At 43.8% G+C, this 60,948-nt stretch overlaps 1 protein-coding gene across 1 annotated transcript; it reads left to right on the forward strand.

The window, feature by feature from the left end:
* Positions 1-32,859: 32,859 nt before the first annotated feature.
* On the forward strand, positions 32,860-60,666 carry nedd9 (neural precursor cell expressed, developmentally down-regulated 9). The gene is made up of 7 exons (XM_079287674.1): positions 32,860-33,021; positions 45,395-45,778; positions 55,890-55,988; positions 56,618-56,743; positions 57,741-58,907; positions 59,316-59,405; positions 59,765-60,666. Exons 1-7 carry the CDS (start codon positions 33,010-33,012, stop codon positions 60,320-60,322), a joined length of 2,436 nt encoding a protein of 811 aa, XP_079143800.1. The 5' UTR covers positions 32,860-33,009; the 3' UTR covers positions 60,323-60,666.
* Positions 60,667-60,948: the final 282 nt, after the last annotated feature.

The following is a 60,948-nucleotide window of genomic DNA, read 5'->3' on the forward strand; positions in this document are numbered from 1 at the left end:
CGGTCCTAATGCATGCAAGAATGCATTTTGCACCAGCAACAGGAAACAATGGCGGAGGAGAAATCACACAACTGGAAGTTGAAACTTTCGAAATACTACTGTTGTTAAGTCACAGAAAGTCATTTTAGGATGTTTTGAGGCGAGAAGTTAGTTGTTTAAGCACCAAATCTGTGGTCGGTTTGTCAAGATTCAGCCGATTTAAACATCTGCTCTGACGATTTCGGAGATGTGAGGTGTTGCTAGCGGGATCTGATCCACATACATATATTTATTTATATATGTATATATATATATACATATATAATTGTGTGTATGTATATATATGTAAATAATAATATGTCATTTTTGATTTTAAATGAAAACGAAAACAGCAGGGTTATCATATTTAGTTTGATTGTGAAAATACTGTACAGAAAAAAACGGATCAAACTCATGAGACCAGCTGAGGTGGTGATGTCATCAAGTAAGCTGCTGTTCCAATTGTCTGTATGGCTGTAACAACGAATCGATAAAATCGATGAAAATCGATGATTAAAAGAGTTGGCAACGAATTTCATTATCGATTTGTTGTGTCGCGCGATTATTACGTCACTCAATAAGTCGCGGAGATATTTGAGTGTAAAAAAAAAAAAGTTGAGTTGAGCCATTCGCGCTGCCGGTCTCGCCAGGGGCTATTTGTGTTCAGTCGCACTGGACGTGCCGGAGAGGGGGCGGGGCTTATCGCCCTGAAAGCCGTTCAACTGTCCGCCATTAACCATGGCAAAAATAACCTCTATTTCTGCTTAGTACGTGTTGTGGAAGTCACAGATGTCCCGGGAAACTGAACTAAATATGTTAGGAGTAGTTACACTTACACCGTCTTACATTTACAACCAGCCCTTTGAGGGCGACCGTGATGCTGATGTGGCCCCAGAGTGAAAATGAGTTTGACACCCCTGCTCTAACCCGAGTGTTTCCACTTTTTCAACACCCGAGTGTTTCCACTAACCGAGTTTCCACTTAAAGGCCAATCATTGCTGTGTTAGTTCCTGTTTTAATCTATAACTAGCTGACATCATCCGTGCGCTGCACTACGGTGGCAATATGTGTGTGTGTGTGTTTGTGTGTGTGTTTGTGTGTGTGTGTGTGTGTGTGTGTGTGTGTGTGTGACAGCTGAGTGCATTGTAAAACAAGCCACTAGAGGTATTGAGAGACCCATGCACTGCTGGATGCTTTGAAGTGAATTACTATATGGTGAGTTTGAAGGAGCCACAGAAAGTGCATTTACATTCATTCTTTAATTGAATTAACTTTTTAAATAGTTATATCATGGGAATATTCACTCGGTTGTCAGTTTATTAGGTACACCTAGTTCCAACAAATGCAGTCAATTAACAACATGAAGACATATGATGTTCAGTTTTTGTTGAAACAAGGTGTTGATCTGTAGTAAATACAACAGTTTTATCTACGTTTGTCTGCTTGTATCATTTGAGGTAAGAAAGGCGCATTAAAGAGGTGTAATGTCTGTAAATTGAATTACAAAGACATGCACAGCTGCATCAGTCCCATCCACGCTTGTCGCCAGTTTTTCTCTTTCCATTAAGCTCATTGGCTTTGATATGTGGGGGATTACAGCGTTATTCTTCATTCAGCTTAAAAATGTTGGATATCAGGTTGTTTTTCTTTCCATTTAATATTCTCGGTCTCTTTGGCCCTTTTGCTACTCGTGATCATTTTGCATCTCTTTGTGGTTTTGTGTTTATTTGTAGTCATTCTGTCTATCTTCATAGTGGTTTTGTGTCTCTTTGTAGTCGTTTTGCATTTCTTCATAGTCATTTTGTGTTTCTTTATAGTCATTTTTTGTCTATTTGTAGTCGTTTTGCATCTAGTGGTAGAAATCCTCAAAGGTTGAACTTGACGGATATATTTCAGCCCGGCTGAGAGTAAATTCACTGATTGCGGCGTTTTAATTTAAAGTAATTTATTTTCATGTTATTGTTTTAAATGCTGGTGTGATGCAGCAATAACAACTGAAAGTAGCTCAAATCAGTTAAAGTCGAATCGCTGAGAGCTTCTGAAATTGTAACTTATGTTGAAGCTCTGTATGTAGCTGTACCATGAAAGCAGGTGTTCTGTCTGCTGATTGGTGAATATAGTACATTTATTTCCATCGATACCCACCATTAAATATGATTATAATAGATGCGACAAAGTTATTGCTGTTATGGAGGCGTACATTTTGAAGTTAAAGTTTCGCATTCGACCTTAGCTCACAAAGCAGATATATTTTCTGGAATGTAATTTTGACATATTCACTGAGGAACACTTAATCTGCCTTTACTTTATTTTTGACCTAAGTATTCCTAAACTGTGGGTAACAATAACAATCTGGATGGGAACTCTTCCTTTGTTTCCATCCGTTGCAGTAAAATAAACTCATCAGTCTCCCGAATTATCTGCAGTGCCAAGAAGAAAATGTTCTCTATCTGCTCCTCATCAGGTTTCTTTTCTTCTTCTCACTCTCACTCTGATGAACTCATTTGCATGTTATTATCCCGCCGTCTTCCATGAGAGGAAATTGAATTTGAAATGCAAATCGTATAAATAATCACCACTTGGCTGCACGGCAACAATTCAACTCAGTTTGCATCGCTAATAGCATCACCCAGAAGAAACGGGACGGAGGATTTATTTTGTATTTATCGACACACTCTCCCTGTTTCTTCCTTTGTTCGTTTTTTCCTCCATTTTTCCGCTCGTCTCTGAGATTAATTGTTTACCCGCGGATGAAAGCTCATTAACTAGTCGTTATCCTGCCTTCGTCAAAGTAAACCTTGTGAGTGTCTCTCAGCAGATTGGTGTGAGAGTTAATGTTTCCTCCAGACTCAATGCTGTCACGGCGAAACAGATGTCGCCATCATAATCGCTGTAATCACAAATAAATCAAAGATGCATATGGAGGCTCATCTTGGAGTCATTTTAGTGATTTAAAGTTTGAAAACAACAGAAGACATGCGGAAGTTTACTGATTTAAAGATGTTGTTGTGGTGGCAAGGTGTGATTTTGATACAAAATGTAAATCAACTAATACATTAAGACTTCGAACACACTAACACTGAGTACGGGGGCCCCCCAAGGTTGTGTGCTCAGCCCCCTTCTCTTCACCCTGCTGACCCATGACTGTAAACCCAACTACAGCTCCAACCACATCGTGAAGTTCGCTGACGACACTACCGTGGTAGGTCTCATCAGCCACAACGATGAGACTAACTACAGGAAGGAAGTGAACCAGCTGGTCCGTTGGTGCCAAAATAACAATCTCTTCCTCAATGTGGGGAAAACAAAGGAGATTGTTGTTGACTTCAGGAGAACCCACTCCCAACCCCCCCTCCCTCTGACCATCAATGGTGCTGCTGTGGAGCAGGTGAGCAGCACCAAATTCCTGGGTGTGACAATCACAGATGACCTCACCTGGAACAGCAACACCACTGCACTGGCAAAGAAGGCCCAGCAACGCCTGTACTTCATCAGGAAGCTCAAGCGAGCAGGAGCCCCCCCCCCCATCATGCTCTCATTCTACCGAGGCGCCACTGAGAGCATCCTCAGCAGCTGCATCACGCTGTGGTTCGGAAGCTGCACCGCCTCCAACCGCAAGAGCCTGCAGCGCATTGTGAACTCTGCCCAGAGGATCATCGGAGTCTCACTCCCTACACTACAGGACATTTACAACACCCGCCTCACCCGCAAAGCACTCGGCATTGCGGGTGACCCCACCCACCCCTCCAACAGCCTCTTCAGCCTCCTGCCTTCAGGGAGAAGGTTCCGCAGTCTCCGTTCGAGCTCTACCCGGCTGAGGAACAGCTTCTTCCACCAGGCGGTCAGGATGCTGAACTCTCTCCCTCCCTCTCTCCTCTCGCTCCCCCTCTCTCCCCCCCTGCCATCTCTCCCCTGACCTCTCTACCCTCCCCCTCACCCACCTTTCCCCACTGCCTCAAATGGAACATACCAGGACATCTACTCCCCCTCACACCCCTTCCCTCATCCAGCACCAGTCACTTTTTCTATTTATTTATTTTAATTTTTTATTCTCTGCTGCTACGAACAAATACCCCCCTCACACACCCTTCCCTCATCCAGCACCAGTCACTTTTTTATTCTCTGCTGCTACTTGTTAATCCTTTATCTAGGCCCTTATGTTCTTAACTTTATTCTATTTTTTTCTATTATATGTTATATGTTCATGTCTATATTACACTGTGGGACTGCGAGAAACGGCATTTCGAATTTTCTGTATGCATAACACATGTGGAAACTTTGACAATAAAGTGAACTTTGAACTTTGAACTTTGAACTTGAACTTTGAACATTAGGATGTGCTATTATAGAGCAAGTTACCACTATACAGTAGAAAGTCATTAAAACGAGCTCCAACTTCACCAGCTGCAACTTTAAAGTGATGACATTAATGCATCAATGATTATAATGCAGTAATATAATATATACAGTGTCATTCTGAAATGGGCCATTCTGCATAATGAGCACTTTTACTTTTAGTACGATACTTTTGGTACTTTTACCAGGACGGCCTCCGAGACAATGGGAGGGGCCGTCACACGTGGTTTGCCTATTTCACCAAATGAATTGAGGAGCACCATTTTTGAGCACCATAAGAAAAACTCAAATGGAACTTTCTGCACAGCTGAAAGGATTGCATTGCTGTATTTATAAAGACGTACAGGAGCGTAGCTGCATTGTTGAAATGGCTTTCTGAACTTCTATCTACCTGCGATCAATTCATTGTTTTTAAAAAGACTAACGCGTAGACAATTGATTGACACATAATCATCTGTAGGGATTATAGAAATATGGTGCTGATTGAAGAACTGCATGACTTAAATTACATTTATGGATGATCTTACAGTTGTTCATCACAGATGTCACTAATAGAGCCGACATGTGTGTCAGTGTTTGTGACAGAGATGAGCCTCCGTCCGTGTTTAGACAGGCTTGTCAGGGAGTCCAGCAGTAAAGCTGATGGCTGGTTTTTGCTTTTTCAGGTGGAGCCACAGACAGACAGTCGCTGAGGTCAGACGGAGACGCCGGCCTCCCGGACCCACTGCTGCTTCCTGTCCTGCCTCCGCCGTCCCAGTGGAGCTTGACATTATCAATACATCTTCTTACGCTCAGCATTTAGTCGTGAGACGGCCTCCTGTCAGATTGCAATGTTAACCCGGGATATTTTTAAAGTACATGTCACAAAGATAACCCAATATATTATACATAATATAATGATAAAATGTTATAGCAATAGAGTTAGCCTGAATTACCAAATAATGCCAGTTGGGTTAGCCTAATTGGGTATCTCTTCATTCGAAACTGTATGTCAAGTCATGACATACAGCCTAAAATCACAAAATGAATGCTACTTATTATGAAACACAAACTCTCCATATCTACCTTTGAAAAGCACAAGACAGTTTTGTTTGGGAGTTATGTTACAGCTCGTGAAGCTACAAAGTTTGTACAGCTCGTGAAGCTACAAAGACTTCATGTTTGTAGAGCTGAAAGGATTTCTCATGTAATTGAACTATTTTGAAAAACAATCTTCTGAAGCTTTCAGTTAAAATGCCCCAAAATTTAGTTTTGGTTCCAAATGTTAAAGTTTGCTGCTTTTCTTACTCCGCTACAATTATAAACTAAATATCTTTGGGTTTTGGAACAAAACAAGAAATTTGAAGACTTTAACTTGGACTGTGTTTGACACAATTAACTGTGTGGGGTGGGGGGATTACATATTAATCATTAATATACTCATTGCAGTACTACACAGTTGATTGCTTTTGTTTGGACGGCACAACAGATGTTTCCTAGCCAACAATTGACACATTACTACAGTCGGTACTAGCTCGAGCATGTATTGTGCAAGTTGTCATGGTTTAACCCCAATTTAGTAAATTGGAATCAAGCCAGAAGCCAATAAGAGGCAAGGAATGACTTCTACACACAAACGTAGTCATGGAAATGAATAAGAATAGCTGGTGCAACTCATTCCAGGTGTGTTGGTTCATGACAGTATTTTAAAAGCTTTCTGTTGGATGGACGACAACAAAGATGAAAAAAAGCCTCTCAATACTATGCTTCACCTCCTGACCGTCCAACACTTCATATATTTCCATCAGTTACCCCTCAGGGCTCGTTGCTGTTTCCATGCACATCCCGCTCTGTGTTGAATCCCTGACAACTCAAAGCTAGACTCAGTAAATCTCCCAGTGACGCTTTGGCTGGCCTCTTGTCTTATGATAAACTGCACACGTGCGATGTCTCCTGGAGTAAGTGGCAGTCTGTGAGCGCTGAACTGAAGGCTGCATGATGAGGTAACGTTCATCTGCACAGTTATTGTTGGAAAGGAACCATAGAACCATCGGAGGGCTGAGACTGCAACGACCCAATGAGCTGAAACTTGTGCTGCAGATATACTTTTGCACTATAGTAGGACTGTCATGAACAGCAACAACGCCAAAACAGAGTTGTCACAGCTGTATCATCAAGGCTGTTAAACCTACAGCTAACGTTTGTTGAGGTTAATGTCTTGCTTGGCTCAAGTTTTCAAATCCAGATTATGTTGTATTATGTAGAAAATATACTGGAATTGTCACATTAGTTGAATTAAAAAAAAAGTGGATTTAAGAGCTGTTATTTCTGTAGATTGATTTACAGCTGCATCATTCCCATTCACGCTTGTCGCCATTTTTCTCTTGCCATTTTTGGCACACAGGAGGATTACATAATTTCTTTGGTCCTTTTGTGTCTTGTGATCACTTTGCATCTGTTTGTAGCTGTTTTTGTATCTCTTTATAGTTGTTTTTGTGGTCCTTTTGCATCTTGTGATCATTTTGCATCTTTTTGCAGTCATTCTGCATCTGTGGCTGTTTGGCATCTCATTGTGGTCATTTTGTGTGTTTTTTGTAGTCACTTTGTGTCTTTTAGCTTTTGATGGTGGTTTTGACATGGTTGCCATTTTCTGCCATTGGCTGTGACACAGGAAGATGCTATGCTTACTGTTCATCCCACCTTCAAATTTTAGGTTATTTTTCTAACCAGGAAAGACATCCATTAATGAGGGAAAATAATCAGAAAATTAGAGAGAACCTCTAAATCCACAACTGTCACTGTTTGTTCACAGATTAAACAAAAAAGATACAACATGTTGATTAGTGAGTTTTAGAGTTGTGAGTAGGTGGATTTTATTGCTTTTGAGAGAGAGCTGTGTCCAGTCTTTATGCTAAGCTAGGCTAATTGCCTCCAGTCTCATCCAGCACTGGGAGAGAAAGCAAATGTTACACCACAACTATTCCAGTAGAAGCAAGTTCATCCCCAGCTTAACACGTTGCAACATGGCTGATTTGTGCAATTTCACAGGATTTTTTGGTATCAAGTCAAATTTCTGAAGTAGTTCTCCTTTGTTGCCATGTAGCATGTTGACAAAGGATAAAACAAAAGAGCAGCTAGTGCACTAATACACCGTTCTATCAATCTCTTGCTCTCGCTATAGTGGCATCACCCTGCTGAACTTCTCAGTGTGACGCATGGAAAGCAAACATTTAAACCTCATTTGGGTGGAAAAGCTGGAAAAACAAAAACCTCATGAGTAAACAAACGTTGTACTCCATTCATCATCAACACGGCTGTGCTAGATTTCACATCTGAGTGACGTTGGGGCAAAGGGTTAGTTGTCCAGTATCTAGCTTTCCGTCTGGTGCATGTTCACAAGTATCGACTGAACTCTCCTGAGGCACAGAAAGAACAAATGTGCCGGTTTTCTTTCTTCTTCTTTTTAAACAGGAGACGTTCCCTCAAGAAAACGCTCGCTGTCAGCTCAACGTCCCTCAGCAGCTCTGAGAACACGTTGTGCTGTCAGTCAGTCTGTGGATGAATCCCCTGGGATAGTCTGGAAGACGAGATGAGTGTGAGATACGTGATGAGTGCAAAGGTCAGAGGTCGGGGGGGTTGGGGGCCGCAGGGTTCGGCCGCTTAAACGTAAACTATATACCCGCGCTGCCTCGCGGACGCCACAGATTCAGTCATGCGAGCACGCATGCGGCTGCAGAGCAACCTGCAAACATGGAGTTGAGCTGTTTTAGTTATGGACGATAAAGTCAGAGGTGTTGAATGAGAAGCTATCATTTTTGTTTCTCCTGATCATGGACGGATCATGAGACAACAGTCCCCCGAGCCAAAACATTTGTCCGACATAGCTGCAAGACATCCAGATGTAAAGACGCACAAAACAATGCAACTTTGTTGTAGTTTTGCATCTCTTTGTGGTTGTGTTGCATCTTTGTGGCCCTTTGGCATCTTTTTGTATCAATTATTTTTCCGTCTATGTCCTCATCTTTTGTCTGTTTGTGGTAATTTGCTGTCACTTTGTAGTCGTTTTGCATCTTTCTGTGGTCTTTTTGTGTCTCTTTATAATTGTTTTGCATCTCTTTGTGCTCATTTAGCTTTTTTGTAGTCATGCATCTCTTTGATGTCATTTTCCGTCTTTCTGTGGTCTTTTTGTGTCTCTTTGTGGACATTTTTTCATCTTTCAGGGGGCCAATTGTGTCTCTGTTTGGGGCGGTTTTGTGTCTTTATGTGGTCATTTGCCTTTTGTTGTCATCTTGCATCTCTTTCAGTGACATTTTGCAGGAGAAGCCCAAGTGGCCCCCTGTGCCCAGTAGTCCCATATTCCACCCGTGATGACCATCATACTTAACGGCTTAAATGCTGACCTTACTTTATGGTTATATCCAGGAGGGTGTAAATGAGTCATCAAACGAGGTGCTATTTACTTCAACGACCCCTTTGTCTCTCGTTCGGCCTCATGAGTCAACATCTCATTGAGCTATATCGAGATATACGGTGACATATGTCATGCTCATTCATTGTGTTCCCTCCACTGTCCCCAAGGACTACCTTCAACACGGTAGGGGAATACCTGTTCTCTCTTGTGCTTTAAGTGGTTACCTCTCAGGTTACTCTCTCCGTTGGGGGTGAGGCTCTTTCCCACAGTACGTTCTGTCCTCCATGAAACATTGGAAACCGGACACTCCTTTCTCCTCGATCCAGACTGAAGAAATCGGAGCACACAGGGAGATCATCTTGGAGCACGCAGGGAGATCATCTTTCAGCTCCCACGTCTGACTCTGGGTTTACCATGAGAGGGCCACGCCAGGTTCAGGCTTGTCAGTTCTCTACTCTAGCTCAGGTAGTATAATCCATGACCTTTGCTGAACTGTCTTCATGTCGCTCAGCTCACAGGATTACACGCATGAGGTGTAATCCTGATCATTAAAGCAGAGGGCCAACAGAAAAGTGCAGTGAAGATGTATTTATCCCCACCATATCACATATCAAGACTGATGCCTTTTTTGCTCTTCGTATCTGCAGTAAAAGTAGATCACAGCGGATGCTGGATTAAAGCCAATATGAATATACTAAAGGATATCAATAGGGTTGGGCGGTAAAAGAAAAAATATTCCATGATAAAGATGATAAATGTTTTGGTTGTGACCATTAAATGACTTGTTTCACTTTCACAATTTGATCAATTCAGTTCAATAACATTTTGAGAGTCTCGAAGAAAGTCTAGACAATTTAATTATTTTATCCCCATTTAAGTTAGCATACAGGGCTAAACAGGAAGTTGGATGCCTTATATGTCTCTTGTGCACATGCTTTCTCCAAAGACTAGCTCGCACGAGTGAGATAGCCAACATGGTGATGTACTGAACATATGTAATCAACCCTCAACGAACTGACTCATTCTGACAGTAAATAATTGAATATCATAAACCATAATTAACCTTCTGGTTTCTTTAGGGTTCGTCCTCAGAAGAATACTCTTACAACTTGAAATTGAACATTATTACTAAATATATATCATGATAATTATCAAATTTAATGATTATAAAAAAATCATATGACATCATCACATTTTGGAATTTTTAATAGTAAAAAACATATTTGCTAGTTGGGCCGATACAGAATTATTTTACAGACTTTTTTGGAAATTATGCCTCAGTTTAAATAAAGTTTTTTTTTGTCAAACTGCTGTTTCTAGAATGAACTCAAAATGAATGAGCTCATAATAAAATAGATTAAACATATTGTTGTATGTATTATATATTTGTTTTTTTGCATAGCACTGTAGGGGGAAACCATGTATTTCACTGCATAACGTAGAGATGTATTGAGTGTGTGCCAAAATGGCAACACAGCGTAGGTGCTACGGAGCAGCAAAACACAGCGTAGGTGCTACGGAGCAGCAAAGTCCCTTTGTCCTTTTCATGAAGTCTTTCTTTACAGTTGAAACGTCAAGAACTAGTGACACTTAGTGAGTGTTTACGTGCGCTCGATCCAAGCTTCAAAAGTGTAACTATCTTGCAATCCATAATTCCCAACACCACATTCACCAAAACAACAGTCAGAAATGATGGATTTCTGGTTGACACACAGCTGGTCTTTAGCTCAGTTCAGTCCGTCACGGTTCAACAGGTGTTTTTACCATCAGACATTGCAGTCTCAACACCAACACTCTGCTGCGTTTCACCCACTCTGAAAACTCAGCTTCAGCCTCCCTCTGTGTGTGTTGTTATCAGAGCTTCTCTGTGCTTTGTTTACGTAGCCCGGCCGGCCGTATGTGCTTTTTGGTGCATGTTAGTGGATGTGAGCGTGCCGTTGTTAGCGCTGTTATCACCGTTAGCTGCTAGCTGCTGGCTCAGCCTTCACCCTGTTGAGAGCCGTGGAGGCAATAGGCATATCTAATTTATGTTGCATTATATGCCTACTTCTACTCCACTACATCTCAGAGACAATTATTGTACCTTTTACTCCACTGCATTTACGTCAACAGTTTTTTTCTTCATACATTTAGATTTTACATTCAAAATGTATTAAATACGAAGCATTTTTAAAAATAAAGGCCCCTCAAGTGTTGTCAGTTGTACTGCTGATTAGAGTTACTCAAGTTGGAGTTATGCAAAGCTATGCTGGTATTTCCATGAAGTCATCGTGTACTTTTGAGAATCATAAGTTGTAAATTGCCCCGCAAACAAAACTAGAGAGAAATAGATACGTATATATATATATCATGTTACACACGATAATTAATAAATAAAAAAAACTGGGAGTGTACAAATTATTATCTTGTGTGCATGAGATACAAATATGCTAAGTATTATGTACTTTTACTCTCGTAGAATGTCAAATGCAGGACTTTTACTTGTACACTTGTATTTCTACACTGTGGCATTGGTACTTTGACTGAAGTGAAGGATCTGACTACTTTCCCCACTGCTGCAAGGAAGACCATATGTTTGTGCTAAGAAGGTCTTTGTGACTCATAAACCCACATCTAGGGATAGAGCACCATGTAAACCAAACTTCACTTAGTTTATCTGCCTTTTAATAGTGACTAAAGACAAGAATTCCTTGCCAAGGTTTAAGGTAATTTAAGTCATAAAACAATCAGATATTTTAACCAAACCAACTACGGGAATAAGAGGGACATTTTCGTTTCTATTTGGATGCTGTTGCTTGTTGGAGCTGATTAAAACTGTGCTGCAAATAATGTAACCACCTTTTTATTTCCCACTACATCAATGCTGACATTGCATGTAATGGATTTACAACATCCGCCCCTCTATTTTTTCCGACCCAACGCCCCTCTGGCACGGCACCAAAAGTCTGGTTCTTGAAACAAAGAAGGAATCTTCTGCTTCAGCACAATGGGGATGTTTTATTTTCCGGTGGAGATGCATACGCACAGTGTTCGTGGGTTCTGTGTGTGTGCTTATACATACATTCCCAGGTGAATGTAGAAGCCAGACCAGAAACAAGACGTTGTTAAGGGAAGTGGATTTCTGGAAGTGAATATTTGACACCTGCATGCAACTTTGTGAGTTCTGTCACAGATCAGAGTGTGTTCCAGAGAAGGGTTAATCGATGCTGTCCTTGTTGTGGAGTCTGTTGGTTGTCGGGTTAAATGTCAAGCAACAAGAACGAACTTTTAATTTTTATGAAATCAGATCAGTTCATTGAAAATAAGCGTTAGTTCGATACGTTTTCATCTGAATCTTAAACCTACAATTCACAAACTTAGAGGCTAAAAACTACCCGACGGGGCTCTGCAGCATTATTCCACCCCACTCCTATAAAAACAATGACACCACACACTCCCACCACCAGGCACAAAACCATGCCATGGACTGCTATTGTACCTCAGATGCTACGAACTGGTTTCCAGCATGAACTCATTCTGGATGAACATAAGGATTCCTGGTTTCCCTCTTTAAGTGCGTCTTGTTCCTGCTGATGGGGGCTGCTGGGAGGGCAGAGGAGTACATGGGAAACAAGCTTGTTAATTCAACCTACAGCAGGCTTTCTATGGGCTTCTCTTATACGGACAAAAGGAGGCGAAAACAAAAACCAACTGGCTTTTTCTTTGGTTTTGTTATGCAGTAAAACCGACCAGTCAATGAAGCACATTCCTCACAGTGTGAACAGCATTGACATGTTAGTTAAAGCTCAGATGATAGATAGGAAACTTTGCTGTCTTTTGGTTCACGTTGATATTCTCATGCATGTTTTTTACATTTGAATTAAGATAAACTATATAATTTGTTCACTGAACCCCTCATTGAAAGAGTTTGTTGTGTTTTTGCTGTATTTTTTAAAATATAAAACACAAAACACGAGAGCAACAGTGTAAATACTGGATAAAACTGCTCTAACGTTCGCCGCAAACGTTCGCATGTCCGGCTAACTAGCTCACGACCCACAGCATTAATCGAGCGTAACTTGTGAGGCCAAGGAGAACTTCAACTAGAATAGTTTGTCGGCTTGCACGTTACATTGGGAAGCCTTTTTCAAGACTAGCAAATCCACTGTGTGGTATCTCCCAGTCCTGGAAGCTATTCGGCTAACATTAGCGGCTCGGCTAACATTAGCGGCTCTGCTAACGTTCATCGAAAACATAGCACAGGTTTCCATCCAGATGTATCCCAGTTGTTGAAAGAATATTGAGAAAATCGCAACAAGAAAATGCGAAAAACGCTTGTTTCCATGTGTTGCCGCCATGCCATTATTAGGAGTTTGTTCATTGAGATAGTAGGTGGCTTCAATTCTCCACTTGGGCGCCATAATACTCATTCAGAATGAGAGGGTGCAACAAGATGATGTAAGGAGCCAGTCGAACCTCAAACGAAAAAAAAACAATATAGAAAACTGGATGTGAATATGACGTTCTGGTTGTTTCAGGTAATAATTTGAGGAAGGTTACGTCAAATCTGTGTGGAGCGTTTTTTTTGTTTCTTCAGCAGAGCAGAAGCTGCAGTGGACGTCGACTTAACATGCTTAATGTACGCCTTCATTTATTCATTAAATCCGTTACTAATGCACCTTTTATATTTCAAGATTTTATTTGCGAATCTTTTGCTTTTCCACCAAGTTTTTTTTTCTATGTGCAACTTGAAAATGCAAACAAAAACAAATATAAACAGCAACGTAAGCAAGGCAGAAGCGTACAGCAAACAGGGTTGTATAACACTTTTCTACGTTAGCGTAATTAGCTTGCTAGCTATAGTTGATAAAAATGTTGCACCAATTGAAAATTGACGATTGCTGGCTAGAAGCTGCTGAAGTCTTCTACATTTAAAACACATTTTGACAATAATTTAGACTGCAAAATGACTAAATGTGATTTCAGTTAAAGTGTTAATGAAAAGGAGTGTCTGCTTTTGCTACTCTCCAACTCCCAACTGATTTATTTGTGACATTCAGGGTTGACACTCTTCTCCTGACTTTATCAGATCTAAAAGGCCGAGGTCAGTTGATTGTCTGGCTGTTTAGTTTACACTGAAACACGCTTTGGGATGTTTCCTAAATAACATGCACAGGTTGGCGGAGGCAGTAGCTCTTCTGGACACGTGTAACCTTTAAAGAGGGCAAAACGGACAGGGGACTTAACATTATAATCCAGAAAAAGGGTTTCCAGATTTAACGCTGCATCATGAAAAGATTTATCCCAAGTGGATGAATTGTGTTGGTCAATCTTAAAATCGGCTGTTGCGTCCAGGAGATACAGCATAAAGCCGTCACCCCTCGGCCGGTTTGTTGACAGTGAAAACACGTTTGTTGACCTCAGACGTCCCCCTGGTGCTCTTCATGTTGTCTGGGATAAAGACTGAGCACCAGGAAAGCCGAGCCAGTGACCTCAGCCACCGGCCTGAGGCTAGAGGGATTTCCCAGTGTATAAACAATGGTGTGATCCCTTTGGGTTCACAAATACACACATATATTATGTCTACGGGCCACGTGTCCAAGCAGAATGGATGAGCGAGATGGAATCCAACTCCTGATATTTTTCAGATATATTTTCCCCAAAATTCTGTTTTGTTTGTATTTAGCTTTTCCTAAGTTTAAATAAATATAAAAATAAAGCCTTTTTCGGTTTTCCAGTGGTGGTGATATTCACACCTAGAGAGTAACTGATTTGCAGAAAATGACTTAGCAACAATTTGCTTATTTTCTCTGTTTTATATTACAGCAAACTGAATATCGTAAGGATGAACGACTAAGAGCAAGGGACACAAAGCTGCCCTATAACAAGGCTATAGACTTATTATGCATACAGTGTATATACTGTGTGCTGGGTGGTTGTGTAGAGTTTATGCATGTATACATGTCTGTACTGTGCAGCATGCATTCGGCAAGGATACTTTTGATGATTTTTATATTTTTCCTACCGTCAACAAAACCAATAAAAACATAAAAAAAACAAAATTTTGTCAATTCAATTGACAGACAATAAATTGCCAAATATTTTGATTATGAATGATTCATTTCAGTCAAACTAGAGTACAGAACATGTTCTGGTTCCAGCCTCAAAATCGCTGTGATTTTCTGCTTTTTCTTTTCTTATATTATGAAAGAAAGATAACTTTGGGTTTTGAACAGTTGGTCAGACAAGACAAGACATTTGAAGACATAAGCTTGGGCTCTGGGTAGTTATGATGGGTATTTTTCACAATCGTTTGATATGCTATAAACCAAATAATCAGCAGATCAGTTCATATTGAGAATAATAGTTGCAGACAACCAGTTATTTTTGGACAAAAAAACCAATTTCATCCCAGTCATTTCCTCAAACGTGAGAATCATTTGTGTTTTTTTTTCCTTTATCGTCTCGTTTCATTGTGGCCGAGTTGCATTGTCTCTGTTTCCTGTCAATCAACTGCTGTCGGCACAAAGAAACTGCCAGAATGTGTGCTGAAAATGTGGGTGTCTTTGTTTTGCTGGAACAAGAAGTTAATTTCAAGCTCAACAGATTTGGGGAGACTGTAAACTAAACGCAGACAGAAGTAAACAGTCGATAAGCGAAGAGCAAGCCTTGAAATGTGGATGCTGAGACAGCTCGTTGAAACAAAGCCGCATCTGTTCTTCTGCGGAGGCGGATGTGAGAGCGGCAGGGGAGCAGGTATGAATCCCCGCAGGCCTCCACGCGCTCACTCTGCTCCCTCCTGCTAAACCTCTGACCAACATTTCATTGATTTTTGTGACAAGGTAGAGAACGGGTTTCAAAGGCATCTCATCCTCAGAGCTCTAACCTAAATGTAGCAGCGGTGGAAAAGGCTTGGGGTTGTCGTGCCGGTGGGACTCTGCGGTCTGGCTGTGCTTTGCCGTCTGGTTAGGAAACAGCTGCCATGACCCACTTCTCTTCTCCATGTGAAGCTCATCTCTGGATCTGATATCTGGTGCGTTTCATCTTTATGATCTCCTGCAGTTTGGACCTCAGCTGAACGTGTCTGCACATAAAGGGTAGTTGAGTCTGATCGATGTACTGTGAACAGTGGTGGAATACAACTAATTACATTTCGTACAATTTTGAGGTATACTTCATTTTGGAGGCAAGTGTACTTTTTACGCCACTACGATACTACTGCACTTTTTGGGGCACAATTTGGGGTTTCTACTAGAACAAGTTTACATGCTTTTCAAACTACACATTATTTTCCTCATACTGTCCGTCTGAATAAACTTGTGTTCCCCCTCTGTCCGAAATGCTCCGTTTTAGCGCCTGTCTCTGTAAGTGACTTTGGTGAAGACATGTTTTCTAGTTTAGGCAGCCCACAAAAAACTGACTGTGTTTTCACACAGTCTGTGGGTAGGTAGGCCCTCCAGATACCCAGATGTATGTGGACAAGGACTGAAAAGGTGATTTGTTTTTGCATGATATGACATAGTTTAAGCTACCCAGCAGTACATAAATAAAGTTGTACAAGGTGTGCCCATCTTAAGAGCAGTCGGTTAGTGTATGCATTTGGGAATAAAAGACGATATATCACACGTTTAATTTAAGGTTAAAAAAATAAAATTTAAAAGTGCATTCAGCAAGTTGAAAAGTCTGTTCCAATGCATCCTACTTGGCTGAACTGGTTGGAAGGCAATAACAAAACTACAACATATTTTCTTCCTCATAATAAGGTTAGTTCACACACACACACACACACACACACACACACACACACACACACACACACACACACACACACACACACACACACACACACACAGAGACACACACACACACCTGTGACAATAAAATGGAGCTCCTGGTGCAGTCTGATTACATCATTTCATGAAAATTCTCGTAAAAAATGCCCAAAAATGTTTCCTCAGGCTCCAGTGAACCTCAGAATTCCTGCTTTCTTGAGACGGGGCAAAGGAGACACACAACCAGTCACGAGACATTTGAAACCAATCAGAGACAAACACCCAGAGCGAGAGACGTTCTTGAGACTGACATCGGCTGCGACAGCGACAACAGCCGTGGTTTTCTCGTGTTTTTCATCCTTGTCATCCGAGAGCCAGAAAACATCCATCTCATCAGCCTAAACCTCTGCCAGATTACAATCAAGTGACAAAGACTTTAGTTTGACCTCAACGTCATGCTACTGTGAGACGTCTTTATTTTTTACCTCATATCGCTGCAAACAGCCCTTTGTGTTTCTTGCATATGTCCTCCCCTCCCCCCCTTACAGAATTTCTTTGAGATCCACTTAAACGTTCTGCAATTCCTGTGGAGCACGGTAACAAAAGGGCTCAAGTTGCCCTTGTGTTCATTCACCAGAGACGTGGTACGGCAAACAAACAAGGAGAGGGAAAGGCTAACCCTGTTGTTTGGAGTGAACTACATCCTGTACAGTATAATCCCTGAACGCAGGTCTTTTGTTGGGTAGGGCTGAGCTGACTGCAGGGCGTGGTGGTATTACTGTACCGTACCTCGACAGAGCTGTCAGGGGTGAAATACAGCTCACACAAAAACCAAGAGAAAGAGGAGATGGGAGCACCAGGATACGAGCCAGTCTGAAAACCCTGAAATAAAGGCTTGGTTGTTTTGTCCTGAAAACACCACATGGCATTATAGCTCAGACAAGAAAACAAAAGGCCTGCGGTCGACAGGCCTCAACAAAATCAGGTCGTTTCATAATGGGAATGTTGTATCCCAAATGACAGAGGAATCCAGCAGAGATGCGACAGAGATTTACCGTTAAGGCCCCTGCAGTGACGAGCGAGAGAGCGGCTCAACAGACGGGTCGTTATAACAGGACGTGGTCACACATCCAGCTGCAGAATTGCATAATGTGAGAATAGGAAATTCTGCTGATGAACTGTCTATTGTTCCAAAGTGCCAAAATAAACAGAACATGGGCTGGTCTGAACAACAGCGACACGAGATGGATGTAGAGAGGTCCCTTGTGCCAGAGACGATTGTAAGCCATTTTGCGCGTTTGAGCATTTGATTGCTATGTGGTCTATTCTGACTGCAATGTAAACAAATTTGCGTGAATATGGACTTGAAACCAGGAGAGCGTTTTTTGAGACCGGCGTACCAAAATGTGGTTGTTGGGTCTTTACAGTTTTTTTTTTTTTAAGTTTGTGACAGCTTTTCCTGTTGCGTTGTTTCAGTACGTATTTTACGCCAAACGCCCCTGAGGTCGGTCCTAAACCCTCTAAAACGAAATGGTTTTGTTGTCTAAACCTAACTGATAGTGTTGTTGCCTGAACAAAACAGTTTCCAGTTTCACAGGAAAGAAGTGGTGTAAAATGATCCCATAAATGCGTAATAATGACGCATCGAAGTGTTAGAAATGACGTGCTATCTATATGCGTTCCCCTTTCCCCATGAGACCGGGTTGCATTACTATCAATAGATTTCACAGTTAGATTGGAGGAAAAGGCTCCGCTCTTTCAAACGAATCAGATTGAATATGATTGGACGTTACAAATCAGCTGGAGGCCAGACAGCTGAAGAATATGCCGGTGATTGTGAGGCATGAACGAAGCAGCAATCAGTTTACGTCTGAAAGGGCACAAAAAGAACTGCAAATCATCATGGATAATAAAAAAAACAACTTGAAGCTGACAAGATGAAGAAAGCTAATTTGACCTATTAAATCGTTTTACAAGTTGTTTTGGCCGAAGTATCTGCAGTTGGAGTCGGCATGATTTGGGCCCATGCTGCTCAGAATGGCTGCCAACTGCCGTTCAGCCTAATGGGACCCGCCTGTTGTACACCAGTGTGTGTAACGTTGATGAGTAAAGTCAAGTTATTTTATCTACATAGACCAAATATTCTAATTGTATAGAGGGCTTTAACAATCTGTGGAAAACAAACAAAAATAACCCTTTAAACTGTTTACGGCGTATCAGACTTTAGACTATAGGGGTGTTGTGATATGCGAGTATGGGCAATAACCACGATATTTAAAAAATGAAATATTGATAACATAATAATACACGTATGATAATATAAGTAATCCGGTGCCTCTTAAATGACACTTTTGTACAGTCATGACTTTCTCACTACATCCCTATACTCATATTTTGAGTTGAATTAAATTGCCAAGAAGAGAAAAAGTGCACATTAAACAAATATTGCGATAAAATTCTGAGTCACAATAACCGTGTAGTGAAAATCTGAAATCGCGACAGCCCTTAAATATACACAAAATACATACTCTGATAACTTTATTCCTTTAATGAAATGTGTTTAAGTGTAAAACATTTTTGGGATTGAATTGCTTTTGTTTCATGGGTAATGTATATTGATTATCATAACAATGTACAGCATTAGCAGCTGATTGTGCTCGACTGGAAAGAGGAGCTGAAGGTTCTCTTGGACTTCTTGAAAGGAGTTTATTGTTCGAAAGCTCGTCTCCTACAAAGAAATAAAAAGCACATACGGTATAGATTGCAGTCATCTAAACGTCTGACAGTCCTCGAGGGGTTTCGTTAGACCCCCCCCCCCCCCACGACTCCTCTCGCTCACAAACAAACACCCTCGCTTAAAGCGCAACGTGGCCTCCTCACAGTTCGTGTGGATAACGAGATGAAATGTGGTCTTGGTAAGCGGGTGAATGCCGGGCTGAGTTCAGCAGCAGTAAAGCCTCGTCGGGGGAGGGGGGCCTCATGCAGGCGGGTTATAGCAGGTCAGGATGGGAGCTGGATCCCCTGCAGCGTCCGGCGGAGTCGGTATCCAGCCCCGTTTCCATTCCAGACGTCCGCTCGGGGACCAGCTCTGGTGGAATTGGTTCAGCCCCAGGTAGCGGTGGATGAGGAATCCATACTTTCAGCGAAATAGGGAAATCTGCACCGCTGCTCAGCGCAATAACCTCACCATCACCGGTGAAAACCAGACGTGTACGGCTCAGACAAAAGGTTGGCTGTTTGCTCCTTTTGTGCCTTTTTATGGAGCTTTTTCCATCACAAAAACTTGGAACTTTCAATATATTTTATTGCAGTTGAACTGGAATGAGCTTTTGGCTAAAGACGCAGACCAAATGGCACACGGTTTAAATTTCCACACGGTGTATTTCATCCACGACAATGATCAGGACACATCACGTCTGACTCAAGCTCCAGTTGTTTCCTTCACGGCTTTGAAACATGAAATGATTGACAGCAAGGCACATTTTTACACCCGCATTGAAACTCCACCGAGCCAGAGGAATACAAATACAAACATCACTTAAAGGTTCTTGCGTCCAGATGAACTCAAACAGCGGAAAACAAATGGTGTAGTCAGGCACCGAGCCTTCTCCTGCACATTCTTTCACCAAATGGGTTTCTCATCTGTCTCTTCTGCAGCATCTGTTGCTTGGAAATCTGAATACAGCATCAATCTGAGGTGGTAAAGGTTTCTGGAAATGTTCTCGCTGCGTGTGAGGGTGCAGAGGTCTGCAGGGAAAGAAATCATTAGAAAAAATGTGATTGTGGCGACTTGTTATAAAAGCTGATTCCAAGTTTCCAGAAAGAAAATATAAAAACATTCTAACGTGAACCGTTTTGGAGCAACATTTCTGTCACAGGCTTTAAACTCTAAACAATATTTAACTTTGTACTCCACAAACACGGGACACGTCCATATTTGATGAAATGTATCCATAAAATGAAACAACTGACACAAGTACCTGTTAGAAATAGATAATGCTGGACAGACAACATAAAATATAAAATGTCTATCAACAAAAGAAGCTCAAATAAAGGAGGAAGGATGAAACATGATGGGACAAAATGCTTAAAACAGAAGTTTATCTTCAGGCTGAATAATGCATTTTTATGTCGACTGTTTTTCATGGGCCTCAGCTCAACTATGTGTATCGTTTTAATATCTTTTCAGACTCACAGGTCTTTGGCCGCTCCTGACCGGCTGATGAGCTGATGGAAACCGCCTTTTGCTGATTGCTTTCCTTCTGATTGTCTGATTTAGAGTCTAGAGTTATGTGGTCTGTCAGTCCGTTCTCATTCCCAGGGAGTCAAATGCCACCTGATGCCTGCGCACAAGGCACCTTTTAGTGTCCGAATGAGACGCACTGGGCTTTGCAGTAACTACAATGATAACCCTCTGCATCATTATTAGACGCTCATTGAAAATGAGTGTGTGATGACGTAGTATGAAGACAGAAAAAAACCACACGGGACGGATGGGTCAAACAAACACAGGACCTTCAACCGGTGTTGGTATCCCAAAGTCATTTTGGAGGTACACGTTTTCTGTACTTATGTTATGATGTTGACACTTTACTTGGTTTACATACTTATTTGAACCCAAACACTTGATGTTTTTCCGAAACCTAACTACCAGGAGGTGGTTTTGTTTCCTCAACCGAACAAAGTCATAGTTTGACGCTGTGGGCTACCCAGTACGTTAGAGAGTGACGCCAGGCGTTCTGACCAGAATGTGACGAGTTGTTTTTGATGGTCTTATTACAAAAACCTTTGCTTTTGATCCTTTTATTTAACTTATTTCGTCACCGTCCAGTATAAACCACGTGTCTTCAAATTTGTAGATTTTGAATTTTTCACGTAAACTGAAGGATGAAACTTCTTATGTTACCTAACAAATAACAACCCATTGGACTGTCGGAAAAATGCATCCTTGCTTCCTTTCTACGTGATGGTAACGCTCACTTTGCTTTACACATCTGATGTTTACGGTAAAGCTGGAGTCAAAAGAATGAACTGTTCCACTTCTTCATTTCAATTTATTTGAACAAAAAGCAGCAAAAAAGTCTGGGCAATTCTGGCATTTTGCAGAAACGTTGCTCAACTCTGCAAAACACGAGATACATTCAGTACGAAGGCCTGTGTATAACTTGTGTGGCCGCCTTTTATTCAGATTGACTCTGATGTGACATTGAGACGAAACCACTGCGGATGACCGAGAGCAGAAACTGGATCAGACTGCTGACCACAAGTTTGGCTGCTTTTGTGAGTCAGACAGAGGAGAAGCAGACAGCGGAGGACTTTCAGGTGACGGTAGACATATTGGAGGCCCTCAGCTGATTGACTTTCTAAATGTAGAACTCAGCCGTCTTGAGAAGACGTCTGCGCAGACGCTGAGGTTTGTCCTCGCTGGAACATCAGATTGATTATTGTGCGCCAACAATCGCTGCCTTGTTGTAAACATCTGTTTTGCATGCTAGCTAATGTGCTAGTGGCTTGCAGACAGATGTTTTCATGGCAGTCACTCGCATAAAAACAGAAAGAGGGGTCAGAGAGAGAGCATGCATTAAATATCGTCCTTCAGTTACTAAAGTCAGATGCAGGATATCCATTCCCCTGCTGTCCCCTAGTCGGCTTTCAAACAAAACCAATTAAAATGTATGTTTTGCTAAATTGTTATGCTAGCGCAGACAAACATGGCCTGAACTCAATTCAAGTATTTTGGAGGTATTTTGGTTTTGGTCAGTTTGGTTCTATGTTAATCGTTACAGATTGGTTTCAAGCAAAACAAAGCAGTAGCCTCTCTTCCCAACAACAAATCAGCTAACATAAAGCCAAAGTCAGGCTGAATCAAGTAAAACAATATGGCACTTCATTCAGATCATCAGCCAACCAGGACGATCAAATGTAGCTATATTCTAGTGCTTTGGACTAGGGCTAAACCACTACTACTTTGTATTTATATCAGGCAACTTTCTTTTTCAGTTTTTAGCCATGCTAGCGATGTGGTTTTAGAATGCTAATGTTGGTCGGGCAGCCCACCATTTTGGTCTAGACTCAACGTCTCGACTATCAGATGAATTTCTCTGAAATGTCTTCAAACGGCATCCTTGATCTTAAGATAATGAATCCAAATTACACAGACTGTTCCACTAGCGCCATTTGACGCTTGAGGCTCTTTCTTAAAGAACCAGTCAGTATGCTAACTGTTAGCTATCATGTCAAAGAGACATTTATTTTTTCTAAAGAGCTTCCTGAGGCTTTCTCCTTCCTTCCGGGTTCTGCGCACACTCCATGCCGATGGAGCATGAGTGCATACATGTGCGTGTGCATGAACACATGGTACACTTAAGGGTCCCGGTTGGGGCGTTTGAAAATATCGTCACCCTATGTTAGCATGCTGGCTTTAGCATTTAGCTCAAAGTACCGATGTGCCAAACAGCCTCACAGAGATGTTAGCATGACTATCGGTGGTAGAATCGTATTCTGATCATTCGCTTGAGTAAAAATAGTGATATTACAGTGTAGAAATACTGTCACAAGTAAAAGTCCTGCTTTCAATTGTTTTACTTCAGTCATGTGACCTCCAGGGTGGTGCCAGACATGCTTTCATGCTCATTGATGTAATCGGTTTGTTTCCATTTCACATTGAACAAACACAGCGTCGTCAATACCAGAGAAGTCCCATCATGCCTTATCCACCCACGGGCCAACCACCAAATCCAGATGCAAGCCAAGCGCTCGCTTTACTTTTTCAGCCCGCAGATCCCGGGCAGAGCTCCGCGTCCTGACAACAGCAACCAGAGAGCAATCTGAGCAGTCAGACCCCGTTCGCAACGGCCACAATTAGATTTGTAGCGCTGCAGACTCGGTGTTGAGCAATCCGCCAGCCTAGACTACACCCTGCTATGAGTTCATTAAGAAACTACCCACACTAGACCCATTCATCTCAGTCAGCAGGGTATGCAGGAAACCAGAACCCCGTTTCCAATGCACCGGATGGCTTGCATTGTATCGCTGGCTTTCCTTCCTGCGTATTCACATGTTCTGCACAACCCCTTCTCGCATGATTGTGCTTTGTGTTTTGGTATAGCATTTACGTTAAGAAAACATGTACATGCAGGTATGAAAACAGGCGCAAAGCCATGGTGAACACCAGAAGTGCTGGCTAAATGAAGGTGAATGTGCACAGTGCAGTGAGAAGAAGCTAAAAGTAGGTCAGTTGGCAGCGAGTTGCAACAAAAAAGTGAGCAACGGGACCGGAGGTGGAGGTCAGGAATCCCTCTTAAAATGGTGTTTGTTTTTGTGCATATTTAAACGGGAGTGCACTCTGGAGCACCGTATTTCGAAAGCCGGAGGCTGACCGTGTGGGGGGGGGGGGGGGGGGGGGGGGGTTTGTTGCCCCATTTAGATCCTTCACTTCCCAGAATTCCCACCCGCATCGCCCCTGCCCGCAGAGCACAAAAAGGATGGATGGATCCTCTCCATAAATAACCAGCAGAGCAAAGCCAAAACCACGATGTTTTTCTCCACCACGCTTTGTTTCAAAGCCCCCGGACGGCTCACTCCAGAAAGTGGCTGTCCAAATGTGCTGGAGCCGTCACACGGGCGGACAAATCTCTGGCACACATTTGAGGAAAAGGGAAAATAAAGAGGACAGGATTTTGCAGATAGAGGGGAAGAAAAACCGGGATCTTAAATGTAATGTGATGAGATTGGAGTGACTTGTCTGCATATGAGATTATAAACACAGAATATGTGTAGATGGAATGCGTCATGGTGGGTTTGTTCTGTATGGAAAGAAAGGAACTGAATCTTCTGAAACATCACTTTGAATCAAGTGATGAAATTATTGGTCGACGAGTCCATGAACACAAAATTAATAAACAAAAATTGACAACAGATTAAGTGATTTAGGTAATTTAAAGCAAAAAAAGTCAAACAATATTTGTTTCCAACTTCGCAAATATGATTTTTTGTAGTTTTTCATCTTTTGAAAATGTACATTTTTGGGGTTTTGCTGAGTTGGGTTCGAAAAAACAAACAACTTTTCTAGATTTGGGAACTTGTGTTTGATATTAAATATATAGGTAGGACATGATAAAGTATGTGATCAATGAATAAATACACAGAAAATAGTCCGCTCATTCAGACCAAAGCCAGAGCCAATAAAATCACTGGCTCTGCACTGTTTGTCTTGAAAAAAGTTTTTGTGGAAAGAATCAGAAACAAACAAATTATTGAACTATTCAAATGATATACTGTATATATATATAAAATGATTAATCATATGAATAATGTATTTTTTTATTTAGTTTTGGATTATTTAGGTCTCCATACAATAATAACAATGACTGTTTTTATAAACTATTTTATGCCATTTATTTTGCTTTAAATTATTTAATTTCTTAATTCACGGTTTGGATTAATTATTTTACAGTATTTTGCTACCGTAAAACATATTACAATTTCAAGTTTTGTTGTTCGTTTCATTGGTTTAGAGTCATTATTATCACCGGACTGCAGTTCCCTTCTGCTCTACGCAGAGTTTTGCACCTTTCAAATTGTTGTTTTGGTTTTACAGCCCACAATTTCACTGTTTTGATTACTCTCGCTGCCATTAGTGTTGTTTACAGCTGCAGGCTAAAAGATCCCAAACTAATACTGTGTTTAACAATAAAAGATGAATTAACTAAACCAACGACTCATTCTTCAAGTGTTTTTATGTTTCTCCCTAGAACAACCTGGGCTCATACTGTAACAATAAACACATTTCATTTATTGATCAGAAAAATAACTGACTGATGAAAATGATGGTTGTGCAGCCCCTCTTCACGCACAAAGACAGAAAAAACCAGCCTCATCGTCTCATGCTCGGCTTAAAGTGTCTCATTTCACTCCTACAGTGCCGCAGCTTGAAAGCGCCCTGGGATTAGTGGCCTGATTAAAGCTGCGTGTGCTCACACGTCCCCGTAACACACCACATGCAGTAAACACACACACACACACACACACACACATAAAAAAACCCTCCAATCAGACAGAGCAGAGGGGGCGGGGGAGGTCAATACGCTCAGTCTGTCACCTTGCCAACCGGAGGTCTTATCATGCTTCCAACCAGGCGGAGAAGCAGAAATGTGAGTGTCAACAACACGTTATCAGGCATCATCACCCTCAAATCACAGCCCGGGTTCCCCCAACCTTTACAGTGTGACGTCCCCCCACAGCCCCCCACAGCCCCCTAGAGATCAACTGAAATACCTCCGTTCACACCCGCCTTCATCTTCAAGTGTGTCGCTGTGGAAGGATTCCCAACTGGATGTTGTTTAACGCCTATTCGTTTTGAAAATGATATTGTTACAATATTTTGAATTTTAGCCCTTTCATTTTAAAACAGCTATATTGTAAATATTTTGTATATGTTATATTATCACACAATCACTTTTTATTCTATATGTACCTATGTTTCTAGACTTTTGCAGTACTTGCTTTTATTTTTATTTTCTCTTACGTTTATTGTTATGCACCAGAACTGAGTGCAACGTATCCTCGTACATCGGTTGGCATGATACCTTACAAAAACATGTTTCGTTTTGTTTCCCGACGAATATCCAGCAACGCGAGCAGTCACTGCGCCTGCAGCAGCACCTGTTGTGTTTCAGCAACAACACCACTTGGTCAGGTTTAGGGAAAGATCGTGATTTGGGTGAGACTAACTACGGAAGTGACGTTACTTAACTATCGAAGTTACGTGACAAATAAGCAAATGTTTGGATTGAAACAAGTACGGAATTGGTGTTATTTAAGTGGCATTACTTGAGTACGGAACTTACGTGGCAAATAAGTCAGAACCAGAGACATTCTTATTTTTGATTTAGTTTTTGCAAAGTGTTTTCACGTTGGCACATATGTGTGCATCTGTGTCTGACTGAAGATTTCCTGCTGGATACTGACTTGGAGCTGCAGTGGATTAAGTGACACATGTACCGGCTCATTGTTCAGTGGAGTGGATGATTGGGAGCAAGACCGGAGCCTATACTGTGTCAATATCATATGCATGACCTCGCTGTCCTCACATTTTTAAGTGGAAAAAGGGTGTTTTCTCTCCTCTCCTGTTCCCAGTAATAAAGCTCTGCTGTATGCAGGGATCTGTATGTCGGCTGAATTTTAAAACTGCTCTTGACACTGAAGCATTATCCTGCAGTGGCTGCTGACAGGATGATGAACAGTTCGCTCTGCAGCAGAATACAAGACCAATCCAGAGGCAAATTACTCACAGGGGAAGGTGTGCCCGGGCAATGTAAACAGAATGAACAAGTGAGAGAGGGATGAAAAAAACAGTGAACATTGAACTCTGGATTTTAAAAGACGGCCTTGGTATCCAGTTGAGAGTAATTCACGCTCACGGTGAGCGTTTGCGTGTGCAGCAGCGCAATCTTAAGTCTAATTCAGACTTTTATGGCCTTGTTTTCCAACGAGCGTGGATCACTTACATCGCTGCCAAGCTGAAGGCCAAATAAAGCAACGCTTTTAGCCGCGCACAAGGAGCTATTCAGGTCATTGAAATACAACTGTGACAATCAGGCGTAAATGAAAGCCTTCATGTCAGTGAGGTTGGTCAGACTGGAGCCTTGGAGCTGGTTGCTAAAGGCTACGGAGCTTATAGTGCGGTGACTGTTTCCTCTGATGTGTGCTTGATTCAGCTAATGATGCAGAAGGGAATTAATCTACTGTAATGTTGGAGCAGTGTGACTGAGGACATTGAGCGCGGCACATAATGTGAGCAGAGAGAGACGTTCGGAGGGGGAGATCGGCAGATCATGTAAACCGTATTGTTTCCTCCGGCTCAGTCACTGATTATGTGCAATAGTTGGTGTGTGTGTTGTCGTTGAAGGAAAAGTTAAACATTTTGGGAAGCGCTCTTATTCGCTGTCGCTCGAGCTAGATGAGAAGACTGACATCAAAGTCCGGAAACGATGAGCCTAGCTTAGCATAACGACTGGTAGCAAAACAAAAACAATCTTGTTGTTTTCACATTTGTGTTTAAGAATGGACGAAACTAAAAAGATGAATTATTATCGTTATTTAGTAAGCTTGAGGTGTGTGTAGGTGTTCATGCTAAGCTGTGCTAATCATCTTCCCGGCGTCAGCTCCTTCGCATGCTTACGCATTCTTATTTCTCGGTAATCACATGACCATTCAACTGCAAGACGTGATGCGTCGTGTCCACTTTCATGACGCTTTAATGTTACAGTGTTACTTTTTGATACAAAGCTTAAGTCCTCAGTCGTCATTTTCCCCTGCAGTTCACAGTCCATTCTTGCCACTATAATCACGTATAAAACGTAGCTAAAAAACAAGCCTTTTCTAGCGTTCACGTTTTGACCTTTGTTGTGACTAACAGCCACAGAAAAGTTTGGTCTTATTTTGAACCGGAGCATCTGCAAATTAATTCCATAACCGATATGTTATGATCCACTCAAGTTTAGGCACAATACAAGATGAACAAATCCCTGTTTTTATCATCTTTGTCAGCATCTTGACCGTAAGGGAGGGACAATTATGTGCCGTTCAACTCTTCTTTGTTTGTTAGGAGAGAGGGACCTGAGATCTGAACTCTACTAAACCACTTTTCTAGTGTTCTAGAATCTAGATGACACACCAGCTCATCTGATTCATTCAGATGCTCTTGAGTGACATTGACACACAAAGCAGAGACCTCCAGGACCCTATTTGACTTGATATACCTGTAATTTAGACAGTGGTATGAAGTGGACTCATGCCCTGCAGAAAACCTCTTTTTCTGACTGTCGTCAGTCTGCTGCAGGTTTAAACTGTGAATGATGTTCATAGCGTAATAGAGTTATCACAGCATGATTTGTTTCTGTGGATTTCACCATCGTCCTTGAGCTTTTAACTAGAATGTAACTGACTCCCAGTCAGTGACGCTCAGGTCAGTTTGAGGATTTTGTGTTTGAGATTCATTGTTTCATGCCATCATGGCCGCACCTCTTGATCACTCTTTTTCCAAAGAACAGGACAAGAAAAATAAATAGCTGACGCAAGTCTGCCGGTTCAAAGCAGACGGCAACCGTGTTTAGTCAGAGGTACTTCACAATTCATGAGAGGAGGAAAAGTACCGGTAAACAGTGTGAGGGAGGATCAGACTGGTCCCAGTTGCGTAACTACAAACCACATGTTGGCTTTTCATTTCTGTCACAGGTACATGGATGACAATGTGTCGACAGCATAGGTGAAGGTCTTTGTTTGGTTGCTTGTTTTCAACCCCCAATTAAAGGGCTGATTCACCCACAATTTATGAAAGAAATGATGAATGAAGTTGTATAACCATGCAGATAGTTTTGGTTGTATGTGCCCAGGTTTTTACACATTCTTTTTGAGATTTCTGCCACCACTCAACCACAATGAAACTGAAGACAAATTAGTTTTGTGGAGCCCGCAGCGTTGGAAAAACTTCCCAATTTAGACCCAGTGCCAACATGCAGAGTTAATCTTAGTAGCAGTGGTGTGTCATTAAGGTGTGGCGGTCGGGGTGGTGGATGCTTGTGTGGCAACTCTACCTTACATGCAGGAAATAAGAGTTTGTGTCCCATGTTTTTAATTAAAGGTGCTGAATTGAAAATGCAGGTGCGGTCAGAGCTAACAGGGTTCACCTGAGGGGGAACCGGAGGGTGGCCACTACGCTTCCACGCCGTCGCCATCAGTCGAGATGTTGTTATCAGCTGTAGCCGCAGTGAAGAGTGGCGGCCATTAGCTCGCCGGTGGGGCACGCTCACATGGATTAAAAGCACGCGAGGCCGGTCTGGCTATGTCAACAAAGCACAGAGAAGGTCAGATTACAACACCAACAGAGGGAGTTCACTCTCTGCTCGGGTCGAAATGATTGATTGATCAATATTAAAGTTTGAATATTGTATAGAGAGCCTTTAACCATCCACAGCCATAATCTTTTCTTCACCTTTACCAAATGAGCTAATGTCATTGAACATAATGATTTTTGCAGGATTGTCCCCGTTACTCTGGTTCATCCACAGGACGAGCTGTCAACAGCTTCCTTCAGTAAAAATGGTGCTGCTGAATTTCCTTACCTAACTGTTCAGTCTCCATTGTATTGAGGCGGTGGCAAAAAACCAATAAAGCCAAAACGTTCTGCATGGATAGCAACCGTTTAAACCTCTCAAAGTTTAGGGTACAAATGGCAGAAAAACATCACGACCCCAACTGTGTGTCAGACTCATATTTTCTCACTCTTCTTCTTCTCTTGTGTGTTTTGCACATTCCTCTCTGCTGCTGCCGGGCCACAAGGCTGCACGAGGTCACAGGGCACAAAGAGGGAGACACTGAGGACGAGTGGTGGGAGGGGGGGGGGGGGACTTCGCCTGTAAGAGCACAGGCCGTGGAGTTTAGGGTGGTGGTGGTCCCATAAATCTGCCTGATCCAGTTTGCGAGAGTTTGAGGGACGGTGTTTCACATGGCAGAGACGAGGGGCCACCTCTCCGCCCGGCCCACAGCAGAGGAGCTGTTGTCGCCTCCTCCTTCTGTCCATCCAGCCAACCAACACAGCAACGAGGATCCCAGCCTCAGGGCAACGCAGCCTTATGATCTCCACTTATGGAAGATGTATGGCTGCCCTGCCCTCTGTCAAACCTGGGGTCACATCTGCGGGGGGGGCTCATGTAACCGAAAGATCACAGACACCTGGCGGAGATGAAAGGCAGGCGGCTCTTTTTTAATTTATTTTTTACTTGCACCATAATGCCACTGAGAGACCTCTGGAGGCCTTTTTTCCGGCTCATGTAATACAGTAGGTGTGAGACCACCAAACGCTGCGGGGGTGGGGGGGTTGCAGTTGCCACGGCAACCGGGGCTCGCCGCTCAGATGCCAATACAGATCTCTCCCGCTGGCCTGTGATTGTTTGACTTCTCCGCCGAGATTCAAAGGGAGGATTTTGGGGCTGTAACTCAAGCTTGCAAGAGGCTCCCTTACCCATCAACTACATGCCAAGGCCTGTTGATATTACAGGTTAATATCGAGTTGAAACCAGCCGAAATGACACGCCACCAGAGACCGAAGACTGATGGACTCATTCAATCCTGCCAAATGTTGTGAATAGGGGATAGACAACCTTTTTATAGGGGAAGGGGGGGTATTTCAGGCTGTTTTCTGATACAAACAGATGGGGAAAATGAGTTGTTTGTCATAGGAAACAGGTGCTCACAGGCACATAATCACATGCCATACGCAGAAAAGAATACCCCCGCCAGTACCCACTTGTGGCCTGGAGAATGGGCTCCAGCTGGGTGTATGTTACACAAACGAGTGTTTTGAGTGCCCTTACAGGAGGCATTCATCTGAGGATGTGACTGTTCAGAGGGGGACAATGAGGGCCGATAGGGCCCCTGTGATTGTGATAAATGAGCCGACACAAATTAGAGCGTTCGGAAACACATGAGAGGCAGGCTAACTACAGGAGATCTCTATCCATTTAGAGAAAACACAGTCGCTGTTACAAACAGACACTTGCATGTTCGCAAGATGTTCTCCAGTGATTTCCTGTGTTTCATGACATGCACATCTCGAGCGCTGCACTGAGGAGGTGTTAGCAGGGCGACGCACAGAGACGAAGGTTTGACAGAGATCAGCTCGGGCGTGTGCTTGTCGCCTCCGTTAGATCCTCAGCTGAGTGTGCGGATGTGACATCTCCGCTATTGTCCGTGCTGTCTTCTCTCAAGTCAGGGTGAGCGCTAAAGATAACCTGTAAATGACTGTGAAATAACCTGTAAAATGTTACCTCTACTGTCTTCGTATCAGGAGTTTATTGGGAAATTGTGTTTTGTCTTGTGCAGAGAGATTGAAAATTGAGAGATGAATTCAGAGAAATCCCAAATCTCCCAAATCCCAAAACTTGCAGTTAGTGTTTGGAATCATCTGACTAAAGCTGGAGTTATTGATGTTCAATTACGTGTCCGTCACGTTTGTTAAGACAAGTGTTCAGGATTGGCTACAGCTCAGAGAAAAAACACATTAGTTTATGTATTTAGTCGTGCTGGGCGACAATAAATATGTTTCATCGCGATTAATCGCATGGTTTTTGTGCAAAGTTCAATTATGAATTCAAAAGTAGTGTATTGCTGTGTAATACCACAGTGTACGTTACTGTACCGTGGCAGTAAGGTGCATGTGGAAGTTATGCTCATAAAGAGTTGCAGTTAAGAGCAGTTTGTTCTCACGTGCTTGTATGTTCATTTAATTTAGTTATGCATAACATAGCGGGATGATTGTGTTGGTGGAGCTGTGCTACTGGGTGATGTCATTTTCTTCTGAGCCAACAGACACAGCTCTGTGCGGAAGAAAACGCTGCATAATCACACTTCTTTCACACGTAGGGTTGGATTCACTGCTTCTCAGAAAAACAGCCCGAACACAAACAGAGCTGTGAGGACTTCCTTATAGCAATCGGTGAAATTGTGTCTCAAAAGAAATACTGTCGCCAATGTACGTTTGGCATACAAGGTTAATCATACATCCCGGGGGGATCAGTACATCAATAAATGTAAAAGAATCGTAACAGTGTTACTTGTTTTCATAGCGTTAGACGTACAGTGGATAAAGTGTGGCTGCTGATTGCAGCTGTTTGCATCAACATTTTAAGGCCTGCTGTTTCACGGCCATAACGCAGTCAAATCTGAACACAGACATAATGCATCTGTTAAGATTCAGTGGGACTTATCATTGATGATGTTGATAAAAGTCCATAAATCCACTTAGAAAACATAAAGGGGGAAAAAAGAAGCGTCTTACATTACAGCTGCAGAACTTGCCCAAGAATGATCCCATTTTTAAGTCTTTAATCAAAGTATTCCAGTGAGAGTTGTCTGTACATCCATGGGTTCATTACAACCTCCAATAGCTAATTCGGCACTATTTGAATGGTGCCGATACAACAACAAAACATTGACAGCATGATTCTCCCCCAAAGAACTAAGATAAAGAAATCCACAATCAACACTATTAACATTTTTTATTTTTTTAATTACCTACTGAACCACCATTAAAATAAAGTAAAACTATTTTAATGTATAATATCGTCTGTTGTTCCAGATAGATTAAATATGCTGTATTGTAGTCAAATAATGACGTCACATTTGTAACGGAGCAGGTTAGGGGGGGGGGGGATATGGGGGCGGAGACATAACGTTTCCTCCGGCCAATCAGCGGGGTTTGATGCAAATGAGCTGGTCCGACCCTTCAGTGTGGTGAAGAGCAATCTGGTGGAGTAGAGAGCAGCGGTGCGGATTCAGAGAGATTCCTTCGTGCGTGTTTCTCCCTCCACGAAGCTCCGGATGGCTGGTTGACCGCGCAGAGAAACACGTATTCAGATGTGCGCTCTTTGACGCGATAAAGCGGATATTATCACTCACTGTTACCGGAGTCACAGACAGAAGAAGAGCTACAACATGAAATACAAAGTAAGTGATTGCGGGTCGATCATCTCTCTCTCTCGTGTCATAATGTACGCTGGGGAGAAAATAACTTACCACTAAGCTGTTTTTTTAAAGAGTATTCTACGTGGTGGGCTACGACTGTGAAACTTCTCCACTTTTGGTTTCACGGCGGTGATTCTGAAAGTTATTTAAATGAGTGCATCCGGGGTTCTTTCGAAAATCGATTTTGGTTGTAAAAATAGAAAAAGGGAAACTGCTAAAAAGGGATGCTGTCACTGTGCTTTGTAAATGTTTGTGTGTTTGAATGTCTTATTATTGACTCATCATCATCTCCACCCTGAGGCTACATTTATTACAGGGCCGTAAATAGAGTTTCAAACCCCCCCCCCCTTTTTTTTTTTAAGTAGAAATCGGTTCAGAAGCAGAAATCGGTCGCTTCACATTCTCCCAGCAGTGTCTCTGCTGCTGACAAAGAACTGTTCAAACACTTCACTTCTGAGAGTCAAGTTACCACCTAGTGGGACATTTAAAAAAGCACATTTCACCTCAGTGTGAGACGTGTCCACTTCAATGACACTACTTGTTGCTGGCTTTGTGGTTGTTGTTCTGATGAGGTTAGTGCTGGATAATGTTGAGCAAGTCTTCATGTCCTTAAAATTCATACGCTGCTTTGTTAAGGTGGCTTCTAACGATTATTGTCACCATCTATTACTGTACTGTGTTTTTATTATCTCAGTTTGGTCTTTTAATGGGTCAGTGGTTGACAATCTGTTTTTAACATATTTTCAAATCACATCGGGAGAAGAAAAGCAGCAAATCCTCAAAAGTGAGGCTGCTGGAAGTAGGCAATGTTTATCATTGTTGCTTCAAAATGACTTCAACCATCGGCTGTCAGAACAGTAGTGTCTGCCAATGGATGAATTGATTGCTTGATCATTTCATTATAGTGTGATCTCTCTGTTTTTCAGGGGGCTTATTATGTAGTTAAATGACTAAAACGTCATCACAATGACGCAACACTCCTGTCAGCACAATCTAACGCTGCTGATTTCTATCATTAACTGTGTTGTCATATTTTCCACTGCTGGCTGAGATCATGTGACGCTTCCACTTAAAAAAGAAAAGAGAAAATGAATCCTGTCCTGAGGAAATCTCTCAGCTCGCTCTTTACTTCAGCACGTGACCATTCGGAGGCTCCGTTCGTGTCCGTCGCCGGCAGTCATTGAGGTTCGTTTCGTGATGGACGGCTTGGACGTCAGCTTCAGGAACATTTGGATCGACTTGTTGGAGGAAAAGTCTCTTCAGCTTTTATCACTCATTTGTGAAACACCGGCCATTTAGAGAGAGACTTGGCGCCTTGAACTGCTGCTGCTGAGCGTCATCTCGCCTACACTTAAGTCTGAAGTCTGCCTCGCCATATTTGGGAGGCAAAAACTGTGCTAAGTGTTTGGCTGATTCAGAGGATGTTGTTTTTATTTTTTCAGGGCAGTGGCTGTTTGCTGAAGTGTGAAGTAGCTGCTTTGGCTCAGACATTGGACTTGACACTCTTTTCTTCAGGCGTCCACTGGGCCTTGTGTCACTCTTTACCAGGGTGCGGTTGTTTGATTGGAGGGTGTGTGTGTGTGTGTGTGTGTGTGTCTGCGTCTGCGTCTGCGTCATGGTCTGAACTGAGTCATTGTCCAGGGTGAAGCACACGGCTCACAGAGCAGTCGGAGGGCGATGATGTTTTTCCGGGCGCGAGGCCAGGGAACGTAACGAGGATTTCAGGGAAAGGGAAACAACCTCGATCGGGTCTCTGCGATCACTGTTTTCATCAAAAGTGATCAACGCCGGCGTTTCCAAGCTGCTAATCTGTCTTTAGGGAGGGAGATCTCCGACGTGAAAAACTGCGTCTGCACCTCTTTTGTTTGCCTCGGGGCGAGATAAGGGGGAGCACAGAAACCACGCAGCGTGCTCTTTGCTTATGATTAACACATCTGCATGCAACACAGCCGGAGGAAAGAGGATGATCGGGTGACGCGTTCTGATTCGCCGCTGTGCTACTGGTTATAATCTGTTAAATAGTGCCAGAGTTCAGCATGTCCCCCCCCTATCAGATGATTTATTCACAGCTATATTAAGCACCACTTTCCCTCACAGAGCGGTAATGTTTCAACAGAAGCTTTTAACGATCCGGTTGGTGCCCCCGTCACGTGTCCTGAGGCGAGGTGCTGTAGTGTGGCCAGAACCACCCCCCCCCCCCCCCCCCTGTTCAGGTGTGAATGAGAATGCTTGTCTGCCATAGGTCACCTAATGCGTATAATGCGTAGTAATTGCGTAGTAATTTGCTGTTTTTGAAGGGTTTGGACTCCGTGTTAAACATAAGGCTACAGCTAGCAGCCAGGAGGCTACGCATAGCATAAAGAGTAAAAACCTTTAGAGATGTTTATTCTTTGAACTCCCTATAAAACAGCATATTGCTTTAAGTTTTGTACTGCTTTAATAAAATACAACAATTAGTGAGCTTCAGAGGTGCTGCTAGCTGTTTACAGTCTTGATGCTAAGCTAACTGTCCCCCGGCGCCGGCTTTAGATTCACCGCACAGATATAGGTGTAAAAATGCAAGTAAATCTTCTCATCTGATTTTCCACGAGAAAGACAATAAGCATACTTCCCAAAATGTTCCTTTAATGCTTTACAACACAACTTTCTGGGGCAAAATGATATAACGCGTACATTCTCACCCAGAGACTTCCACAACCTATAAACTCATTCCTTCGCAGCTGACGTAACTGTTGCAGAAATAGCTTCACAAGCACAGTGAGGAGTGATTAGGTGAACCCACATTCTGGCAAATATATGCGTGTGTGTTTTCTTTGGTGTTTCTTTTTCATGGGTTCAGGCTCCAGGCACTGGTCCAAAAAGCAGCGAGGGCTGGAGGAGAGCGGAGCAGACATTGTTCTGAGAGGGAGGAGGAGGAGGATCTGTGATGCTGAAAGGGCCTGCAGAAAATGAAAGAAAGAGGAAGTTGTGTGGGGGGGTACGAGGGGGCAAACAGAGTTGGATGTTTGCGGGGGGGGGGGGGGGGGAGGGGATGTGAAGGCGGGAGCCTGGAGGTCGAGGAGTGCCCCGTGAGAATGAGAGCATTCCGGGCGATTCTGCGTGGGAAGCTTGTTTAGGAAGATGCTCATGATTGTTTCAAGGTGGCCCTCATTGTGTTAATGAGTCAGGCAGCACCGGGACACTCACAGCCTCGTCTCTGCGTTGTGCAGAAGGAGACGTTCGTCTTCTCGGGGATAATAAACCCAGGCACACCAGTCCTTTGGCGAAACCTCACATGTTATGCGAAATAGCTTTTCCATGCTTTTCCACACAAGCTCGCCGGCTCATTATGAGATTGAATTCAGCGCAGACTATTTCCTAAACCACTGCCAGTTAACGCTATGCTACGTGTTGGTGCAGAGTCTTCAGGTTTGCTCCCTGTGCGAGGTTTTCAGTGAGCGTGAAGAGCTTCTCCCCCCCAGCCAGAGTGAACAGCAATCTCCCCTCCAACCCCCACCCACCCGTCTCGCTGCGCCCCTCGCACCGTGAGCCAGTCATTAACATTTGAAAACGGTCAGAGCGGAGACAGACTGCATTGTGTGCTCACTTCGGCCACAGAGAGAGAGAGAGACACTACGCAACATCAGCCACAATATAATCATTTCCATGCTTGACCTTTGGCGGAAATCCCCCCCTTCCCTCCCTTCCCTCCCCCTTGAGGAATGCCGGCTATTTTGCAGGGTCATCTCTCAAGATGTAGCGGGGCCTCTTGTCGGCTCGGTTCGAGGGCGAATAAGTGGGAGACGAGAACAGCGGAGAACAGTGTTGAACTCCATTAGTACAGCCTGTAGTCACTTGTTCGTGCAACTTAACAGGCTGAACACATGAGGCATGTTAGGGGATTGATTAGTCATTGCAGTCATTTTCTCCGATTCCAGCTCCTCAAATGTGACAATTAGCAGTTTTCTTTGTCATATATGAAATTAAACTGAATATTGTTGGATTTTTGACTGTTGGTTTGATAAAAAGGCACATTTAAGACGCCACCTTGGGCTCTGGGAAATTATATTGGGCATCTGTTTGACCAGTTTCTGTAATAAATCATGTTTATGCATCTAAGCAGATTCTTGGAATAGGGTTCAACTGATTTTTAAACTTTAACTTTTTTTATTTCGTTGACTTATTTAATGATGGAGAATGATAAAGTGTATGTTCTCGTGTTCCCACTTTCTTCCTTGAGCTATAGTTCTGTGATTTCCAGCATTGTTGTGGTTTGGCGAGGCTTCCCAAGGTAGATACATGTGAATCTGATCCTTCTCTACCACAAACGATTTCTGTGTGATTGTTGAAGGTTGGTGCACAACAAACGGAAGCTAATGTAATGTTGATTACTCGGGATATTCTCAGCCATCTCATTGGGTTCTGAGAGGTTTTCATGGGCAATTAAAACATAAAAATCAACCTTTGACAGAAATAAATGAAATACAACCTCTAAAAGCATCATCATCAAAAGCACTAAAGTGTTAAAAATGGGGAATGATAAACAAAGGATTCCCCTTTCATCTCAGATGCCCTTCCTGTCTCAAAGGGGGACGATGGCCGCCTCAGTTGTTCGTCTCTTTGTGTCTGACAGATCTTCGCGTGGCGTGAAATCGAGTAGACACTGGAGTGAATCTCCATCCCATTGACTATTCCTGTAAAAACCATTCAATGTGGCCCTGCAGAGATACCATGAGGCATATTTCACATCTCTGCTGATGCCCCCCCGGAGGGATTAGCTCTCGTCTCCGGGGGTTACCACGATGCACTCGTGTACCCTTGTTTGGCATCAATGCCGAGCTTGGAAATAATCCAGCTCTCTGCTCTGCCAACTCTGAGCGCCTCTCGACTGGGGCCCCATGAATACCAACCGTACGGTTGGGGTTTTGTGTGTGTTGCTGATACTTTCTTGACCCCTGTAGATGCAGTAAATAGTTTTTTGTAGGTCAGAGGTCAGCAGCCAAACAAAAGCCCCTAGAGCGTTCAGAGATTCATAGCTTTGCTCGAAGACACTTCAACAGCATGGATGCCGGCCAACAAGGCTCCTCAAATTGAAGGATGGTTTCCCTTCCTGTCGCTTTACGTGATTCGCACAGTCCTGGAATGACTCCGCGGAATATGAGCAGCGACGTTGCGCAATGCGTTTCCCCAGCAGCCATCCCAGCTCCCAGAATCCAATACACGCTTTTTGGAGAGAATATGTCCAGTGTGGCTTTCACGTCTAATTTTAGGCTTTGTTCGGGAACCGGCGCGGGAAAGGACTAGTTCATTGGAAGCATTGATCACTGCAGGAGGCAGGAAGTGCTGCAGGCTAAAGAGGAGGGAATCATGTCACGTTACCTTGTAGTTTATGCAACAGTAAAGAAATATAACGGATATGATGAATGGACAGAGTGGGGAGGTGAAGTCATTTCTCAAATCACATCCTTTGACTTCATCAGACAGGTGGCTGACGGCCCACGTAGTGTTGCATCATGGTTCGTTACTGCTGGAACTGCCTTAGGTTGCCACAGTTTAGTCAGATTGGCAGATAACTAAGGATTTTGGATCTTGTGACCGTCAGAATCCAAGTGCTCAACTTTTGATAAGCTGGAACTCGCAAATTATTGTTATTTCTGCTCCCAAAAAAACCCTGAAAAGATGAATGAATTACCAAAATAGTTCTTTATTAAATTTTCTGTCAACTGACTAATGAATAAAACGAGCAATAGTTTCAGCTGTAGAAGAAATACTCCAATACGATACACTGTATTGGTACCAAAACAGTAACAACACAATATTAACTTCACAGGTGAGGAATAATATATAGAAACTCAGACAGATATTGTGTCCGGTTAGCGCTAGGGTTGCTGGCTTGCGTGTTAGCTCAACAACTACAGTATTACAAGTAGCCTAGCCCTGCGAGTAGTCTCTACTTCACCAAGCTTGTAGCGTGAATATTTCTGGTGTGACCGGGCCTTTCATCAAAGGACAGTGCTTAAAAGCATCTTTATCGTAACACAAGCTGCCAGACAAGGATTAACAAACTTCATTTTGTGTTTTCAGGACAAACTCCACCAATATGACGACACAGTCTCAGCCATGCACATCCACTGACCAAACAAATATCCCAGCTCTCAAACAGAGATGTTTTGAGCATGAGCGGTTCATCACAGCTTGCAGTGCGGTTAGACGCAACCCGGCACATGGCATCCTGTCGCAGAGACGGTCGCCATGCTGTTTGAGAATGTTGCTGTTTCAGGGAGTGGAGGTTTCCTCGAAGCGCTGCGGCAGCAGCTCGTGAATCACAAATGAGAGTAGAAGGGAAGGGGGGGGGGGGTGGGTGTCATATTTACCCTGGGGATACAATAGTCTTTTATGCAGAATGAATAAGACTGTTTCTATCAGCCCGGAGGAGCTTGGGTGTGCTGTGTCTTGAAGTGTGGGGGCCTAATGAAAATCTTCAGTCACAAAACAAATATGCTTTTCAGCTCGTTGGAAAAGAAACCAAACGAACATGCCAATGATGTGACTTCTCTGTTCTAATCGATGACTGTGATGAAGGCCACCAAGCTGGAATAAGCAATCGATCCGTCTCTTGTTAAAGTTCCAACTCTATTCGTGCTTCTGTAACTGTGTCACAATTGATTTACAGCCGCTTGCATGAGATACATCAATCGGTCATTGTGTGGCAGCAGCGCCTGTGCTGGATCACATTTCCCTGACTGAAAATCTAAGCTCCATTAAGTTGTGTCATTTTCCGCAAGACTCTTTCTGAAATAGCGGAGGTGAAGTTTCACCGAGCCTGCTGTGTAATTACGTTATTCCACGGCCCAGTGGCTTGGGTTGTAATCAGAGGGTCAACCTTCCTGAAAACTGTCCAAATGAAGAAATTACCATGTGCTCTGAGCTCTGAACCGCTTCCCATGAGCCCTTCCTACCCAGAGCCCTCCACACGGCCCATTTATTTGAACTGGCTCTCACCCGCACTCTGAGGAACGGCTCGTAAAAAGTCATCAGGTCCTCATTACCGTCATTACTATAATTATTTTCTATATTTAACCATGTGAAATGAGGCCAAATGAGTGTGCTGGTTCGCCCCGCTTCGGCGAACCAACTCAGGGACGCGTGTCACGGTCGGTACGGCCCTAAATGCTATGTTTCTCACAGTCGGAGCGCACCACTTTTTCCTCTGTTTTTTGGGAGCAGGTTGTGTTTGTTTGGGTTGAAAACATCCTCGTCTCTTTGGAAGTAGGACCGCTCCCGTTGCTGTGGGGACGCTGTGTCTCTGCTATGTGGTGTGGGTTGTGCTTTTGGCCTCTGTAGCGGGGGGGGGGGGGGGGGGGATTTGAGTATTTGTGCGCTTGTTTAGCCAAAGCCACCTTCATTATTATTAGATTGATGTGTACCCCACAGAGGCAGAGCCAAAACCACCCAGAGAGCTCTTACTGAAAGCGAAGGTGGGGCCCTTTCAGCAGGCCGGTGAAGTTACACAAGGTTTTCCTTTTCTTATTTTTGGATGGTCAGCACAGGCTTTCCACACAGGACATTTATACTGTTTGTGTTCAGGCGAGACGCTGGGGGGAAAAAAAAAGCCTTGTTGGTGTGTGAGTCAGAGAGTGGAGGGGCTCAGACAGCTGGGTCTTCAGGCTGTGCATCGAGCTCCAGGTGCCAATCCGGACAGCTCAGCTTTGCACGTTTCCTCACTTTCTGATGACGAAAACATACCAACCGTGAGAGCGTCTGCAAAGCCAGATGTTGCAGACCTGGGAAACCCCGGAAAAAAAAAATACATGTGTACAGGAGTTTTACACCTCCTTTTATCTTTTGTGCTTTTTAATGTCTTCAGGACCGGCTCCGTTTTTCAGGCCAAAATTTGTCAGGCTTCATCTTTAACATATTTAGAGTCAAAACTATTAGTTGTTTAATAGTTTCGGCAAGAAAAACATTTCAGTAATTTCTTTTAAAACAAATTGAGTACTTGAATTTGATGGGGATTTTTTCATTTCTGTTTGACATTTCATAGACGGAATGATTCATTAAAAATAATAATCTGCAGATTAATTTACAATGAAAATGTTTGTTAGTTGCAGCTCACAGTGAAACATCAGACGTGACACAGAAAAGCTTTATTTTGAAATCTGAGAATATTTGGCATTTCAGCAGTGTTTAAAATGGTTTCAGATGTAGTTTCTTTGTCAAGCGAATAATCGATACATGGACGAAACGTTGCAGCTCTAAATCAACTGGTTGAAGCTACAAATATTTACTTCACTGGCAACGATTAAAAATGGCAAAACAAAATCCAGTAAAGTAAAATCACAATAAACTTTCTGATGAAAGTATATTTTAAGAAGAAATTTAAATGTATTTAAATATGTAATTTATTATTATTTGAAATAACATTATACCCTGACATGTTGTTCAATAGCTTGTATGACGCAACACACAGCCTCTTATGAGCCTAAACTATCTGAAATATAGCAAAGCCATTAAAAGACCTTCCACGTCTCGAGATGAGACCTTCTTTTGACCGTCTAACCCACTCTATGAACCTCTGCCAACCCGCGCTATTTCATTAAGATTTGAAGTTCAGGACCGGAACCGCCTCATATTTACATTAGGAAGCAGCAGAACGCCTCTCGCCTCGCCGGCTTATAACGGATAACTTCCTGGAAGCTCGTCTGAGGATGAAGCAGAAGGGGCCCTCCCCGCCTGCCCACTGACAAATGGCAAACACATGTGTTTATAGGAGGATCAATGGCGAGCGGTGGAGTCATCGTGTTGTGACTAACCAATGTCTACACCAGAGATCTGACGCCCGCTTTAATAGACAGTTTCATCTGCTGCGATTACAGTCAAACGCAGCTGACTGAAGCAAACAAACAAAAAAACACAGGAGCATCACTTCAAAAAGAAAGAAAATGATCTGCGTGTAGCCGTTACAGCTAACTACAGGTTTGTCCGGTGTGATTAGTGGGGGTGATGTTTTCTGTTCCACGTCACCCATCAGGTTTGAACATCTCATCTGGCTCTAGTGTGACTCACCGTGTATTGGGGGTGCTATCGAAGTGATCATGATTCGTATGTTTACTTCCCCAAAAGCTCTGCTCCAATACAACCACGCCGTAGTGAGGAGGAAGGTTGTGTAAATGTGTCAAACTCGTCCCTTTTGCGATCGTTGTAGTGGCCAAACTCACAGCAATGGGTGATGCATTAGCTGTTCATGTGTTTTGCAGCATTTTTAAACACAAACTCAGTTTGCTCATGGACAATTTGAGGTTTTTATCAAGATGTTAGCAATCCTAAAAGAGCTTTAAAGTATGACATTAATATTGTGATGGTTATAGTATTTGTCGTCTTGACATTGGCTTCATGTCCTCAGTGTCGGTTTTAGTTTTGATTTCTGCCAAATCAATTTTACTTTTAGATATTTTTCTTTACTCTCGACTTTATTAAAATATAAAGTATAAATGTATTGAAGTGGGAACTTTGACGAAATACAAAAGTATCCATAAAGCATTGTTATGACACCAAACTAAGCACTCATTCGTACGGTGGCCCTGAAGGCTCAGCGCACTGCAACGTACAAAACATGCAAATAGACTCAAAAGAAAGGAAATGAAAACAACAACAACGTGCAGCATTAAGAACAAAAAACAAGCACAAACTGCAATTGATGACGATGTCTTCTCAGGCTGCAGTGCGTTGAGCTTGATGCGTAATGTTTTGCAGAGGACTTTTTAAACATACGTTTTACAAGTTAATGCGGTTGTCTGTACCATTTTTCAATGTCTGTGTATTAGTGCACATGTGGCGCAGCTGGATGCATCGCTGTAATTAGCAGAGACAAAAGGAGTGCGATACGTGCTGCTGCTCTGGTGTCGTGAGGTGATTTCATTTCTCTTTTGAGCATCAAACACCAAGCAGTTAACCACAGCAGGACAATGAGTCTCATTCAAGAACCACTCGTACTAGCAGGTTGCTCTGAACGCACGAGTGATTGAGGAGATAATGTGGTATGTTCGCTAATTGTGAATACTGAAGTGATTTTTTTAGATGTGATGATTTTGGCAGATTTCGGCATGACAACTTTTACATTTCATTGTCTTAGGAATATTCTTTATGCACTGTTAGTCTGTCCAGTATTCACCTCTGTTGTGCCCGACAGTGTAACATCACTTATCAAATATCTCATCGTGTCCCGTCCCCTTGACGCCGTCTCATATTACTCGTAGACCGCTTTGCTCTAGTTTTTTTAAGTGTTTAACCTACATTACTGGTTTATTTTGTGTCCCATAACACCACCAGTGACGCTGTTAAACTTGTTATCTTTTTGTCTGCAGGACTTGAAGCTCGGTCGTGTGGAACTGTTTTGTTTCTGTAACATTTTTGGGAGTGAAACACAATCAGAACAGAGCTGGCAGCCTTTACATGGCAATTTTTGCCATTGATTATACGAATGATCTAACTGACAAGACAAATGTTAAGTTTGTTAAGATTAAAAGTTTGGGGAATCTTGTACGAACAAACTTCCCAGAAGGGTTCATAATAAGAATGTTCTTGCATGAGGCCCGATGTCTCGAATATATTCAAACTCTTAATTGGAGCCGCAGTTGCAATCACAGCAATCAGCCTTTTCTTTTCCTCGTGGATGCCTCTGCCAGCCTTGATCAAATTATTGCGACAAGCAAACATCCAGGTCCGCTCCCATTGGGCGACGTCGACCTACGGGGGTCACAGCGGAACTTGCCGCAGCTAGCTGGCGGCGGGGGGGGGGGGGGGGGGGGGGTGATTGTGAGGGTGTAATTGTGTTGCTGGCTAATGGTCCTGACAGTGCGCTCAGACAATAGCCAGGGAGGCCAGGCCCGCAGCGAGAGATAACGACGTTAGTAGCAGAGAGAGTTTCACATGGGAACTGCATGAATCAGACCGGGTAGGGAAGGCCAACGAGGGTTCAAGAAGAAGAGGGCTTCCTCATTCCCACACAGCTTCAGATGGGTGAGGCGTTAATGACTAAAGATTAGTGAAACTGAATAATACTTTACTGTTGAGAAGCTGTATTTGGATGCTTAAAAACAGTTAAAGTCACCGTTTACTTGTTGCTGATAATCCTCACTTTGTCAAGATTTTGCTTTTTGTGTGCATGTCGCTTGTAGTCCGATTAGAATTGTACTCTGCTGATTTCATCTGGTACGAGGGTGTTTAATTCAAGCAGCAAGACGACGCAGTGTGCTTCTGTAGCTTCAGTTTCATTATAAGATAGTTTTTAGTCACTTTATTGCAGAAGCAATAAATGTCAACAAAAGATGTGTTGCTTGTTTGTTTTTTATTGTCTTTACAAGGCCTATCTGGCTCGGTGGTGGTGCTGCAAAAAGCAATCAAGTTGAGTTGTTCGCACGAAATAGACAAGCTGGGAAAACCGAACGCTCTCCTTTCCCTCAGCATCTAACTTTAAGGTGCCCTTGAGCAAGGCTCTTAATCCCATAATTGTGTTTATGGAGTTTACATGTGAAGTACAGGACTGTTGTTGTGCTGGACGGTTTGTCATTATGCGAGTACGGAGCAGCTGAAATGGAGTGTTCATACTAAATGAACTCCTTCCATGGATGAATAAAGGCTAAAGGGAAAAGACTGATGTATTTACTGAGGCAATTAGTCTTTAAATGCCCCTCTCAGACACAGAAGTGGCAAACTCTGGGGGTTTTCCTATCTCCAAAATCTGTGGTTTTGAGTCATTATCCCTCAGCCCTCGCTGGCCCTTTAGATAACTGTGCCCCGGAGCAGAGAGAGCAAGCTGAGAAAATCCCATCAAGTTGAGATTGGTCTGAAAAGGCATCTGGTTTGGCGCTGTGGGCTGATGGGATCCTGCATGGTAATTTGAAGCGCAGAGAAAAGTACTGCAGCTGATAGTAAACGCTCGTGTTTTAAAGGAATAGTTTGGCATTTTTGTGTGTGTCTGTATGCTAAATATGACGCTACAGACAGTAGCTGTTTAGCTTAGCATCAAGACCACAGAAGCACAACTTGTCTAACACTTTTGTTTTTGTACGAATTTAACAAACAATGTTGATTGGTGAGCGTTGGAAGGCTAGCTGTTTCCCCCCGGTTTCCAGTCTTTATGCTAAGCTAGGCTAAACGGCTGTTGGCTATAGCTTTATATTTAAAGGAGAAAAAGTACTCTTATTCTTAGCTAGAAAACGAATAAACTGATTTCCTAAAATGTAGAACTATTCATTGTATGTTCAAAATAATTGATTCAAATGTGACTGTATGTGACGGTAGGTTGCTTCTAGCTTATTTCTGTGAAAATGTAGCAAAGATCTTCGTCTAAAGAACGTCTGCTTTCTTTTTGCAGAACCTGATGGCCAAAGCATTGTACGACAACATGCCGGAGTCCCCCGAGGAGCTGGCCTTCCGCAAAGGGGACATCCTCACCGTCATCGAGCAGAACACGGGAGGCCTGGAGGGCTGGTGGCTCTGCTCTCTGCACGGCCGCCAAGGCATCGCCCCGGGCAATCGCCTAAAGCTGCTGATCGGACCCATGTTCGAGGCCCAGTCGCCGGCCGCCGCTGCCCAGTCGGCTGGCTCAGGGGGAGCTCAGGGGATCTACCAGGTGCCACCGTCCCTCCAGAGTCCACAGCAGCAGAGTCAACAGAGCATCTACCAAGTCCCACCTGGACAAGACGTCTACCAAGTCCCCCCAAGGAGTACTCTAGCTGCTGATAACGCACCGAGCAAGGTGAGACAAACAGGCTTACATTTTCCTTGGACTGCAATTAATGACTATTTTCATTATCCGTGAATCTGTCAAATAGGGTTTTCATTAACTACTGATTCAAGTCTTGCACCATGGACCAGCTTTGAACTAGCCTTTCCTTAAAGTAGCTGGTTGGAAGGAACAGCTGTGGACTATTGGCAATAAAAAGTGGAAGAATACAGCTTACAATAGCTTGTTTGGTCCCAGCAACGGTCCAAAGCCCAAAAATAACAAATTCACAATGATACAAAATGAAAAAAGCAGCAAATTCTCACTTTTGAAAGGCTGGAAATGCGGCGAAAATGCCTTGATGAATGTCAATTAATCAACAAATCGTTTAAGCTGACATCTCTCCAAATGGTTTTGTCTTCCATCGTTTATCTGATTAGGTATTCACCGTCACAAAGTAGTGAGGTACAAACTTTTAAAAACCACATGCCAACGATTTACAGAAGTGCTATAGAAAATAAAGAAATGGAGGGGGTTTAGAGAAAGGGAAAAAATGGCCACTGACTTGTTTGCTGTCCTCTGGAGACAGTTCTTTGAGATCAGAGCGGATTTAAAATGTAAACTGGTGAATGAGGCCTTCACAGGCGAGTGTGGGGTATTAGATGTGATAGGACATGGCATTTACACCATGACCCGTTTATCCTGCCAGTCTGCCACGACTCTCATCAGTGTGATTGCACACACAGGGAGCAGAGAGGCCGGAGAGATTGTGGGTCTGCGATGTGAAATGTGGACAGGGTGTGCCGGGCCTGGTGCTTACCACAGAGCAGGGTAGTGTTTTTGTGCAGGGCTCCCATTTGGCTTTATATGTATATTGGCACACAGTGTGTAGCAGAGCCAGTCGAAGCCACAGATGGGCAGCGAATATGGGAACTTGTGGAAAAGCAAACAGCACAGAGCTGTTTTTTGGATTTTGGTGGAGCCCAGCTGCCTGAAAGTATTTTTTTTTTTTTTTTTTATGTATTTGAATGCTATTCACAGGGTGGCTGGCAAACTCATTACACCTGGCAAGGCCCTTTTCAGTCGCTAATCCCCCTAGCAGTGTTTCCATTGTGTCGATTTTCTTTTTTTACTGTATATCATTTCGATATGGACAGCGAAATAGTACACAGAGTGCCTTCCGAATCAGTAAATAGTATATGAAGTAGGGCTGTACCGAATTACTTAAATAGTTTAAGGGTATAAAGCATTGTAAAGTCCAAAAGTCAAAATGTATGGAAATAAAGAATTAACAAGCCTTAAAAAGGCGGTTGCTGACAAGTGGCTAAATGAGACTACAAAACGTCATCACACTGGCTAGTACCTTTACAGCCTCGTGTATACTCGCACTCATGTGACCGTGGTGTACTTTGTTTATCGCCTAACGCTTTTTGCTGCTGCCAATTGCATTCACGCTTCAAAAAGCATAAAAGTGGTGTGGAATTGTGACATTATCTTGCTGAACAACACGTGTAAGTATCATACACTTGTTTGCCACAGAGCTTTCTTTCTGCAATAATCCAAAATCTAATGGAAACATTTAGATAGACTTTTTGTTGAGGGAACCAGTGTGATGCTGACCTCTGGGTTGCCCTACAAAAATATGTCATACCTGTCGCACTCTCTAGCTGCCATAAGTATCTTGTCTTTTCATTTATTCATGGTAGGAAATGTTAACTGACGTGTTGGCCTGTCATTGCCAAAAGCAGTTAGCTAACAATGGCCAACATTACCTAACGTTAGCCAACACAGTAGCTAACATTATCTACTACTTATGGTGAGTGTTGTTAGCTGATGTGGTGGCTAACATTAGCTATCAAAGGGGACTGGATGTGAAAGCTAACATTAGCGTCCATAAGTGATGCCTCGGTCAAATTGGTTAATGGTAGCTGGAGTTAGCAAAGTTAAGCTAGTTATTGCTTTATAACTGACATTACTGAGGTAGTTTGCTGACTCCTCTATTTTGGTGCTGCTGTTACACTACATTTCATTATGTCCTATTACCCAAAAATTGTCATTTGTGGCCATTGTTCAGCTAAATTTGCATAGTCTTGGTTTAAAAAAAACACACCAGTAAAACAAGTGTGCGCCCAGTGGTCCTTCTTTCCTAAATGAAGTCATTGGCAGGTGTGTGCTGAAACAGGAGGGAAGAATATTCCTGTTTATTCAACCGCTTAACTAGTTTTAGCACCTCAGACCAGATCATCCCTCCAGGAGACGGATAGTAATTACATGCTGGATGAGCTTATGAAATCCCAAGGGTGTTTTGCTTTTATCAAATCAGCTCCAGCCATCATAGAAATGAGCTAGGGTATGCATTTTCAGTAGGTAAATAGGCAGCAGGCGCCGAAGGCTTAGAGGACTTTGTGCGATTGACTGTGTGATAGTCAGTCAGACCCTTGGGGCCTGAGAGGAGAGACCTGCCAATCAAACCTGCACACCGTCAACCAACACCTCTCGTTACCACTAACGAGCCTCGGGGCTTACGCCATGAATGGAATTAAAAAAGGCTTCGGTGATAACATGGAAAATCAAATGACAGTGTGCATTGGGCTGTAATCATGTTATTGCAGAGATTAAATTGAATTTTGGACGTTTAACGTTCCCTCTAATCTGTGGTTATCAAAGTGGTGCAATTTTTTCGGCGGTGGTTCCCGTCTATTAAATAGAACGACTTTGACTGTGCCCGTGCATTTCACGGAGTTCAAGGCTCTGTTGTTTTCCAGTGACGTATCCGCCTGTTGGACAGAAGCAACAGCAGCCTCTGTGGCCACAGTCGGTCCTGTTAAAGCCAAACAGCAATACCTGCAGTTAAAGGGTTGTAGCGTGGACGATGAAAGAGTTATTTTGGTTAGAGTTATATAATTCAGCTCTTTGGTAAAAAGTCAAAGATGCATAAATAAAAACGATATACTAGAAGACTGACTTTAATGGTTAGCATTTACTGCCAACGATAAGAAAACCTTATTTTAATTCTTTCTTTGAGGTAATGGACACGTTTGGGCTTCAACTTCAAATACGACGCACAACTCTTCAACACACCAGGCTTTAGTTCCCCAAACACTTTTTTAAAGGCTGTCTTGCCTTTATCAGGGTGGTTCTTTTCAAAATACATTTCATCTTTCAACTGTAGAATGTTTAAGCAGGTTGACCTCAACACGTCCCTCGTTTAATTAAAGTTCACTAACAAAAACAATCTTGTTTTTTTGGAACAAATGTAAAACATCTGGGATATAAAGCGTGGTATGCGAGAGGAGAGTTCTGTGCTATTTATTCAATTTTGGTGAAGTTTACAGTGTGTTGTAGCTTCTTCTCCATAGCAACAGTGACAACAGGGGCTACGGTTTGAAAGCAATTTTTTTGCAAACTAATTGACAAAAAGCTTGATTAAGTGAAACGGTTGGACATCAACATAAACCTGGAGTAAAGTGAGAAATGTCCGAGAGACTTTAAAGTGGCTCCTCCCACCGCCTGACAGTATTTGTGGAGATCATGTCTGTTGACATGAAATCCAAACCGTGACCTTTGCTCTTCAAAACACCAAACTGTTTACTACTGCTCGTCCTTGCGCAGCAGTATTGATGACAGGCTGCCGAGCGTTGACTCGCCCCGCATGCCGTCTAAATCTGCCAAGAGCCAATGGAGCTGAAGGGGAAAACAGTCTCTTGTTGTCAAGGGACACTCACTCGCTTCCCAAAATGATTATGGAGATGTGGGCTTCCTAGACTGATGATCCCTTCTCATGTTACCCTAAAGCCTCCCTGCAGAGGTTCCTGCATGTCCTTCGCCATGTGTTGTGTGTAGGGGTGTCACGGATCACAAACCTCACGGTTCGGATCACGGTTCAGGAGTCACGGTTCGGATCATTTTTCGGAAGACAAAATGTTCCCAAACTTGCGACTTAAATGACGCCGCGGCTTCTGATGTTCCTCCGCTCGCCATGACTTCACCGTTAAATGCTTCTAAGCTGCTCCGTTCACTGAACACACTACTGCTTTATATCTGTTCACTGACACTCTGCATTGGTATTCGGGGACTTGTTACTTGAAAAGGAACAGCAGCAGTAGAACTTTATTACACACTATGATGATTACACTGTAAAAAAGAAAAAAGAAATACTCGATTGATCCGCGGTTCACGAATGATCCGAACCGTGAGGGCTGATCCGAACCGTGAGGGGTGATCCGAACCGTGAGGGGTGATCCGAACCGTGAGGGGTGATCCGAACGGATCACGGATCGATCCGTGATCCGTGACACCACTAGTTGTGTGTGTGCGCGGGTTTGCATGCCGACCCTGCAGCGCAAATCCAGAATGGCGACCGGTTGCTTTCTCTTCATGTGGCGTGGGGCTCTGGTACATAAAGGCACACTGAGGTTTTGGCGCTCCATTCCTCTCTGGCTCTTTGATGCTGCGGCCTTGTCCTTGGGTGACCCTCCTGGGAGGTTGAACTACATAGCCGCCCCCCCTTCCTTCTTCCTTCTTCAAGGCCTTCGTGCTGGGACCGTGTTGCACAGATGCCTGGAGCTCTCAGCCACACAAAGAGCCTCCTCACACGGAGAAGCCTTGTACCGTCTTTTATCACTCTGCTCTTAAAGGCCCGTTTTTTCGTCTCGGTGCACTGCTCTTTATTTCCTTCTTCTGCGCTGAAAGCTGTGTCTGTTTCGCGCTGTCTGTTTCCTCTGAGGTCACGGTGCTCAAAGACTGGTTGGGTTCAGAGTTCAAAGATCTCCGCCAAGCTTCTTATCTTCTCCTACCAGACGGCCTTTTCATTCCCCACTTCCTGACTTCATGAGGTCTGCTCCTTGTACGGGCATTTCCTCCACTCGCTGTGCTGTACCCATAGATCCAATCTGCTCATTGGTGCCATAAAGAGGCAGGGGTGCAACAAAAGGATTGATAAACTCCCACACAACTCGAGGAAGTGGCCCTGATGGCTGTTTACGGGCCGTATGGGTGTGCCATCTACCTTTATAAAAAGTCCCCTTTTGGATGTAACCAGGTTATGTGAAATGAATGGCTTGTTTGTTTACCTGGGACATATTTTCTCGGCCCAATCATGCGCATGACAATCCCAGCTGCAGATAAGTGAGTTATTTCTTCCTGGAGCAAGCCAGCTCCTTCAGACAACCCGTCTGCTCGCCATTGTCGCAGTTGTGATGAATCGCTGGCCCATGAGGCTTGACCGGAGGGGGCGAGGTCATAAATCATTTGCACCCAGAGTAATCTGATCTCTGTGGTGTGTGCATACCGAGGACTTTAAGTGTGAAAGCAGAAAGTGTGATAAAGTAGCAAAGTAGGAGGTAAGCTGAAAGTTACATTTTAGCTGAAGAGATGGAGAAGTTAAAGTTTACTTTGAAATCGCCTTTTTTATCCAACCAACTGAAAGAGAATCAGTTTCACATCATTGGAGACAAGGAAAACCAGGAAATGTTGACATTCAAAAGCAAAAGCATGATCAGTTTTGGGGGCATTTTTAGCCACACGATGAATGGCACTGTCGGCCTGTCGCTTGGTCCGTCCACCACTTTGGTCCAGACTGAAATAAACATCCCAACAACTATTTGAAGGATTGCCACAGAATTTGGGTCAATCATTCATGTTCCCCTGAGGATAAAATGTCTTAGCGCCATCCTCATCCGATCAAACTTTGAATTTGTCAAATACTTTGGTTCATGGCTAAAATATCTGCAAAACGAATGACATTCCCATTAACCTCAGCTGTACATTGTGTTTAGAGCCAACTAGCGAATGTTAACACACTTAACAAGATGGTGAACATGGTATCAATACACCTGCATGTTAGCTTAGTCATTTTAGGCATGCTAGTGTTAGCAGTTAGTGGAAGTAAAGCCTCACAGAGCAGCTAGCATGTCTGTAGACTCTCAGTCTTGCTCCCTATAGAGGTTCATGCTGAAGGCTCATTCAAAACATTTCTCATTTCACATTATCCTCTTGTTTTCTAAGAACTGCCTCATGATATAGCTTTCTTAGAAAGTAAATACCCGATTGTTAGATGCAGCTGTGAACAGTACTCCTTTCAGATAATCATGCCACCGGATTGAGAAGCTGCTTTGATCAGAGCGGATGAACGATGATCCTTAGTCGCGCTAAAATCAGCGTGTTCTGTTTCTTTTTTTTTAATGCTCATTAAGCCCGCTGTCTGTCTGGGTTTAGCCACTCGGACGCGTTACGGAGAGACGTCTCGAAAGCCTCGCGGACTCACGAGTTAATTACCTGCATTAATTAGTTTGGCACTTTAATAGGCTGGTGCCGGTGGCTGAGGGGGAACATTGCCGCGGCCCACAACACCGTGCTGTGACTTGGCAAAGCAGACAAGGACAGGTTACTGCAGAGCAGCAGCACACCCGTCATTTAGGAGATGCAGTCATACACAAAATACCACTCTCACCTGATGTGTGTGTGATGGCGTGCTTAGATTGGTGCCCTTTGGCTGGCGCTCATTAAAAAAGGTGAGCCCGCGCTGACGGCGCTTTGTCAGCATCCAGACGGATGGGAGCACAAAAAAAAGTAGATGAGGTGTGAAGGAGGAGATGGATGGAAGTAATTCAATAAAGCGCCTCTTTGGCGGCTACGTCGTTGCTGTCTCCGTCTTTTATAAAGCCGACCTTATTTGTGTCAGCCGGCCATTAGCGGGGGGGAAGTGGCTGTCTGTGTGTGTAACCTATGAAAAGGTGTGAAATGATGATTTCCTGTTAAACACACAAAGTGACTTAACTCACCTGCAGACAATCGTACATGAATTAAAATGTAATGATATTTTGTTACTCAAATCTTTCATTTAACTTTGGATTTATTTTATTATAGCAAATGCAGGCAAAAACACCTAAAGTGTCACACTGATGTTCACTTCTTCTGCATTACAGGAGACTTCACAACTGCTTCACAAAAGCACAGAGTCATTAATTCGGACAACAGCAATTTGTACACGAGTAACATTTACATGGTTCTTTATATAAAATATTTTAAAAAGGTGAAGGAAACGAAGCAGTAAAAGTCACAAATAGGTTTTTAAAGAGTAAGATAGAATAAGATGAGATAAAAGTAAGAGATTTGACAGGAGATTAAAAGTGAAGTAATGAGTAGTCCTACATTGAAGCTAATAAAAGGCAAACGTTTTAAACAGACCTGAGAGCAGCAGGAGATCAGAAATACTTTTTGTCCCTCTACTAACCAATAGAAGTATTTTTAAATTCCATCACTTGACACACACGGTGCCTAAACTAAAATGTTTTTACTGGGACACACTGCCCAACAGAGCATATAACAACCTCATGAGGTAGTTGATGCTGCGACGACGCCTCTCAAATGACTCCCAAGTAAAGCTTAAAAGTCCTACGTGCCAAAACCTGAGCCTGCCAGGATGCTAAGTAAACACTGCATTGTTGAAAGAGCCATGACTCACTCACCAAAACGGCGTAGGAGCGCTAACAAGGCATCTTATTTGGCTCCTTGGGGCACTACTTTAAAACCTGATCCCTCTTTAGTCAGTCACTCTGTGTGCTCTGCCTCCTCGCTGAAGGAATCTTAAGAGCCTATCACCTGAGTGGGAGCGATGCCATCGCCGTCATTGGACGTGGTAAATGTTTCCCCGCCAGCATTTTTATAGCGGCGTCGTCGGAGCGACAGCCTGCCGGGTTAAGCAGAGGGGCCGGAGATGGGAAAATAAATGAGCAGCGTGCATCTGGCAGCTGGCTGAGAGGAGCCACTGATGGGACGAGTGCCACTCACAGCCGGGACATGTACCTGTGAGAAAGGTCAGCGAGGTCTTTGACAGACACCTCGCTGCCATCTGCATCTCAACCCGCAGGGACAGCAGCCGGGCTGAAGTGACCTTTCAGCGAGCATCACTTTGCTGTTACTCAGTGAAAGGCTGGCTTTTTATCCGCTGTGTCTGCTGATATGCTGCGGGAAGTTTGAACAGCCTTTTAAAAAATGATTTTAAAACACATTTCTATCCTGCAAACAAGGAAAATAAATAATGTCAAACGCAGCTCTCAGTGCTCTTGCGAATAAATCTAAAGCAGTGTATTCACACCGACGTGGAGGCAATTAACACACAAAACAAGTACTTCAATTTGGCCTGACGGACAAAATGGGCATCCATGACTGTCAATCTGATTTCGGCTTTAAAAAGAACTCAAACAACTGTAATTTACTTAGTCCATGAAATAATACTTCCTGTTTCCATCCCCCAAAGCACCCAAAATATGGGAACTGTAGTTCCAAAAGGAGTTTGATTAACTCCTAATTCAAAGCAAGACAATAAATACTGTTAAAAAACTTTTCCTGTTGCACTGTCACACTGTTTTGATGGAAGTACTTTGATAGGGGTGGTTTTGTAAACCAATTCCCCACTAATGAACATCTTTTGTAGCACTATACAGCCAGATGGTACATTGATGAGAACGTAGTTTCCATCGCTGCCCTTAAAACATCTTTTATTTCAGTATGTAAACAGCCTGAAGTGTTTGGAGCGACGGCGCGTGAGACGAGTCCCCGAAGCAGCGAAGCTATTTATTCCTGCGGCGGTTTATTTCAGCTCGCGGTGTACGTTTCAGCTCTGACCCCACAGGCCCTGTTGGGATGATGTACGCACGGACGGGAATGCCAACAATGGACACCTTAAATCACCGCGGGCCTGCTCAGATTGGACTTATGAGAACCATATGGACTACTGTTGAGTCAGACTCCGGCTCAGATGAATGGCATTCCTTTCCATACTAGGCGACGTGCTCCCATTTTCCGTTCCTCGCGCTTTCTACCTCTGTTGCCTTTTTTTTCCTCATAAATCTCTTTTACAAACCCCCCCCCCCCCCCCCCATCATCTCTGCTGCTGCTTCCCCAGAAACATTAATCTCAGTCGGAGTTGGCCGAGTCTACAGCTCCTACTGCTCGAGCTCGGATAAATGTACGGGAGATTGTATTCAGATATTAACTCGGCTATACGGCGAGTCATGAGTGGATACTGGGATTTAAGACTCGCAGCTCCCCGGAGACTTTCCCCTCTGCCAGGAAGCCGTGCGTATGGTTCCTATTTTTGAGCCCCATTAACGAACCCAGTGTGGCGATAGTGGTGCGCCGGGCTCAGGGAGGGACATTCCAAGCATTCCTCCGTCTGTCTGACGCAGCGTGGAGGTCTGCTTTTAGAGGGGGGGGGGGGGGGGTGGAAACACTGGAATTAGGAGGTGTGGAGGGACTGATTAGCACTGACGGGAAAAGAGGAGGGACAATGTGCTACAAAAGACAATTAAACGGGGGCGTGTGTGTGTGTGTGTGTGTGTGTGTGTGTGTGTGTGTGTGTGTGTGTGTGTGTGTGTGTGTGTGTGTGTGTGTGTGTGTGTGTGTGTGTGTGTGTGTGTGTTCAGGCAGTAATCCGTAGCCTGTCTGCACCACAGTGTAGAATGTTTTACAGGTGTGTTAAATCCGACAGCACGAAGTGTTCGGGTTGTTCATCACGACCAATGATGATTACTTCACCGGGTTTAAAAGCTCACAATCCAGCCAGCGCTCCGATTAAACGCGCTCACGCTAAATCACAAAGCATTTGCTTGAGGTTTAAAGTGCCTCACCGGTTTCACAAAGCACTGCTGAATCTTCACTTTGGCCCATTCAAAAAGATACAATCAAATAATCACTCAACTGAGTCCGTTTTACGTTTTATTTAGTTTTTATTCGTTATTTATTGAGATATTTAGTTTGTTTTCCAGTAGAGCACTTGGCTGAAATAGCAGTTCTATATTGTGTCAGGATTTGCTTCTTTATGTCCTTGTAAATTAAATATTTTTGTCGATTTGACTGTTGGTCAGAAAGAAAGAAAAATAACTTTGGGCTCTGAGAAATTGTGTTGGCACTTTCTTCTTTATGACATTTTACTGACAAAACAATGAATTAATAAAAATATATAAATATTTTGTATTTGAACTTTTACCAGAAATGATGCACTATAAAGCTGTCAGGAGGGTTCCGTTTGTACTTTGTGATTCAAAGTATTTGCCCTGAGCACTGCTGTGTCCCAGGTGTTGTTTATTTTAGACAGCAGTTCTAAATGTTTGTGCCCCCCACCCCCACTGTGATCGGACAGGTGGTGACCCCAACCAGAGTGGGACAGTCCTACACCTTCAGCCCCGGCCAGCACAACCAGCAGGACCTCTATGATGTCCCACCCAGTAGATCACAGGGGGTACGTGTCTCATGTTCCCACAGCACGAACTGTTTACCAGTATGACCTGCTACTAAACCAATGGGGATAACCACCAGTGTTCATTCTTCATTGATTTCAGAGGGATTTAAGTGGAATTCATCAATACATGTAAAAAGCCCTCAAGGAAATAAGTTATAGTTTTGTGGATATAAAACGAAGAAAATGTCACGTATGCAACTTTTGCTCTGATCCACTACTGTTGGGCATAAACGTTTCTTTATAGAAACAATAATTAAAAACGTCAGCAGTCAACGCAGCAGTAATAGTTTTTGACAGATGCAGTGTGAGGTTTGTATTCGTCAGAACGAGAACGCCGCTTCTTTGATCTTCAGCATGTTCCGTATTTTACTCTGCCACACATCCTGTTCTCTGCACGCCCCGTATTTTCTCAGACAGGATCTTTGACTGTAATACTTTTCTCATGTAATATTGTCTGCAGCGCTGTAGCTCATCGAAAAAAAGCTACTTTTAATGTTGCGTGATGCATGATTTAAAGCACAGCAAGTGGAGCGTCTACAAAATAAAAGTCTGCAATTGATCAGATAAAACCAGTGATCAGAACTCGTACTACAAGTCAACTGGTGTTTATATTCCGCTCGTGTTTTCAGGTGTACGATATTCCTCCCGGTCAGATGTTTCCCGGCGCCAGAAACCAGGGAGTCTACGACGTTCCTCCGTCTCAGATGGACCTCAGGACGCAAGGTGTTTACGACGTGCCTCCCTCTTCTCAAGGGGTAAGTAGGCCTTCCACCACACGTTTCAGTCGAATACAGTTTGACTTGGGGAAGCGGTAGCTGCTGAAGTTATTTATTGACACAGTTGCTGGTGTTTCTCTTAATTGTCTGCGATAAATGGATGATACGTCAAATGTGATATTTGAGACGTTCTCGCGGCGGAACTAAATGACAGCTTTGCCTGCCAGCAGAGTTTAACCAAAAGCTCTGCGAGTGGTTCTGCATGAAAAAAAATAAAAGTCAAGGCCATATAGCTGTTCTCTTTCCAGACCCTCTAAGATTTCTGCAGACCTCCATCCCCGACCAGGCAAAGAGCCATCTGTATGTTTGTCATGAGCTGAAATCTGCCTGGACGTGTTATTTGCGTTGTTCTTGAATACGGTTTTGGGGCGGGCTCGTCTCGCTGTAACGAGGGTGTTTTAAAATTGATGGAAATCACTTACAGGCCGCCGTTTCATTCCGCACGCATCACACGCTCTGCCTGGTCAACCAGCGGCAGGTTCAAGCGTTGTGCTGCTCCGCCTTAGACGGAGGAATCCAAGCGCAGAAACATTGAGGTTTCTAATAGAGCATCTACAGATCTCACTTCCTCAGCTGTATCCGCTGAAAAGCCGCCCAACAGTCAGTCGACTTCTGCCAGTCAGCTGATTTCTTAAATGTCATGGTAACTGGAACGCAGATTTCTGAGAAACTCATTACTACAAGTAGAAGACTGCAGACTGGTAAAGTAACAGCAGAGAGACCAGATGAGAGGAGACATTGCATGGAGTGCTCGTATTTTTAAAAATGTTATGTATATATATTTTAGTCCAGACTAAAGTCAGACTAAAACTGTAACCTCTAAACTGAACTCGTAGCCTGGGGACAGAAGACTTTGTTTGCAATGTGATAGAAGAACAAAAGCTTCTTACGAGTCCATGTGGGTTTTTATGACACAATAAATAAACACGAACGCAGAGATTGTGAATTTGCACCAATGCTTTACCTCTCCCTGCAGATCTACTCGGTGCCCCCCTGCAGGACCAACCCCGCCCTCCCGGAAGGGAACTACGACTTCCCGCAGCCTCTCAAGCACAAGCAGGAGGGCATCTACGACATACCTCCCCCCGCCCTCACCAAACCCACTCAGAGCCCCCAGTCGCACTACGACTTCCCCCCCACGATGGAGCCCCCCGGCCAGCACCAACACCTGAACGGCAACGAAGGCATTTACGACGTGCCTCCGTCCGCCCTCCACTCCGGGGCGGGGTCACAGAGCGACGTGTACGACGTCCCGCGGGGCATGCAGCCCCCGCAGCAGCACAGGACCTCTCCCGCCGACCGGGACGGAAGCAAAGGCGTCTACGACATCCCCGCTCAGGACACCCGCGCCGTCGCAGACGTGACGGACGGCGTGAACCGCCTGTCCTTCTCCAGCACCGGCAGCACGCGCAGCAGCATGTCCACCTCCTCGTCCTCCACGGGCTCCGAGGGACGCCTCCTTCTGGACGTGGACGCGGCCGTGCAGCGGCTGTGCCGCCTGCAGCAGGCCGTGGAGGCCTCGGTCGGCACGTTGCATTCGATGGCAGCTTCCCCTCACTGGAGGACTTTCCCCTTCATGGAGCGCCACGCCAACGACGTCCGCACGGTGTTGGACCGGGTCCGCGCCGCCCTCGGGGACTTTGTCGTGTTCGGCAGAGGGGCTGCGGCGAACGCCACGGCTCTGTCGGACTCCAGCCTGCACAGTAAGCTGAGGCGGCAGCTGGCGCGCCTGGAGGACTCGCAGCAGATCCTCCTGCAGATCTACCAGGTGCTGGAGAGCTGCAGCTGGGCCCTGAACACGCTGGCGTCCGCCGGCAAGCACCACAACAAGAGCGACGACCTGGACCGCTTCGTCATGGTGTCCAGGACGGTGCCCGACGACGCCAAGCAGCTGGCCTCCACGATAGGCAGCAGCGCCGAGCTGCTGTTCAGGCGGACGCATGCCGACGGGTCGTCCTCCATTGGGAGCACACCAGAGGAGAGCACCGTCCACCCGCTCACCTCACCCTCGTCCGATAACGACAACTACGGAGGCCAGACTAAGCCGTTCCCTGTGCCCTCCGGCCAGGACAAAGACAACATGAACAACAGCGAGAAGTGTGTGAAAAGCTGGATGGAGGACTACGACTACGTACACCTGCAGGTAAATCCTCGGAGGGAGAAACGTCCAGGCTACAAAGTCTTTAGTTTGTAGTGCTTTCTTTAAAAATGTTAACATTCTGTGCAGTCCAAGTGATACTTTTAGGCCATCGATGTACGTCCTTGGGTCTGGTCCATGTGTGTGGAACAGAATCTATTTTTAAATACTAGAAGTCTAGAAATGTTTAAATCCTCCTCATAGGGGTTGTATTTAAAGCATGTCTTGTTTCTGGGATTGTCATGTCATTTTTATATCTGGAGACTTTCTGTTACAACTCTTCAATAGTTTATTTATTATTCCTTTATATCCAGTGACTTTATACTACCGAGCATGTCGGATGTATGAGAAAGTTCAAACCCGGGCTGTGAGAGTACCTCTGAGCTCTTCTCACCACCTCGTCTTCCTCCGCAGGGCAAAGAAGACTTTGAGCGTCAGCAGAAGGAGCTGTTGGATAAAGAAAACATTATCAAGCAGAGTCAAGTCCAGCTGGGCCAGGAGCAGGTGAGGCTCTTTACTTTGGCACAGACATTGTTGCACTGGATTTTCTGTTATCACGTCATGCATATTTATGTATTCATATTGTCAGACACACACAGATGTTGACCTTCAGGGTCTCGTGGGGGAGGCAAACATTTGGAGCCTTGTTGACTGTTGGCTGTGGGGCTGCAGCGAACGATAACTTTCATAATCTGCGGCTCATTTTTGAGATTAATTAGTGAATGAAACGATTGGTTTTTTTCGGCCGAGAGTCCAAAACACTGTGGTTTTCCTACTTTTACTCAAGTTAAAGATGCGGGTACTTCTTCCACGAGCGAGGTCGGAAAATAATCTTGACTCCTGTCGCCCCCCCCCCCCCCCAGATCAACCAGTTCAAGAAGCTGGAGCAGGACGTGATCAAACCGGTGGAGAACGACGTCACGCAGTGGATCTCGCATCAGCACGCCAGCTCGACCCCGGTCCCCCCCACCACCACCACCACCACCACCACCTCGGACTTGCCCTCCGCCCGAGTGTGCGCCCGGGACCGCCAGCTGCTCGGCTTCTACTCCGAGCAGTGCGGGCAGCACTTCGCCACGCTCCTCGGCGCCGTGGACGCCTTCTTCGGCTGCGTCGGCACCGGGCAGCCCCCGCGCATGTTCGTGGCGCACAGCAAGTTCGTCATCCTCAGCGCCCACAAGCTGGTCTTCATCGGGGACACGCTGTCCAGGCAGGCCTCGGCGCCCGAGGTGGCCAACCGCGTGATGAACTCCAGCAACGTGCTGTGCGACCTGCTGAAGACGGTGGTGGCCGCCACTAAAACGGCCGCCCTGAACTACCCGAACACGGCCGCCATCCAGGAGATGGTGGACAGGGTCACCGACCTCTCGCATCACGCGCAGCAGTTCAAAGAACAGTTGCTGCAACTGGCCAACTTGTGACTTTCACCCAGGAGACAGACTCTATGTGTACATTAATCTAGTACAAATATATATTTACAGTATATATATATTGCTCATCTTTAAGTTTTGGATGTAAATAGTATCCGTTCTGTGTATATATGCTCTATTTTTGTGTAGATGTTTTATATTATGGTATGAATATATGTGTAGGTGTCTCTGTAGGATTATGTAGACTTTTTTCATAACATTCCTGTCGCATATTACGAAGCACCTCATGAGATGTCCGGTGTGTTTCTTTTCCCTGTAGTGTTGTCTTACTGCTGGGTGCGACAGTAAATCTCCTTGTAAATCACGTTAATGTCGATGTCCAGTATATGTGTGTGTGTGTGTGGAGCTCTCCACAGAGTAAAGGATTGTTCTTAACCACGCGAATGCATCCTTTATTTTTGCTGACATAACAGATTTGTTATAGCTGAAGACAAATACCGATGATAAAGTCAGAGGTATGCCATATTTTTCTTTGAGTTAAATAAAGATTGTCTTGGATGTTAGTGAAGGTCAGTCAGACGGCCTTTTTTAAGCAAAATGGGGTTTTGAAGATCCGATTTTTTTCGGGGACTAAAACCAATGAAGGAAATGCCAGTTAGAAATAATCAAATAATTGC

This window comes from Melanostigma gelatinosum, assembly GCF_949748355.1.
Source record: "Melanostigma gelatinosum genome assembly, chromosome: 17".
NCBI lineage: Eukaryota > Metazoa > Chordata > Actinopteri > Perciformes > Zoarcidae > Melanostigma > Melanostigma gelatinosum.

Excerpts from the sequence above, each read along its gene's own strand:
- nedd9 (XM_079287674.1), top strand. Across the intron at positions 56,744-57,740 it reads TGCCTCCCTCTTCTCAAGGG|ATCTACTCGGTGCCCCCCTG; the intron begins GTAAGTAGGCCT and ends CTCTCCCTGCAG. Across the intron at positions 59,406-59,764 it reads TCCAGCTGGGCCAGGAGCAG|ATCAACCAGTTCAAGAAGCT; the intron begins GTGAGGCTCTTT and ends CCCCCCCCCCAG.